Source organism: Cucumis melo, chromosome 4 (genome assembly GCF_025177605.1).
Source record: "Cucumis melo cultivar AY chromosome 4, USDA_Cmelo_AY_1.0, whole genome shotgun sequence".
Classification (NCBI taxonomy): Eukaryota; Viridiplantae; Streptophyta; class Magnoliopsida; order Cucurbitales; family Cucurbitaceae; genus Cucumis; species Cucumis melo.
The window spans coordinates 7,369,128-7,441,216 of NC_066860.1; the positions used below are offsets into that span (position 1 = coordinate 7,369,128).

Here is a 72,089-nt window from a genome sequence, read left to right on the forward strand (position 1 = left end):
TTTCAACCCTTTATGGAAAGCAAAGATACCCAAAAAATGCAAATTTTTCATGTGGTCAGCTCTTCATAAAGGTATTCTCACATTGGAGACCATTCAACAAAGACTTAAGAATCATACCCTTAATATAAATTGGTGTGTTATGTGCGAAAAGAGCAATGAATTCTCTAATCACCTTTTCATCTCATCTCCCAGGGCTCTTTCTCTTTGGAACAAGGTGTGTTCCTCAACTAGGTGGACTATCAATCTTAATTGCCTCAAGTGGAACTTTGTCACCAAATATGCTCCATGAAAATCAAAAACCAAAAAGGGGTGATCAGTTTCAACTTGATGGTGGCCACAATTTGGACAATTTGGTTAGAGAGAAACAATAGACTCTCCAATAACATTTTTTCTACTGAGGCAAACTTCACTAGAACAAATCTGGCCTTTAATGTCGGTTGGAAAAAATGAAAAAAGAGCTTTAATGTCGTTTTTGAAAATGCGGATGTTTAATGTCGGTTTTAAGCCGACATTAAAGCTGGAGCTTTAATGTCGGTTTAAAACCGACATTAAACATCCTTGTTTTGAAAAGCAACATTAAAGCTCCTTTTTAATTTTAATTTTAATTTTTTATTTTATAAAAAATGACTTTCTCTCTCTTACTTTACTCTTTCTCAATCACCCACACGATTTCATCCTTCCAATTTCTTCTTCACACTCCTCATTCTCATCTAACAATCTTCCCTTTCTTCTCTGAAGAGTCGCTGGCACCACCACCACCATCGTCCCTCGTGCCCAGCTCGTGCCCGCCACCACCGCCGTCACTCCTCACTTTCTTCAAACACTGATGTTGCTTTGGGGTTTTTTGCTTTGGGGTTGTCGACGAAAAGAATGGTAAGTTTGAATTGGGAATTTTGCTTACTCTTTCATCACTGTATGTTGCTTTGTGTAAACTTAATTCTTTTGAAAGACTAATTTTCAGTTTCATGGGGTTTGCGGATACTGATTTATCACCAACATTTTCTTTTTTCTCAAAATGTGAAGCTGTGAGCATCAAACATGTTTGTTAATTTTCAGATTCTTTTCATGGTAAGTTTGAATTGGGAATTTTGCTTCTCTTCCTCCATCCACTTACACAGATGCACCACCCACTTGATTCAGATGCCTTTTACATTCATGAATTTGATCTTGTTTCTTCCTTTTCCTTCCAGGGTTGTCTTGGTCCATGGACGAGAGATCGTTGAAAGATGCGTTTACGTGTTCGACGTGTTCGACGAAATGTCTAGTTGATTTCAGACCTCAGTTCATCACGTGTGCTTCTGGGTCGAAACATTTTGCTTCCTTGACTTTCATAACTACAGCCTTGTTGACCAAATCTCCCTTCCACTACCTTAATCAAAGTTTAGAAAAGCCGATAAACTAAGCCAGTTAAGTATTCTTAAATGGGATAAAGAAATGGATCCAAAATAGGACTGGTGTTTTCAACACCCAAGGGGTATTATATAAAATTATTGTCACATTTTTTAAATATTTGTCATCAATTCCAAAAGTTTATTGTTTAAAGTTATCCTTCAAATCTTTAATTAAAAATTTGTTTTTTGTAATGTTCTAGCCAAGTCCATTTTTCACCGAGCAGCTGACAGCTTTTGAGGTATGGCTTGATCATGGATCCGAAAACAAGAAACCTCCAGAACAGCTGCCCATTGTCCTTCAGGTACCAAAAACCACCATCTCCCTCTCTCTCTCGTTCTTTCTGGATAACGCTTTTGAATTTTGCTATGTTTTTGTATTGTTTGCATTTCTTCTCTTAGCTTCTTTGAACTGCCACTATTTCTGAATATTAGCATTTTGTCTAGAGAGCTGCTATAGAGTCTCTTGTTTTCTATTTCTCATCATTATAGCTTCTTATCCTGCTCGACCCTGTAGTTGGCTGGTTTTATGAACCACTACAACCTGTCAACGTGAATGGATACTATCTTGGAGCTTATATTTGAGCACTGCCTTCGTTAGGGATCTTGCCTGTTTGATCATGTTAGCACCTGCATGAAAAATGTTATTTCACCATACTTTTCCTTGATTTATTTTGACACCCTCCGGGACTTTCTACTCTTTGCGTCGAATGCTTGATTTTAGCTCCAGAGAACTATTGCTGATGTTTCTTTAAATTGTTGATCCTTTATTTTTTCTAGAATGAATAATGGTTAAGCTTAAACATTGATCTAGAATCGACATGTGTAATATTCTTTCTCATGTTAGCTTTTTCGGGGACACTAATGCCGCCATCATTATTGTGTGGAGAGATGTTTGTAGAGCCAAATCATTGTTTTTCCCGCCCCTTTTCTTTTCTTTCCATTTTGCTCTTGCTTTACTTATTTAGATCCATTCTCAATGTATGCTATGTCTATTGATTTCATCCGTCTCCATAGAGTAACCTCGTTTTCCATAGGGTGAACGTTTTTCTTTCTTTTTAATTTTTTGTGTATAATTACAGCAGAGTGACCTTTGTCATAGGTTTTACTCAGCCTAGGACATCGATTCAGGGCGCTGGTTCTTCTTGGTAGATTTCTTGATATGGGACCTTGGGCTGTTGATCTGGTAGCCTTACTTGAGACTTTGCAAATTATTACTGTGCCATTTATTCCTTCTTCTTTTTCATACTTTCCATCTCAGTGGCAATTGCTGTTGGTGGCTGATAGAATAAATTCATTTGTTAGGCCTTGTCCGTTGGAATATTCCCGTATGTTCTAAAGCTTCTGCAGACGACAACGCCGGAGCTGCGACAAATTCTGGTTTTTATATGGACAAAGATTCTGGCCTTAGATAAGGTATATAATATAATTAGGTTATTCTTTTGCAACTGTGGCTTTGAACAATGACTGGTTTTTGATGGGAGAACTTGCTTTGTTTTCCAAGTTAGTTTTATTGATTTGTCTTGGAGCTCCTTGGTCAAGGAGTTTTGAGCTTATTTTCGTTTTTGGGTGCCATACTGCAAGCATATTTGCAATTGCGGTTGTTTTTTTTTGGAGGGTACTCTAATCGTAGCTTCCATCTGTGATTTTGTATGTAGTTTTTCGACTCTTTCCTTTGAATGTGTCATGAAGAGAGTTTTGTTTCCTGTGAATGGTCTCTATTTTCTTTTTTATTTTATTGGTTCTCATATCTAAGCTTGTTATGTTTTTGTTTTAGGTTTAGGTTTTGAGATTATTAGCTCTAGTGTTGGATGCCTTATCTTATGAACTAAATGATTGGTATAATGATACAATCTCTGTATATATTTAAAGAGCTCTTACGTTCATCCCTTTGCAGTCTGCTTCTCAAGTCCATGGGGGTCTTCTTGCAGCTGGTTTCTTTGATGGTTCTGTCAAGCTTTATGATGCTCGCATTCCTGAATTGTAAGCATATGTACCTTTTCTCCCTCTTGATGCTTTTATTTGAATAAAGCTCTTGGTTAAGCTTCTCATGACCCGCTTTGCAGATTACTTATTAGTTATCTCCCCCCCCCCCCCCCCCCCGGCCCCAATTTTTTTAGAGACAATAAAGAACTCCGAGGACTTCTGGTTTTTTACCATTCACCGGGAAACTGAAATAGAAAATATAAGAAATCTTATGAAATCAAATGGTTTGTTCTGATAATTTTACTTGTTTTGCATTTCTTGCATATTTGCCTTCAACCCTTCTCTGAACTTGTAGGCTTGTCTGCACAATGCGCCCACATGTGCAAAAAGTAGAAAAGGTTGTGGGGATTGGCTTTCAACCCGGACTTGATTCGTCGAAGGTGATAAAACTTCTTGGCTGTGATCAATGTATTTTCAGTATCCTATTAAAATGTATTTGTTAATTCTGCTTATCGTTTTCTTCTTCAGATTGTCAGTGCCTCTCAGGCTGGTGATATTCAATTTCTGGATATCAGAAATCAGAGGGATCGGTATCTAACCATCGATGCTCACAGAGGTTCACTTACAGCATTAGCCGTTCATAGACATGCTCCTATCTTAGCTAGCGGTTCAGCCAAACAGTTAATTAAGGTCTTCAGCCTAGATGGCGATCAACTAGGCACCATTAGATACCATCAACAAGCGTGTTTTCATTGTTGGTGGAATCAGACTTGAATAATATGGGATTTATGTGCTTTAAGATATGAATGGGATTTATTGTTGCTTTAAGATATGAATGGGATTTATGTGCAAGTGCTAATAGCATTTTCATTGTTGGTGGAATCAGACTTGAATAATATGGTTTCCTACGTAATGTGACTTGTAGTTTCAAGTTTGTAGTTAATTTCACTTGTTGGATTCAATGTTGGTTTATAAAAAATGGACAATAATACAACAATTAAATAAATATAAATTTCTAAAAATGGACAAAAACAAGCCTTTGATGTCGGTTTTAAACTGACATTATTGGCCTCTTTAATGTCGGTTTTAAACCGACATTAAAGCCAAACCGACATTAAAGGGCTTCAATAACACTATCAAAGATGTCGGTTGAAAACCGACATTAAAGGCCTTTAATGTCGTTTTTAAACCGACATTAAAGCCCAACCGACATTAAAGGCCTTTAATAACGCTCGCAAAGATGTCGGTTGCCAAGTGACATTAAAGGCCTTTAATGTCGGTTTTAAACCGACATTAAAGGCCAAAATTCTTGTAGTGCATATGCAACCTCACTAGCTTAGGGCTAAGAACAACAATCTCTTTAAGGATTTTTCTTTTTCGAGTATTGCTCTTAATATTAATGTTTTCTGCTAACTCCTTCCTCGGGCTTATCTCTAGCCCTGTTTTGTAATACACTTTGTATCCCTTTCACGTTATTGAATATATATATAATGGGGATGATGAGGGTGTTATAAGGGTACCCACCTAGTGGGGATGCTTGGAAACATCTACAGACCCTTAGTATCTTCTAAAAAAAATATGTTGTGCTGCAAGTTGAAATTAAATGGACGTTCTACGCTACAACAATTAATTTGTTCGACACTCTATTACAAATAATTACAATTGGTTCAATTTTCACTTTTGTCATTAAAAGTTAGATTCTTTTTAATACACTTATGTACATCAATGTGCTTTGTTTTATTTATTTTTTCATCTTTAACTAAAACACAAAATCGATGACAAAATATTGAGATACCCATTCTTGTCGACATCTTTTTAATGCAAGAGTAAAATAGACTAAACTCCGGAGATTTTTCTCTCTCGCTTCTTAACATTTTGTTTGCTTGTTTTTTCTTTTTTGGGTTGAAAATTTAGAAAATTAGCAATTGAGAAGGGCAAGCTCCTTTGGATCACCAAAATCCAATTGCCAACTTGGTCTTCCAAGAGTGAACTCTAAATTAATCCTCTCCATTGTAATTGCCTCGTGATAATCCCCACTGCTTCCTTCAACCTATAATATTTATTAAATAAAAAAAGAACTTTATAATATAGCTCAAATTAATATATATATATGTATATATATGTATATATATATAGATATATATATATATATATATATATATACATATATATATATATACATATAATATATATATACATATATACATATATATATATATACATATAATATATATATACATATATACATATATATATATATATATATATATATATATATACATATATATATATATATATTTTGATTAATCGTATATGCTTTAATTTGGAGATTGAGTTATTACAGGTAGATATTGATAGATATGTATAGATAGTGGCGACCACTAAGCTAATGATAAATATTAATAATTAAGTAGTTTTATTTATATATATTATATAAAAACAATAAAGTTGAGAGGGCTCTGGGCCTATGCTAAATCTGCCGGTGTACATAGACTATCATTATCCATCACTGATAGATACTCAAAGACACAGATAGATGTCAATCAATGTTTATGACTATCTATTCTTGTAAGATTCTAAAATTTTATCATATTTATAAATATTTTCGACAGTTTTGTTATTTACATAGTATTTAATCGAATAATAATAATAATAATAATTTATAACAAATGACATTTTTAAATATAGTAAAATAAACAAAAATATTTATATCACGATTCTATCAATGATAGATACCGATAGATTTCTATTACTGTCTATTAATAAATATAAAATTTTACTATATATTGTAAATATTGTGTGAAATGTATCCTCTTTTATAATTTTTTTTATAATAATAATAAAAAAAAATAAAAATAAATGATTTTGAATAATTATTTATTACCTTAATTCCTCTAGATTTAGCGAAAGCGTCGGCGTTTGACTTGGTTGTGTCGCAACTCTTGTGCATTGATGTTACAAAACTACTTCTGCACGCAACAAGAAGTTCAAATATATAAAAAGTAAATTAAAATTTTGAATTTGTAGTGATTTTAAGTTAAGACCATAAACCACCTACCTAATCAGAAAGTCCACCAAGGCTATATATATATACCCTCCTCATCATTTTGTCCATAACCTTACTTTTTATAACAAAGTGTGTTTCCCTCAACATTGGGTGACTTCTTATTTGGTAAAATCAATTCTTTAAACTCCACAACTTACTTAACCATAACATCATTTTATTATTATTAACTTCTTATCCTTTAATTTTATTATTTCCTTATGTGGTGGTGCACTTAATTACGTTTTAAGAAACGTAAACCAAATTTAAGACTTGTTTTTTTTCTTACGGTAATCCTTTCAATAATTTTTAAAATTAGTATCTATGTTAACATAATTAAAAATAAAGTCGTTGTTAACCTTTCCCTCTATAAATTATGTGGACCTTTTAGTATTATATATATTTTAAAAAAAATGTATTATAATTATTTTAACAAATGTGATATAATTTAACTTTTTAAATCAATAATAATAATTAATAATAAAATTTATTGAAAGTATAGATTCAGATATTTGTAAACAGGGGACCATATTGAAAATTAGTTATACATCAAAGATCGATTAATCGTTATAAATGAATTGATCAAAGAGGTGAGAAAGTTAATTAATTAATTATAGTAAATTGATGGAAGTTGGTAAAATTGAGTTTTTATTAATTATTTTAGGGTGAAAAACAGTCTCAATAGCTAATAGCTAGCAGAAAAACAATCCTATCGATAGAATTGATAGTTATATTGTAAAACATTCAAGTACTAGCAAGAATACACAAAAACAAAATGTTAAAATCTTCTAAATATTCTATTTTATAAATATGTATTTGAGGTGTTCATCTCATACTTTCAACAAACCAATCCGGAAAGATAACCAAACCTGTTAAAAAATTTTAACCACCTTCATAAGAAATAGAAATCAATCTTGAAGGTATTTAAGTCCACACAATAAAAGTTTGTGTTAATGTCAAGCTCTTAACAACTGTTGAAAAGATGATATATACAAAATTTAAATAACTTGAAAATTTTTAAGCATTGAAAAAAATTGAGGATTTGAGAAAAAAACAAAGAAGAAAAACTGTTGTGAAATCACTTTTCAAGTGTAGAAGTAATTAAAGCATAGATAGACAAAGCAAATACCTTTGGATTCTCTGGAAATGATTTGATCCAAAGTTAGATTTTTTAACACAAGAAGATAAAACCATCCCATCTCCTTCAACCTCAGGCCTTCCACAATCATCTATACAAAATAGTTACAATTTGCCAATAAAAAAAACCATCTTGATCAGTTCTCAAAAGAATTTCAATTTCATTATTTTTGTATTAAAATGGTACATACAAATCTAACAGTCTATATAAAATATATATAAAAGGATTTGAGAATAATGTATAAAAGATATATAAAAGGATTTGAGAATAATGTCGATATATATAACAATGTACAGATCAAAAGAAAAAGTGTTTTGTATTTTTTTTACCTGCTGTTTCCTTCACAGTATTTTTCACTGTTCTGTACATCTGCATGAACAACAAAACCAAAAACAAAAAATAATGTGTTTTAGTTTTTTGAACAGTCTCTTCCTTGTAGTTGCTGATTTTAGATGCCATTTTTTTGTCCTTTAACTTTTGTACTCTCTCTTTTACACCTTACTCATTCTAATGAATCTTCAAAAAAATTGTAAAGACTTTTTCTAGAATAAGATAAATGTTAAGTGACAAAATCAAGTTCTAGGGAACCCAAAAGGAAAATGAAAGGGAGCATCCATTGTGCTTCTCAATGCAGAATCACACACTACAGCTCTACACCCTCCCACACAAATTAAACTATGTTTTTAATCATTTATTCATATTCTCATAGCTCAAAAAAAAAAAAAAAAAAAAAAAAAATTAGATGCACCTCGACTACACCATACCAATCAAATTCTGCAATGTCATTAAGGCTAGCCTAAGCTATACTTAATCATTTGTCCTTGAAAAATTATTAGCCAAAAAGCTTTGTTGTAGCTGGTTCTTTTATCTTCTAAAATTATACTTAAATATAAATTAGATATGTTTTTGTTTCTAGAATTTGGACATAATTAAGAAACCTAAAGATCCAAAATGAAAATCATGGTAAAGAAATTAGGGGAAAACAAGCCTAGCTAGTTTTTCAGAAACAAAAAATTATAAATGAAATGGCTAGGAAATAAAATTTAAATCTTTTATCAACCGTAGAAAAAAAATATGGGATATAAAAGAATATTTTTTGTTTTTATTTAAAGAAATTAAAGACCCTTTGTTCAGGGATTAAATCATTGTTCGTCCAATGCTAATGGTTGAGGAAATAACATCATCAGGATTTCTTGCCTGATGTTAAACTATATATAGCCAAGTTCACTCTTAAATGGTATTTGGATCGACTTTTAAGTTTTTAAGAAATCGTTTATTTGTATTGTGTCCGAATAGGAAAAATAGAGAAAATAGTATCTGAAGGTAAAAGAAACCCAAACCAACCTGCAAATGGCTTTTGACGTGAGCTAGGGTTAGGTCCTTGACATTCATAAGCTCCAACACTGATTTTGGTGTAGCTCCTAACCAGAGAGATACAAAGAAGAAAAAATTGCCATTAATGAAAGTTTCCATTGTTGCATTTGATTTTTTACAACTTGTTCTGAAGAATAATTACTTAAGGTGAATGTGTGAATGATAATGAAGTGACAAACTAAATGATTAGCAATTAGGGTCATTGATTAATTTTTAGTTATGCAAATTAAATTTACTTTCATGGCCACCAAGAAGCTCAACGGCATGTACAAAATGAGCATGAAGAGTTGTAGTCCATCTCATTCTTGGAGCTCGGATGTTTCTTCTTACTCCACACCCGACCCTGCCTCTGCTTCTTTTGAAATCCCGGTGGTCACGCACATTACAACAGGCTTGGTGAGGACGACGAAGAGGACCATCCAAATCTCCCGCTTCAAACCCTAGATGGAAGAGACCACTTTCATGGCTCAAATCACTTTTGCCACTGGAACTCGAATCCACGGTGGTTGAGCTTTGTGGCTTGATGGCCTTGGCCTCACATGGCAGTGTCGACATCGGAAGGCTGATCTGCAAGGAGAGGTCCGGGAAGGAAGATGGTGTGTTCATCACAAAGATATGTACAAAAGAGAAAGAAAAAAGAAAGAGAAGGAGGAATAGTAATGGAGTTATAAGGAGGGATAGAAGTAAAGGAAAATGAGTGATTGCATAATGAGTGGGTTATGATTTGATGAAGAGAAGTCAGAGGTTGGAGGAAAAATAATAATAATTAACAATAAAAATAGTTCCATGAGTATAATATAGAGAGAAAAAGAAAAATAGAGAGACAGAAAAAGAGGAAAATGAGAAGGAAGAAGTTAAGGAAAAGGTACGAGGGAGAGTTTCAGTTATTTAATGCTAAATATCTTCAAATGAAGATCATAAATCAAAATTGATAAAATAGGCATATCTTATAAATATGTGTTAATAATTTGGAGGTCTCAAATTTTATGGACATTTTAAATATTATTACAAATAATAATATTAAATAAATAAATAAATAAAAACAAAGTTGTTATCCTAAGGGAGAGGAATATGGCGGTTTGTGAGAGAAGGGAATGGTGGGAAATGGAGAAGAAACAAAGAGGAATATTGGGGGGGTGAATTGGGTCTCACTCTACGTTGATAGATTGCGACACATTATCAATTTTTTCCCAACAATAATATTCCATGCCCACTTTTAACCTTATATCAATCAACCAAAAAAAAAATACCTTTCTACTCTACTTTTTTTCTTAAAAAAAAAAAAAACTTATATAGAAATGTTTGTCTCTTAGGTTCATTTGATCACATTCTTCTTCTTTTTTTTTTTTTAATTATACTTTAATTTTAGTTTTTAAGTTTACTTTTAAATATGTCATTTTACTTTTGAATATATATGATTTTAATTTATCATCTTAAATAAGGATTTGGTTCATCAACTTCATAAGTTTAACGTTAAGACTTCATTTCGTAATCATCTTGTTTTTTAAAATTGAGCTTAATTTCTCTTCCATGTCTTATATGATTCACACCTTTCTTGAACACAAAAAGGAAAAAATGAAAAAAAAAAAAGTTGTTTTTTGTAAGCTATACTTTTTTTTTCTGTCTACAAAATGTGGCTTTGTTTTTTAAACCATCGCGGTAGAATATAGACGATAAATGGAGAAAGTTGGAGACGAAAGTAGTTTCTATAAGTCTAATTTTTTAAAAACAAAATAGTTACCAAACTAGATCTAAATAATCTACTTCAGTGGCGCTTATTATTATCGAAATTTAAATATTTTTTTTAGAAACTTCTTTTCTCTCCTTTCTTTATTTTTCACATTTATTGAAGAATTCATATTATAACTTTTGCCCACCTCAAAAACACAAATTTTCTAACTTCATACTTCATAACTTGTGCACACCGAATACGTATCTTTCTCAAAAAAAAAAAAAAAATTCATACTTCATAATTTATAATTCAACTCACACTTCAAAGTCGAATTTGTATCAAAATGTTACATTTTTACGTTGAGTTTTATTTCAATTAGATCACTACTATTTTAAGATTTACACTTTTAAATAAGATCAATTTTTCGTTAAATATAATTTAAAAGAAGTATAATTAAGGGTTCTTTTAAAAATTTAATAAAACGTAAAATATTTACACTTTATGAAACATTTTTGAAAACGAAAAAACCCACAGATCCACAATGAAAAATACCAAAAATGTCCCGTCAACCACACTGTCAACAATGCGCGTAATATATTTGGTAAACGATCGTTTAGATTTTGCTATTATTTGGTACATGATCGTTTAAATTTGGTTGTATAGATTTAGATAACCAAAGCTAAACGATTTAATTTTCAATTCTATTGTTTAATTTGGTTTTCGATTTGGTTAGACGATCATTTAGATTTGATCGTTTCCAAATCTAAAGGACTTTTTTTAAAAAAAAAAATTGGTACACGATCGTTTAGATTTGGCTAAACAAATTGTTTCAAGATTTTTTTATACACGAGATTTGTTTACACCATCATTTATTTTTAGATTTGGCTATGTCAATCTAAACGATTATTTTCAAAATTCTCTATATACGATATTTTAGATTTGACTATCTTTTCTACACGATCGTTTAAATTTGGCTCCAAATTTAAATGATGTTTTTTTCAAATCTACACGATCTTGAACAACCCAATAACAATTTGGAAAAAAAAAAGAAAAAAGACGATCGAAAGAAATCGCAGAGAAGAAGAAAAGAAAGACGGAAGGAGAAACCTGAAATATTTAAAAAATTGCTAATTCTGTGGGCTTTATTATAATAAATATTTTAATGATTTGTTATATTCATGAAAAGATCTCCGACTGTTTAATTTGTTTATTATTATTAGAATTGATTTTAAAATTTGATTTCACACCTATGTTAAATTACCAAACACAGAGGTCTGAGTAAATTTTCTCATTGTATAGGGGCAGACCTTTGATCTGTATTTATATTATAGAGCCTCAAAACAATTGAGGAAGACCAAAAAAATAGGACACATGGCATGATTCTACAAGTTAATAAACTACTAGAAATAACAAATAGAATAATTTGGATTTCTTCATACATGGCATTTGGCCTAAAGATTTGGAACACGTAGGATTGCTGATTAGGCTGGTCTGGTCACTATTTCTTCTTCTTTTACAAATAGACCATCATCATCAATGAATAATCTTTAACATAAATAATAACATTTTAAAATCTAATACAAAATTAGAATTTAAAATTACACGACATGATTCATACTGAAATTTTGGACCAAAATACACATAGGCACACTCTTCCAAAGTCACCCCTTTGGAATTACACGACATGTTTCTTCTTTTCCTTTTTTATTCCACCTTTCCTTTTCATTCATATCCTTTCACACACACAAATTATTATTCCTTCTTTTTCAAGGTTAAAAAACTCTTCGAATTATATTTTGTTTTTAAGGTTGCTTTTCTTGTTTTCCACGAACTATCAAGTTAATTTTTGACAAAATTTGTTTTAATTAATTTCAACATCGTATGAGTTTAAACACACTTTGATTTAAATTATTACTTTCACATTTTTTACTACTTTTTTTATATCTATAGATATTCTCAAAGTTTTAATTGATTCCTTATTATTTCAATTTTTATCAATGTACTCATCCTAGCTCTAACTATATATCCTTGTATTAATGGCAATGAAAAAAAAAGGAAAAAATATAAGAACTATTTTGAACCTATTGAGATCCCAATCTCATATTGAATTTATTTATTGTGAGGTGCAACATAGGGATATATTTGAAATTGTTTAATTTAGGTGAATGATGATACTATATAATAAGTTAAATCATAGAAAACATACATAGTGGATCTAAATTTTTTTTTTTAAAAAAATGAAAATAGAGTTAATTTGAAATAATGAGCCGACCAGAATAGGAGATGGAATTATGTAATGCAAATTGCAATATAGAAAGAAGTATATATAAAATAATAATTAGTGTGTGTGAATTAATATGAATTCAGAAACATTGGCATGGCAGTAGAGGATGTGGAGAATTTTCGGGGAATAATCGTGTGAAACTGAAAATTATATCTAAATGCCCATTTAGACTTCCATCAAGCTGTATGCAAACAATATTTTTTAATACATCCAGGTGTTTTTAGAGTAAAATATTTACACGATATAAAATAATTTTAAAAAAATAAATAGACAAAATAATAATTTACATACTCAACTCCATTCTAAAAATACCCACACCACCGTCTAGAAAGAAATTCACCAAAGTTCCATTTGTCTGATGGGAGATGCCATAGGATTTCAGACCGGCCTTGTTAATTATCTTTGTCAGTTTCACATACTTTTTTTTTATATTTTAAATACAAGATATTATTATTCACATAACATTAAAATCCAATTTTTTAATTTCCTTCAAATTTGTTGGATTTTTATACCCGAAAAATCAACTCAGCTTAATTAATTAATAAATTGGTTCCAATTAATTATTATTGTTAATTGTAATTAATCTTTATGTTTAAATATATTATATCTAGGAAAATTTTTATAAATGTAACAAACAGCTAAATTATTTACGGATCGTAAATATTTTTTTCATAAATTAATAAACAGTTAACAAACAGCGTAACAAAATGAAAATGTTCACATCTATCATCGATATTTTGTGTTATGTTAACTATATAAATTATTTAATATAAGATTTTATAATTATTTATTAATATTTTAATTTAATTGTTTTTATTATTAAACAAAATAATTTAATTAATACGTAATTAATGATATTCATAACTACATTATTTGTCCACCTCAATTTCATTCGATAGTTATTAACTTTTTTAAGTTTTATATACAAATCCGTAAATTAAATACGTTCTTTTCACTATCAAATATTAATTATATTGTATATTCAAACATAGATATTAATCTTTCTAAACATTTAAATATTTAAATTCGAAAGAGTTAATATCTATATTCATAAAACAATATTTACGATTTAAGTGATTTTTTAAATATTTTTTTTTTTTACACATTTATATACAACAATTCTCCCTCATCTCAATTACATCAGCACCCTCTCAAATTCTTTTATAGTACTAATCACACCACCCTTTAATCTCATTTTGAAACTATTCAAGAAAAATTAACTAAAATTTGTACGCTTAAACTTAAATTGTTATTTTGTAATTGAAACAATAGGAAGTCAAAACATATGCTCCTTCAAATGGTTGGAGTTCATTACTTCCTTGTAGCACTTTTCAACATAACAATGAATTTTCAGTTTTTATTGAAAACTCAATAAAGCACATAAATGACCACTAAATTTATTGGATAATTAGTATATTTTAGTTGATATTCAGAGTGGTTGTTAATTCACATTGATTTGAGGTTTTTTTAAAGTTAATTTTTATAAATATAACATATTATTAAAATATTTATGATCATCAAAATTCATAATATTAATCATTTTTTTTTTTGATATTTCAAAATTATCATTTTCGTCTTTCTTGTTGCAATTTTTTACGTTTTTTTTCTTTTTTTAATGCGATTTCTTTTCATCCTTTTTTTTTCCCAGTTGTTTAGATTTGGATAACGAAATATGATTTCCTTTTATGGTCTTTTTTTTTTTTCTTTCTTTCGGATAATTTCTTTCATCATATTGAAGTAGCCAAATATAAACGATTGTGTAAAAAAAAAAATAAACGATCGTGTAGCAAAGAATATTGAAAAAATAAACGATCATGTAGCAAAAGAATCTTGAAAAAAAATCATTTAGCCAAATCTAAATTATCGTGTAAAAAAATTGCTTAGATTTATGATAGCACAATTATGTAAACAAATCTAAAATCAAATTAAACGATCATGTAGCCAAATTAAATAGTAGAAGTGAAAAAATAAATCGTTCCAAATTTAAACGATCGTGCACCAAATATATTATGTGCGTTGTTGACAGTGTGGTTGACGAACATTTTTTGTATTTTCTATTGTGGGTCCGTGAGTTTTTTCCATTTTCAGAAATGTTCTATAAATATTTTGTTGCTTTGTTATATATTTGAAAAGACAAATTTTTTTTTATTAATAATAGTTTGATTGCATTTCCAAGTTGTTATTAGGAGAAGTTGTATCGTTACTAAGAGAATTAATGAGAAATACTATTCTCTTCTTCCTGTACCATTTCAGATTCTATTGAAAACCGACGTATCATAAGGATCCTACCACGCTTTCTTCTATTTCATGTATTATTTCAGTGTCTAATTTGAATTAGTTAGTTGATCATTGTTGGATTATATTAATTGAGAGCTTTTGATCATCTTTTCAACAAAAACTTGTTGAAGCATTTTTTTCCAATTAGGAATGGGCTTCCTTTTCTGATGGTGAATTTAGCTTAATATTTATTGTCTTTGGAACGTGAGTGGGGATGTGAAGAAGGGTTAATATTGGGGGTTAGCCCCAGGCTCCACCAATGGCTGATTGAAAGAGGACTCACATGACACTCAGGACCCGACCCCTCCTTATCTATCGTCCAGCTCGACAATCCATGCGGCTTTCCCCACTACCAATTCCCCTTTTTTTAATTCACAAAAGCAACATGGGTGGATTGATTGATGGAGATTGTGAGTTCTAAATTAAAATTATATATAAATATTTCTTTTCCCATTAATATTAGATGTTATTATTTAATAATTGTGTTTTTGTGTAGAGATTTGGAAGGCATGCAGGGTCAGCGCCTCATGCGCTCTAGATTCTTTCCCAACTATTAATTTAACTTTTCTCCGGTCAACATCTTCTCTATCTTCCGATCTTCTCAATTCCCTCCTCTCCCATCTCCTTTTCGATTTATTTATTTTTTTATTATTCCAAATTCCTCTTTTCTTCATTTAATCTATTTTTAAATCTCAAATTAAAGTCTTTTTTTTCTTTAACTATTAATATCTCAATTTAATTTCAAAATGACTCTTTTCTCTCTTTTTTTTTCGTTAAAAAAAGTGGAGAGTGATTTGGTTGATCATGACCAGTAGAATAGTGTTCACTTGTAGCATAAGTAGAAATTAAGGTTGTATGTTTTCAATTGATATTAACTACGAGTGTAATATTATTTCAAAACAACTATTTTTTGTTATTTATAAATTAAAGTGAAAGTTAAAGCATGAAGTAGTGGTGGTGGTTGTTAAGAAAAAATAAAAACAGTCTTGGTCAGTTTGGAAATAAAGTCATATAAGTTGGAAATTTAGACCTCAAACAATGTTTTCAGCTTCCTTTTAGTTACTTACATTTAAGTTAATATTTGGAGGAAACATATAGTTTTTGAAGGGAATAGATAAGTATTAAGGAAATTTGAAAGACTCTATATATTTCACAATCACCGATGAAAATGAGTGTTGGGACATATGAATTGAAATGATAAATAGACCACAGAAAAATTAAGGATTACAAAGACCAATGTAATACACATATTTTTTCACGATAAATTTCTAATATTTGAGGTGACGTTTAATATTTTTAATAGTTATTTTCATCTCTTTTAAAAATAATCATTTTGGTTCTAAATTTTGATTTTTAAATTTAATCAAAATTATCACTCTCACAAATGAGGAAAAAAAAAAAAAAGATTGAAAACGGAGGAAGTTAGGCATAGGAAAATAATGATATTTAAAGCATTAATAAAACGAAGAGAGTTTTTGGGATGTTGAGGGGTTGTGTGTTTTGCTTTGAAAATTGGGTATCTATGATGAAGCACTCTATTATGGAGCTCTCCTCCCAAAGCAGTAAAGGCGAAGGAGTATTTTGTTTTAGTATCAATTGCTCAAACGACAAAAAACAAAAGGGAAAAAGAATCGCCGAAATCCACGGCGTTTAGGCTTGTGTGCAACAACTGCTACATTTAATTTACATCATCATCATAAATGCATATAACTATTATTTTACTCTATAAAACAAACAAACAACACAAAACCTTCTTCCTTTATTCCACGCATATTCATCCATATGTATATTATTGTATTATATACTTAACTTGGTTGACTCGGTAGGGTTTTGGAGTAATACAACAAACTAAACCAGCCTGTTCAAAAATACCGACAATCCAAAAAACCCGAATAAAATGGGTGTTGAGATATGTGATAAATTCCTCTGTTAACAATTCCAATATTATATTTACAACCTACCAAAATCACACATTCACTTCATAATTGTTAATTGTTAATGTCAACAAGTTTTGATCAATTCCTAATTTAGATCGAGAAAAATAATCTATAAAACAAACATAAATATAGCTTAGCAAACTTTTAATTCTAAATGAAATTCAAATTCAAATTTCAAATATCACATGTCGGATTATAATAATATATTTACAAAAAATTACTTGATCTTTACCTTGTGTTCATATGATTAGGATGGAATCTTTATCCTAGCTAAGTTATTGGTTTAAGTCATTTTAACTTATTTGATCCAAGTTCACTTTGTTTTGAATTTTTTTCTGTGATCATTTCCTTGTTTTTTCTCAAATCTAAAATCACTCGCAACAATAATGAATGAGAAAATGTGGGGTATATAGATAAGGTATAATATCTCTATTATATTATTTTATGAGAGAAACATTTGACAATCAAAATAATCAAGCAAAAACAATCACAAAGATTCACATATAGTTCATAAAGATGTACTTGTAACTACATCAATGAGTAGGAAGATGATATTATAATTAAAAGGAACACAATACAAAATATAAATGGTAGAGAGTACATACAAGGTAATACCTCTCTTATACAAAATAAGAATAATAGGTACATAACTTTTAAGTTTAGAGAGGTTTTGTATTTGATCACTAGAAGCATTAGAAAATAGATTTAAAAGATATTCAACAAAAATGATATATTTTGAATGAAATAAATAAAAAAAAATCAAAATCACTAGAGTTTTATTATAATGAAGAATGGAATAATGTGATGTTGGGAAAGTAGTAGATGAGCCCAATTTTGGAGGTATGGTATATGGTGGGGCAATGGGGGATGGGGGTAGACAAAGAGAATGGAAATAATATCCGTACGTATAGTTTTTGTTAGGGAAAAGCAAAGGGACAGTAAAAAAAGGTGTGAAAGAGGAAACACACAGCTACAAGAAGAAGAAGCTGCAGGGTAAGGTTAAGATATCAGTATTGAAGGGGGACCCTACAGAAGGGCAGTGAAGAGATAGTCATGTGCCTTGGCTCAGTGTACGTGGCTCCTTTGCTTTGGCTGCCCCATTTCACACTCTACCTACTCATCTTTGTCTCATATATTTCCCTTCACTTTCACTCTCTCGTTTGCTTTAGCTGCATTGGTTTTAAGACAACACGGACATAAATATGTAGAGTATTGTACATTCAGTTATAACTATATATTTAATGATTATTGTATGCACAATATACAAAGTACTATGTGAATATTGCATGCACAATATATAAAATATTCTATATATCTTGGACAAACAACCCCCAGATGTAGATGTGTCATAATCGAACTGGTTAACAAATTTTGATGTGTTATTTGTTTTTCCTTCTCGTTACTTTAGTTGAATTGATTGTGCACAACTGTGTTTACAACTATTGTACATAACTAAGAACAACTGTTTATTTCTCAAAACTCTAGTTAATATTGATTTCTACCTGATTTGAATATCCTTTTCATATTTCAAACTATGAATGGAGAGAGTATTAGATGTTCTAAAATTAAATTTATCTTCATTTATTAGTTTAAATTTTTAGGTTAGTCGATGATTTAATAATATTGTTAGCACAAGGTTTCTAGAGAAACATGTTTTTTAGAGTTGAACTTGCGTTTATGTTGATTTGATGCAATATGGTTCAATCTAGCGAATACTTGGTCTTCTGATTATGATCTCTCGATTGAATGCGTGTATGCTTGATGAATGGAAGTGGTATGTTGAGAGCTTGGTGTTCTTAAAGTTGGAATCTTGATTAAAGAATAGTTGAGCTTCAAGTAATTGTTCAACCTTTCGGAGTTCTAAAATCTTGTTGGGAGAATTTCCTCTAAGCTTTCTAGAGCAAAAACTTATGAACCCCACGGAAAAATTTATCTATTTATAGACTTAATTGAATTTTAACCTAAATAAACAATATTCAATTGAACCAATTAAAAAAATTAACTTGATCCAATAATCGTGATGAATTCCAAATTTAATTATTTATATTTTTCTTCGTTAGTTTAGTAAATGACGTATTAATTTGTCAAGGGCCTAAAATTCATCATTAAGAAAAACATGTTTTTTTATCTTTCTTTAGAAGGTTTGGTTGTTTATTAAGATAAATATTACGATACAAAATTCAAAACGTCAAAAAGTCATTTTAGGATATTATATCCTATTCAATTTTTGCTGCATAGTTGTCTTGAAAAGAGAAAAGTTACTAAAAGTTATGTGAGTTATTGAGAGAAATGGACACATGTAAGATGCAACATCATAATCCTTTATATAATGAACTTTATTTATTAAGGAGTTGATATAATCACTAAAGTCCTTTTCACCTAATAAACAGAGGGCATTGTTTTCATCAATTCTTTGGTAAACAAATTACTATATGTGAGACTATGATATATAAATACACTTTCCAACTTTACATCATCCTTCGTATTTATTTAATATTATTGAAATTAGTAATTAATTCAACACTTTTCTAGGCTCCATATTTGAAATTGAACTCTAAATTGGTTGAAATTTCAACCATACTAAAAGATAAAAAAATTAAAGACATATTTGGAAACTATTTTTATTTTTAAACATTAAAATTAAATAGGTTTCCAGTCTTTTCAAAATGATTGGTATTTTTCTTTTAAGTATGATTTTTTAATCGAATTCTAAAAACAGAAATATATTTTTATATTTTCTTTAGTCTTCGAAATTTAACTTGATTCTTTTAAACAAGGGATAAAAAGTAGATATAGAAAATGAAGAAATTAAATAATAGAAATAATTTGTATAAATTTAATTTAAAAACAAAAATAAAATCCTTAATAGTTATCAAATATTACCTATACCACTAATATTAGTAGAGGTTGAATGAAAAGGAAAACTAAGTATACATGTATTTAGTTGTTCTATATGAACAAGTAGTGAGGCATTTTGGTGTATATGTTAGAGTCACCTGCAGTAGTGGGGTGGACCAATTTTTTTTTTTTTTTTTTTTTTTTTTTTTATTTGGTCCTAAAACTTTGTTAAATTCACCCATCTCTTTCTTCTTTTTGGCCTTTCTAATAATGTTAAGACTACCAGTTTTCATTTTTATTCTTTACATATATATATATAAAGACAATCTCGAGGAGGGGTAAGTCATTTTATTGGCCGTTTTCAAGTCCAAGTAACATCTCTACTCACTACCCAATCATTCATTATTTTTGCTTCTTTAGGATGAATTCCATAGCTTACAAAATTCTTAATATATATATATATATTTTGAGAGGTTAAGAATTCTACGTTAGAAAAATAAAAAACTCATACTCCTTTATAAGATAGACAAGTATTCTTTTATATTATCAATTGATTATAAAATGAACTATATATATATACAAATCTTTCTTAATATCGTATGAAAAGTATTACTATACATAATATTTAGGTATATCAATTTTTACCCTAAGAATAATGAAATTTCTACCAGTAAGTTAGTGGTACTGCTATTAATAGTACCTTGATCTATTAATTAAGCTCTATTTAAAAGAATAAAAATATTAGTTTCTAACCTAGCTAAAAAATATGAACCATAACTCATTTGAAGGTTATTCATTCGTTTAAGTTGAGTTGGGTTCAAATCAATGAAAATTTTATAGGTTGGATTTGTTCATGAGTTTACCTAAAATAATCAAAACTAGTCCAAATTTATTATTAACTTTAAAATTTACCATATTTCTTTAAAGTAGTCTATATTGTCCGACTAGATTCTTGAAAAAATTTAATCTTTTGAACCTAAACTTTGTATTTGTATTGATTTTAGAGTTGTGAGTATAATCACTAATATTTGATCATTTTTTATTCTCTCTCAAAAAGTAAACTAAATTAATATAATTGAACTTTAGCTTGATGATCTTCTTGAAAGATTGACTTTTGTGCTTTATTGATCTTCCTTAACCAAAAAAACTTGAATTGTCTTCTACCCTTTTTGTGTTAGCTTGAATTGGCTTCTAGCTTGTTGATCAACTTGAATCACCCTTTTGCTTGATTGTTGAATTGGATCAATTTTGTTAGATCAGCTTATATCAACTTTGTTAAATCAATTTAGATTGGCATTTAGCTTGTTAATCAGTTGAGATTGACTTTTAACTTGTCAATCTTCTTCCATTTGCCTCTGGCTTGTTGATGTCCTATCTCTTGCTTGGACCAAGCCTCTAGCTTTTGTTGATTGGATCGAGTCGGTCTCTAGCTTGTTAATATGCTTGGATTGGTTTCTGGCTTGTTGATTAACTTGTATCGATCTTTGGTTTGTTGATTGACCCCAAGCTTGTTGATCAGGTCAAATCGGTCTTTATCTTGCTTGTTAATCCTCAAATTTTCTTTATTTGAATGTGTATGCTTGATTTGAGAAAGCAAAATACATGGTATGATTAAAATTGTAGTCTTAGAAGAGCGTTTGTATCTTCAAATGAAATTGATTCTTCAAGTCTGCTCAGTTTCAAAAGTTAAAGAGTCTTCTGTTTGTGGAGAATTCGTTCTAGGGCTTCAAAGTATAAAATATTTTTTTCTCTCACAAATGAAAATAGCTCATCTATATGCACGAGAACTTTGGGGAATTGGGCTTGACTCATCCATGGACTTAGCCCCCTCGACCCCATTTTTCATCCACCACATTCTTAAAACTGCAATAATTTTATAGATATTTTTAAAACTATAATATTTTTATAAATAATATCAATCCAAAATTTTCTACATATAGGTCTTTATTATAGATTATACATTAGTCCAGTATTTTTTATTGTATGGGAATTTTTAATAATAGAATAATTAGGGGAGTGGGTATATAGCATTTGACCCAAAATATATTAAGGATATAGCAAAAATTAAAAAAAGTTGCAAATATGGCAATTTTTAACAAAAAGACGAAATTACCCATACATATATTTTCTTCCACTTTCTTCGCGTTTCAAGCAGATTCTTCGCGAGTGGGGAAGTCCAGACGATTTCAAGCAGATTCTTTGCGTTTCCTCCTCTTTCTATTTTCTTCCAGTTTCTTCCTACTCCCATTTGGTTTTCCGGTGCCGGTACTTTCCTCCTCTTTCTATTTTCTTCCACTTTCTTCCTACTCCCATTTGGTTTTCCGGTGCCGGTACCGCGCTGCCCTACTACTTTCTTCTATTTTGTTTTCCTTCTGCCACGCTGCCGGTACTACTTTCTTCTATTTTGTTTTCATTCCGCCGCGCTACGTTCTATATTGTTGAAGAAGATTTTTTTCTTTTTCTATTTGTTTGAAATCGATTCCTTCATTCCTTCCGCCGCACTACGTTCTATGCTATGTTTTTCAGTTTGTGTATATCAATGATGTGTTTCTATCACTGATTTAGAGTTCAACTTGTTTATGTTGAAATGTTTAACATGCAGATCTGTTTTAGGTTTGTGTGTTAGTGTATAGGGTTAGGGTCTATCGGTGATATATTTGTATCACTGATAGTCTTGAAGGATATTTAGTTTGTTTGCATTGGGATGTTAGTAGATAATTTAGTTTAATGTATATTTTTATGTGATGTTGTTTATGTTCTATCAGTGATCTGTTTCTATCAACTTGAAGGATGTTTTACTTGTTTGTGTTGGATTGTTATTAGATATTTTAGTTTAATATGCACTTCTTATATGTTGTTGCCTAGGGTCTATCGTTGATATGTTTCAATCCTTGATAGTCTTAGAAGATGTTTAGCCTGTTTGACTTGGGAAATTAGTAAAAGCTCTAGTCTAATTTAGATTTTGTGTGTTATGTTGCTTAGGTTCTATCAGTGATATGTTTCTATCACTGATTAACGAATTTAGAGGATGTTTAACTGGTTTATGTTGGAATGTATAACATGCTGATCTGTTTTAGGTTTGTGTGTTAGTGTATAGGGTTAGGGTCTATCAGTGATAATTTAGTTTAATGTATATTTTTATGTGATGTTGTTTATGTTCTATCAGTGATATGTTTCTATCAGCTTGAAGGATGTTTTACTTTGTTTGTGTTGGATTGTTATTATATGTTTGTATCACTGATATGTTTGGGGGATGTTTAGTTCATTGGGTTGATGTGTTTTATGATAGACTTAATGTATATATGTAGATAAACTCTAATCCAATATTATATTTTCAGGTTGTTTAAGAAAAGGCAAAAGTGAAAATTATGGAAATAGCGACAAATATTGAAAAAACTAGGCCGAAGAGACAACCTAAACCATCAAAGAAAGTGTTGGAGAATGTGAAAGAACAAAAGAATGCAAGAGGCAAGAAGAATGATTCTCCAAAACCAACAAGACATTCTCCTAGAATAAAGGATCTAGCACCTAGTTTTGATTTGCAAATCTCTCAATTATAAGTAGATGGATATTGTAGTGCAGTAGTTTTGTTGATATTTGTGATAGAGTTCACATTGCAAATCTCTTAATATTTAGTAGATAGATATGTAGTGCATTAGTTGTTTTGTGGATGTTTGTGACAGAGTTCACATTGGACCTTCATATGCTGTTAGTTGATTTTACCATATTAATGAAGAAATTTTTTTTTGTCTGTCTTTGTTTGCATTGAGATTAGTATTTATTGAACCATTCCTTTCATCAATTATCCCTTCTAGTTCCTTCAGTTGTACATTGGTTTCTATCATTGGTGATGACTACACAATAAAATCTATCATTGATAGAAACTATCTGTGATAGACTTTATAGTGGATTACTTCATATTACTACTTTACAATATAATCTTGAGAAAAAGGTAGATTATTATTGAAAGGTTTGAACTATTCCTTTCATCAATTATCCCTTTTAGTTCCTTCAATTGTATATTGGTTTCTATCACTGGTAGAAACTATTGGTGATAACTACACAATTAAATTTATTATTGATAGAAACTATCTGTGATAGACTTTACAATAAAGTCACTTTTATTTTTATAGTCTTGAGAAAAAGCTAGATTATTATTGAACGGTTTGAGTCAAACAAATAGAAAGTATTTACTACACACACAAAATAAATGCTCCATATGCTAAAGCTAAAAGTTTATTATAAAAAACATAATATCACGTCATTGTAAAAATGGTGGAAATTTGCAATTTCTACGATTGTGACCAGCACGATGACAATGGCTGCATCTTGAGTGACTTTTTTTCTCGCCAATTGATAGTATTCTTTTTTTTCGCGGTCGTCCTGCTCGACGCTTGAAAGTTTGAGGTAGTATGTTATTCTCAATCCCAATAGACTTCCAATTAGCATGGTTCCCAAACAGACGAACTAATCCAGTATAAGTTGAAATCAAAGTACTTGACAAAAAATACTTGGAAAAAAAAGAGTAAGTATTCATATTACGCCTACGAAGAACAGCAAGAGCGTGGGCACATGGAATTTCATCAAGATCCCAAATGCAACAGGTACATGATTTGCAATCTAACCGTACAATAAATTGTTTTCTTCCATCAATCACTTGAAATTCAACATCATTAATAGCATTAACCTGAAGAAAAAAAAACTTAGTCAACATATATGGTTTATCACTGATAGAATCTATCGCTGATATAAACAATCACTGATAAGAATCTATCAGCGATAGAGTCTATCATTGATAGGTCTTGTTACATTACCCTTTAATTAAATAAATAAACATTGAAACATAAAAGCTTACTGTGAAGCTTCTTGAGTTTTGATGTTGAATTCGTAATTCTCCCTCAGCCCAACTAGTTAAAACAGTTCTCATAACACATGCAACTTTTCTTCAATCATAAAACCAATTTTGAAGTATTTGTCTGATAGAATCGAGTAATGCTGCAACAGGAAAATCTCTAGATTCTTTTAGAACTGCATTTAAGCTTTCTGAAATGTTTGTAGTCATCATTTGATATCTTTTCCTTGTACAGTATGCTCGAGCTCACTTTTCAAAACTAACCTTACTAAGATAGTCTCGTATACTAGGATACATAGACTCCATCCATCTCATATTAGTCTCAAAATCAACAACTGTATATGCTTTTCCACATCTAAAGAAGAGCTTATCAATTATAGGGTCCTTATATATCAACTTCAAACTTTTTAGAAGGTGTTGCAAACAAACGCAATAGTGTATTAGTGCTAGAAGACAAAGTGTCTATCAGTGATAGACTTGTATCATAGTGTATTAGTGATAGACTTCTATCAGTGATACACTAGGATACAAGTCTATCACTATCATTAATAGAAAATGATAGACATGTAATTCTGCAAGAAGATGAAGTCATATCCAAGATTACAAACAGAAAAATTAAAATAAGAGGAAACAACTAAAAAGAAAGAATCTAGAGATTTAACGAAACTAAAATCAAAGATTACATACCAGATGATTTAACGAAAGTAAGAGAAAATAGACGTTAAGATAACGACTGGTTGGAGGCGGAAGAAGTTGTGGTTGGAGGCGGAAGAAGACATCGTTGGGGGCGAAAGAAGGCGTCGTTGGAGGCGGAAGAAGGCGTCGTTGGAGGCGGAAGAAGGCGTTCTTAACGTGGAGAATGGTAAAGATGAAGAAGGGAGAAAATCGTGGAGAATATATTGGAGAGGGAGAAAATCGCCCAGAGGAATGGATGGGGAGAAATTCGCGCCAGTATCCTTTTTAAAACAAGGGTAATATTGGAATATATTTAAAAAAAATAAAAAATTTGCTATATTTGTAAATTGTTTAATAAAGTGACATATCCTTAATATTTTATACAAAAATGGTTATACATTATAAATTCTCTTAAATTTTTAACCCATTAAGTAGAAGCCAAAAAAAGAGGATGAAATACCAAAAAAAGAAAAAAAAAGCTCATGAAAACCTAAATCACCCAAATTAATTGCCATTTTTTTCTTTCCATACTCACATCATACTTGGAACAGAAAAACCTTCTATTCTTCTCTCTACATACAAACTTCAAAACCCTATTATTATTCTTCTTTTTCTTTCGTTCGATTCTTCTTATTTCTACTCCTCTTTCTGACTTGAGATTTAATTCCCCTGCGAGAAAAACGGAAGATCAATTTCCTTGAAGCGGCAACTCAAACTTTAGGATTCTTACTTTTTCTACTTTTTATTTTCAACTTAGACTTTCCTTGAGGCAGCAACTCAAACCCTATCAGACTTCAGGTGGCAACTCAAGATTTAATTCTTCTTATTTTCTACTTCGATTCTTATTTTATCTACTTTCGTTCTTCTTCTTTCTATTTCGAAAGCATTCTACAACAAAGCAAGTAATATAACACTTTTCATTGTTGTTAAGAAAGTGCTTTAGGATTGAAACATGCTCATGTGTGTTTATCTTTGTTAAGTTAATTTAGTCCAAGTTTGTTCCTATTTCTTAGGAATTAGTCATTCATGATTTGTAATCATGGAGAAAGTCTAGGGTCATGTTGATTAGTGGAGAAAGTTTAGGGTCATGATGTTAGTGGAGAAAGTTTAGGGTCATGATGTTAGTGGGTAGTTATTTTTAAGACTTTAAATACTGTATTTTTCTTTGAATGTAATTGAAATGAATTTGTCTTCAATTTGCCATTGCAATATTTATTTTTACTCTAGAAAATAACATTTGGTATCAGAGCTCTCTTCTTAAGGGATCTGTGAGTGTGAGTTGTTGTGTCATGGACGCCATAACAAGTTCTAGTTTCACTTCAATTTCTCCATTGATATTTGATGGAGACAACTACCAAGTTTGGGCAGTTCGTATGGAAGCTTATATGGAAGCTTTGGATATTTGGGAAGCAGTGGAAGAGGATTATGAAATTCCTGCTCTTCCAGACAATCCTACCATGACACAAATCAAAGCGCAAAAGGATAAGAAGACAAAGAAATCCAAGGCAAAGGCATGTCTGTTTGCTGCAGTCTCATCTACTATCTTCACTAGAATTATGACTCTGAGATCAGCATATGAGATATGGAATTATCTCAAGTCAGAATATGAGGGAGATGAAAGAATCAAAGGAATGCGTGTGCTAAACTTGATTCGAGAATTCGAGTTGCAGAAGATGAAGGAAACAGAATTAATTAAAGAGTATTCTGTTAGGTTATTGGACATTGCAAACCAAATCAGATTACTTGGTTCTGTGTTCAAGGACTCAAGAATTGTAGAAAAAATTCTTGTATCAGTGCCTGAAAAATTTGAGGCATCTATTTCTGCCTTAGAAAATACCAAAGATTTGACTCAAATCACTCTTGCAAAGATACTCAATGCTTTGCAAGCGCAGGAACAAAGAAGAGCCATGAGGCAAGAAGGTGCTGTTGAAGGAGCCTTGCCAGCGAAGCATCATGAGAACGTTAGGAACATTAAGAAGAAGAAGTTTTTCAAGAAGAATCAAATTTCTACTAGAGAATCTTCAACTTACAACAAAGCAGGAGTCAAGAAGGGATTCTATCCTCCCTGTTCACATTGCAATAAACAGGGTCATCCTCCTTTTAAATGCTGGAGGAGACCAAACGCCAAGTGCACCAAATGTAACCAAATGGGGCATGAAGCTGTAATTTGCAGGAACAATAATCAACAACAAGGTGTAGAGGCCAAAATTGCTTATCAGGAGGAGGAGGAGGAGGATCAATTGTTTGTGGCAACATGCTTCGTGGGTGGTGAGTCAAATGAAAGCTGGCTAATTGACAGTGGATGTACCAACCATATGACTCATGACAAGGAGTTGTTTAAAGATCTGAAGCCAACAAATATCACCAAAGTCAGAATTGGCAATGGAGACTACATCTCAGTCAAAGGAAAGGGGACTATTGCGATTGCCAGTTGTAAAGGTACAAAACATATACAAGATGTTCTTTTTGTACCTGACATTAACCAAAATTTGTTGAGTGTGGGTCAACTTATTGAAAAAGGTTTTAAAGTTACTTTTGAAAATGAATATTGCTTGATTAAGGATGCAGCAAATCAAGATATTTTCAAAGTAAAAATGAAAGGAAAAAGTTTTCACTTAATCCTTTAGAGGAGGAGCAATCTGTTTTTGCTCTCAAAGAAGATGAAACACAGCTTTGGCACAAAAGAGTCGGTCACTATCATCATCAAGGGCTGCTACAACTAACGGAGTTGGCACTTGATTTTCCCAAGCTTAGTGAAGAAATCTCAAGCTGCAAAGCGTGTCATTTTGGAAAGCAAAATAGGAAGTCATTTCCCAAGTCATCTTGAAGAGCCACTAAAAAATTGCAGTTCATTCACACAGATGTTGCAGGTCCTCAGAGAACACCTTCTTTAAAAGGCAGTCTCTATTATATTGCTTTTATTGATGACTTCACCAGAATGTGCTGGATTTTTTTCTTGAAGTTTAAATCAGAGGTTGCTCATGTCTTTTGGAAGTTCAAGGCAAGAGTTGAAAATGAAAGTGGTTGCAAAATTCAAATGGTAAGGTCTGACAATGGGAAGGAGTATGTTTCGGCAGAATTTGACAAGTTTTGTGAAGATTCAGGCATAAAACATCAACTTACAGCTCCTTACACTCCTCAACAAAATGGAGTTAGTGAGAGGAGAAATAGATATATCATGGAGATAACAAGATGCATGCTGCATGAAAAGAGTTTGCCAAAGAAGTTTTGGGCAGAGGCAGCAAATACAGCTGTATTTCTTCAAAATAGGCTTCCCACAAAAGCATTGAAGGAAAAGACACCATTTGAGGCATGGTATGGGTACAAACCATCATTGAAATTTCTCAAAGTATTTGGTTGTTTGTGTTTCACTCATGTTCCACAGAGCAAGCGTGACAAACTTGATAGGAGAGCTTCACCGGGTGTCTTTATAGGCTATAGTTCTATCAGCAAAGCCTATAAAATTTTCCAGCCACAAACTGGAAAGATTGTCGTGAGCAGGGATGTTCACTTCGAGGAAGATGAAGAGTGGAACTTTGATGATGCAGAGAAAAAAGGTCAGACCTTGGAAAAGATGAAATTCAAGTTTTTTGATTCAAGCATTGAAGAGGAAGATGACAGGCAGAATGAAATAGTAGATGATGCTTCCGTGAGAGGAACAAGGTTGCTTTCTGATATTTATGAAAGGTGCAATGTTGCTGTGTGTGAACCTGCAAACTATGCAGAAGCAAAGAAAGATCAAAGGTGGATAGCTGCAATGGAGGAGGAGTTGTCAATGATAGAGAAGAACAAAACTTGGATCCTTGTTGACAGACCTCAAGATAGGAAGGTAATTAGAGTTAAATGGGTGTTTAGAACCAAGCTTAATGCTGATGGCTCGATTAACAAGCACAAAGCCAGGCTTGTGGTTAAAGGGTATGCTCAAATCTTTGGTGTTGATTACTCTGATACTTTTGCTCCTGTTGCTAGAATGGACACAATCAGGTTACTATTTGCAATAGCTGCACAAAAGGGGTGGAAATTGTATCAGTTGGATGTCAAATCAGCTTTTTTGAATGGTGTCTTACAAGAAGAAATTTATGTTGAGCAGCCCGAAGGATATGAGAAGCAAGGTGAAAGAAATAAAGTCTATCTTCTCAAGAAGGCTCTTTATGGTTTAAAACAAGCTCCAAGAGCTTGGTATAGCAAAATTGATGAACATTTACTGAGCTTGGGATTTTTGAAAAGTCTATCAGAATCAACCTTATATGTTAAGCACAATGGTACTAACATTCTTATTGTTTCACTGTATGTTGATGACCTACTGGTTACAGGAAACAATGCAGATCATATTCAAAATTTTAAATGGGAGATGATGAAGATGTTTGAAATGACAGATCTCGGGCTCATGTCCTACTTCCTTGGCATAGAGATCAAGCAAGGGCAAGGTGAAGTTTTCATTTGCCAGAAAAAATATGCAAAGGAAATACTAAAGAAGTTTAAGATGGATGAGTGTAAGGCTGTAAGCACTCCAATGAATCAAAAAGAGAAGTTGTGCAAAGAAGATGGTGCTGACAAAGTTGATGAAGGATATTTTAGGAGTTTAATTGGTTGCTTGATGTATCTCACAGCAACAAGACCTGATATTTTGAATGCTGTGAGTATTTTGTCTCGTTTCATGCATTGTGCAAGTGAATTACATCTTAAGGCAGCAAAAAGAGTGATACGATATGTCAAAGGCACAAGTGATTTTGGTGTTAAGTTCACTAGGGGCAAGGAGTTCAAACTGATTGGTTTTTCTGATAGTGATTGGGGAGGTTCCATTGATGATATGAGAAGCACTTTAGGTTACTGTTTTACTCTTAGCTCTGGTGTTTTCTCTTGGAGCTCGAAAAAGCAAGAGATTGTAGCCCAATCCACTGCTGAAGCAGAATTTATTGCTGCAACAGCTACTGCCAATCAAGCTTTATGGCTGAGGAAAATTTTATTTGACCTTGATCTGGAGCAGAAGAAAAGCACGGAGATTCTTGTTGATAACAAAGCGGCTATTGCTATTTCTCATAATCCTGTGTTTTATAAGAAGACTAAACATTTTAACATCAAGTTATTTTTTTTAAGGGAAGTGCAGAAAAGTGGAGAGGTGATTCTTGTCTACTGCAAAACAGAAGATCAAGTTGCAGACATATTAACTACACCGTTGCCTACTTGCAAGTTCGAGTTTCTAAGGTCAAAACTTGGTGTTTGCAACTCCTAAAGCAAGGAGGAGTGTTAAGAAAGTGCTTTAGGATTGAAACATGCTCATGTGTGTTTATCTTTGTTAAGTTAATTTAGTCCAAGTTTGTTCCTATTTCTTAGGAATTAGTCATTCATGATTTGTAATCATGGAGAAAGTCTAGGGTCATGTTGATTAGTGGAGAAAGTTTAGGGTCATGATGTTAGTGGAGAAAGTTTAGGGTCATGATGTTAGTGGGTAGTTATTTTTAAGACTTTAAATACTGTATTTTTCTTTGAATGTAATTGAAATGAATTTGTCTTCAATTTGCCATTGCAATATTTATTTTTACTCTAAAAAATAACAATTGTTTCTCATTCCTCATTTTTCTTCTTCTTTTGTTTGTATATACTAATCAAACTTATTGTTTCTTCAACAAATGTCAAGCAATAAAACAGAAAAGGCAGAAACATCGAAGGGCAAATGAAAAAGGACGTGGGTAGGGTAAATTTTATATATTTGAATCAAATGTATGAGAATTTAATTTTGTTAATGTTAAATAATATGCTACCTTTGCTGTCTATAATTTTGCATTTTCTAGATGACACTGTGGATTGAAATATTTAGTTATAATTTAGTATTTGCCGCCTATAATTTAATCTTGTCATAGCCTTTCACTAAATTTAGTATTTGTTGGCTATAATTTAGTCTTGTGGTAGCCTTTCACTTTGCTGCTTATATAATTAGTATTTGGTTTCCATAATTTAGTCTCGTGATAGTCTTCTATCACTTTCAAAATATATAACATACCAGCTAACATGTTTTAATAAATCTTTTTAACAAGTAAAACACTCACTTACTAATTCAACATGGAAAAAAATAATATAAAAATTAAATGTAACTACTTACATAAATCTAGAAGTTCTACAAAGAGTAAAAAACAAATTAAATCAACAATATTTATATAAAGTCATGAAGAGTTCTTTTGGACATCTTTTCAACCTAAAGATGGAAAAAATTTCAACCCAATTCTTAAACTACTTGGTATAGAGACAAGTTTACACTAGGAAGCCAAATGTATTGACATTCAACTTTAATGGACATATTGTGAAATTTGGGTTCAAATATTTTTGCTTCATAACTGGACTCAAAGAACACAACTTCAGTATGGTTGATTTAAATGAGAGAGATAACACATTTAAACTTAAGACAACCTTCTTTTTGTATGATCAAAGGGTATCGAAGAGTGATTTAGAAAGAATGTTCAAAATGATGGGAGAGTCTGAGAGTGACATTTTGAAAATTAAACTAGCAAATCTTTACATTTTACAGAGTACCCTCGTCCTAAAGCAAGTACATAACAAAATTAACCGGAAACATTTATGTATTATGGATAATGAAGAAGAGTTAAATGAATATCGATGGAGAAGGTTGTCATACAATTTAACATAGGAATTTTACAAGAAAGCTACTTGCTGGACAAAAAAGTTGTTGTGTATCTACAAGGATTCTTGTTGGCCCTAGTATATTGGGAATTTGAAATAATTCCAAAACTATCATCTAGATGTTGGTTTTGGAAGAAAAATTTCTGATAGTGGTCCAAGAATAAAAAGATGGGAATGTTTGCAGTCGAACGAGGAGTTTAAAGGAAAACATATTTGAATCCAACGATGTAAGTAATTCTTTATTTCTATGTTTTCCATTTTTTTTCATTTGCACTTGTAAATTACTTGTTTGACAAGCAGTGATAGAACTCCATCATTAGCTATCACCGATAAACAATGATATACATATCTATCACAAAGGTGTTAAATGAATTTTCTAATAATGTTTGTGTTTACTTGTAGTTTCTCATGGTTCCGCTCCAAATGACAAAGGAAGAATCTAAATTAAAGATAATGCAATATTTTATTAACATGCAGAAGAAGAAGATTGAGGAAAAAGAAAAAGAAGAACAAAGGAAAAATAAAATAAAGAACTAAATGAATTTATTGAAGAAGATGGAAGAAATAAAGTGACTCGTGAAAAGAATTGTGCAAGACATTGAAGAATTAAAGGAATGTTAGAAGAAAATAATTGAAGGACAAGAAAATTCAAGAGGAACAAACAAAATTTAGAAAAGGATAGAAAGAAATTATAAGTTTGTTGAAAACGATTAAGGATTGCTTAAAGAATGTTTCATTGGAAAATATTGTGCAAGAGTTTGAAGAAGAAAATGAACTTGAACTAAACTTGGAAAAAAATAAACCTCCTTCTTGTAGTTTGAAAATTTTGGAAGATGACAGTAGTGTTGATAACATGGTAAACTATGTGAAAAATTATTTATCCGTGATAAGTCTTTGGTATATGGTATCTTACTCTTTTTAAATTGTAACTATTAGATTACTAATTATAATTTTTTTTTTCTTATTGGTTGAAAATGAAAATGATATCTAAACCCAACAACTTCAAACATAGGAGTCAGAACCTATTATTGCAACGGTTGGTTTGGAAACTCCTATAACTCAAGTGTTGGGAAATGATGAGACGCCTATAGAAAAAGAAAAGGTTCCATTCCTTTTATTAAAATACTTCATTTTGATCGGTGTGAAAATAAGTCATTGTCTATAAGTGTCTATCTTAACCACAGAACAATAACAAATTGTGTTGTCGGTAGAGATTGAAGGTGAAGATATAGAAGAAACTCTGATAACTCAAGAGTTAGAGGATGATCATAAAGAAGAGGTTTCATTCTTTTATTAACAATTTGTCTCTCTTTTTGTACTCTTAGTATTTATCTTTTGTACTTTGAGTTTTTTATTGAATAGAGACCGTCTCCTTTTCCAAAAGAAAAAAAAATCAGAAAAAACATATGCTATTATGGACAATCATAGCCTTTTATAAGTTTCTATAATGGTGGACACTAATTTTAATGATAGACAATAATAAAAGTCTATTAGTGTCTATCTTTGACATATTACACTAACAAATTGTATTACTAGAGGAGATTGGAGGTGAAGATGTAAAGGAAATTCAAAGTGATGATGCTCACAAAGAGAAGGTAAATATCTATAACTATAAATGCATATTTATACTGAATTTTTGTTCTGAATGACATCTCATTTTGAGATCTAATTTTTTCCTTGGATTTTGTTTGATTTAACTATATTATTATTGGGTTATTGAAGAAATTTGGTTGAATACTACGTTAAGTTTAGAATTATAGTTTTATTGTTTGAAAGTTTTTACAAGATTTCATCTAATCTCAATGCTTTTTTGTACCATCCTTGTATTTACGTGGAAATTAACTTCAAACTGTATATAGTTTGAGTGAGATGAACTTCTATCATTGTCTATCACTGATAGATAATGATACTATTATGTCACTGTTGAAAAAAAAATACATTATTTTGTTCTTTAAAGTTTTTTTTTTCAATAGTCTAAAGCTAAGTTTAATGAATTTTAGGATTCTTATCTGGAAGAAAGAAAGTTAAAATTTAGAAACCACACAAAAAGTAAATGTAGTTAATAGTGTATATTGAACATGAATATTTACAACAAATTTAACTTTGTTTTTTTCAATTGTTAACTAAAGATACTTTCATACAGCCTATTGATGGTAAGCACAACAATGAAGAAGATAATGTAGAAAATAAAATGGAAAAGAAAACAAGACACTACAAGAAATATTAGTTACGATAACATCCAGAAAATGTTATAAAAACGTTTTGATAGCGTTTTCGAAATGCTGTCGTAGTCGATGTTAATGAAAGTCCATGACTTTTCATAGCGTTTTTCCACCGCTATACCAACTACTATAATATGTCCTCAGCGATAACACAAATATGATGCTCTAAATGCTTTTTATAACGTGAGAAAAACGCTATCGAAACGTTTTTATAGCATTATTTATTACATCGAAAAATCGCTATCAACTTTCAATAGCATTTTCAATAACATTGGAAAAATGCTATAAAAGACATTTTATAGCGTTTTGTTTTGCGTTAGAAAAGCGCTATAAAAATGTTTCAATAGCGTTTTTAATAGCATTTCAAAAATGCTATAAAAAAATTTTTGTAGCATTTTTTGTTACATTTTACAAAACGTTATCAAAATCATTCAATAGCTGTTTGAAAAAATGTTATAAACAATTTTTTGTTGCGTTTTATGAATGCTGTCGTCATAATCATATGGATATTTACATATGAAGTCGTGATTTGCCATACTATAAAGGTCTAATTGACATTCATCCAAATCTACAATCATAATTATAATCAAAATATTTAAATTTATAACATAAAAAAAGCATTATATTCATTCAAAGGTTATGTTTGAAACAATCATCAACGCTAAGTTTCAAAGTCATTAACTATTAGAACAAGTAAATTCTTAATTCAGTTAAAATGACTTCATATCATCAACACTAAAGTTCCAAAGTCCCAAATTTTTGATAGGATAAAAAAAGATGTTCAAATTGTAGCAATAGTTCTATTATCCAACTATATGTGTTGCTCCAATGTTTTCTCCACACATCAATCACCTAACAAAAAAATAAAAAGAAATATCATTATCTAACTTTAACAATAAATTAGTTAAAGAACTAATAAATACCTAATTCACAAAGTGGATTAAATTTCTTACATAGTTTGACTTTATCCATTGGTCATGCTACAATAGTACCCACAACATCATCAATAACAGATGGATCATTGGAAGACCATCTACCTTCAACAATGACTTCTCCTGAACACCCAATCTAGTAGCAAGCACTTATGGGGAGTCTTGGTAGTAACACTCTTTTTCAATAATAATATGGTTAGAAAAATCTCAAACAATAATAATTTAAAATAACAAAGATGATTAGAATTTATCGGTGGGTCATTTATGATTGGAGTAGGAGTACGAATATGTGTCGATGATGGTACTCTTCTAACAAGATGATTAAAATTGTCATAACTTGTTTTTTCCTATATAAACAAACAATGTCAAAATGTACTATAACCATAGTTTAAGAACTTTTAAGAGTGTTAAGACAAATTTACCTTGTATTTTAGTAAGGAAACTACCACACTTTTCAACTCATGTACATCCGACGTTAGGTTGTCATATTTTTTTTTCAAGAGATGCAATGGTTTTATCTTTGTTAATGGATGTAGACACCTTCGATAGAGTCACACTAAATCCTAATCCTTTTGCATAGCCATGATTAGGACTGAGAACTTTACTAATTGCATCATCAATTATACTACTCGAAGAAGCCATACGATTTTGTTCAATACGCTCCTAACAAAAAATCATAGTAACTATTCAAAAGTCATGGTGGGTGGGTGGGTGGAGGGGCATGAAACAGTCACAACAAGTCATTTAGTTGAAGGAAACAATCCAACTGCATTTAAAAACATGGGCAGCAATAATGGGCAGTCATTTAAAATCCAACTACAAATCAATACTCGAAACAAGTGGCATCTAAGCATATTTCATCAACCAACTCATTTAATTGAAGAAATCAATACTCAAATGGCAACAACCCAACTACAAATCAATACTCAACAGTAAACAAGCATGGGATATAAAAAAGATCATTAGGGGGGAGAAGACATTAAAGAATGTCACAACATTTAAAACCTACTTCAACTAAATCTCACTACTCAAGGGGCAGCAACCTAACAAGAGATCAAAACATAAAAATGACAGCAACTATAAAAGATGGCAGCAACAACATTCACATCAAGATGTTGACATTCACAACAACATTCACAACAAGATGTAGTTACCCATCTATAGAATATGACAGCAACTATAAAATATGACAGAAACTATAGAATATGGTAACCACTATAAAGAATACAAAAGATTAACCAACCAAGTAATAATCACCATTAACACCAACAGAGTAATAGTCACCATCACCATTAAAAAAAAACTAACATAACAATGGCAAATAAGCAAAGACTAAAGAAAAATTATCTTAATCAATAATATGCAAATATTCACATTTATGGACAAATAAAAATCCATAAACCTTAAAAAATAATAATGCTGGAGAAATTGAGAACTTACCTTAACTAGGAGCTTGAAAAAGATAAAGATTCTTCAACCCAAACTTCAATGTCACCAATCCAGCGCGACCAATGATAAGAGATTCAGTTTCTAGATCCAAGTCGATGCAAGTTATAATTGAGGGACATGGCTACAATCAAAACACAACAAAAGTATCATATGTCGATAGTATCAATAATGTCCTACATTACATATGTCGACTAACATCTAATTCAATTAAACATTAAACAAGAATATATGTGTATAGTTAAACACTCCTTTCTCTAAAACCTACTCACTAACTTTAACGATATTTACCAACAGTAAATCATCTATTGACTTTAACGATATTTTGTCATTTGTATATAAGTTCTTGTTCTAAACATTTTACACATTACCTTGAATATGAGATTGGAATTGGAAGAATGAAACTTCCTAAAAAATTTGTAAAAGATCTTTAATCAATCTTCATCCGATATAGTCCTTACAATTATATTTATACAAAAAAAAAAAAAAAAATACTTAACACCACCTTCAGTTTTATATATAAAAGAACAAGAGAGCATAAAGAAAGTTAAAATTTGAATTTATACAAAAATCATGGCCGCATATTCCAAAATTCATGGTTCAAGATTACATTTTTAAAACTCTTGAAAGTCACCAAACAAATAAAAGAAAAACAAACAGAACAACATCCTCATTTAATTCCCCTGTTTCCCCCTTTTTTAACATTACAATGAAAGCTTCAACTCTTTCATTCAAATCCTCTTTTGACAACCCAATTTCTTGTTCTTAACCTCCCTTGAAATTTCTATTTTCAATCTTCTTCTGCTTTCTTTTACCACTTGTCTCTTGTTTTTGGGTTTCACGGTAATTTGCACGATCTGATGCGAAGAATATTGCAACAAGAATAAGGTTTAAAATCATTTTAACTATCGAAAGGAGATATACCTACCTCACTAAACTTTAACCATCGAATCATCTAAGTAACAATTCAGTGAAGAAAAAGATCATGAAGGAATACTTTAATCACATCATAAATTTTAGATCAAACTTTCATCACTCCAAGTCATACTTTGAACAGTTAACATCTCAATTTAGCTATTGTAAGGATGTCAAGAAAGCCATTAAATTTACATAAACAAACTAAGCTTAACAAACAATGAATGAAGCCATTGAATTGACAACAACAATTTAGCACCACACTATAGAAAGAAATGGTAGATGCTTCGCAATACCAAACACAGTACAAAATGATGAAGTTTTAGCAGACAATTCACTAGTGAAAACAATATACTATAGACAAATTTCATCTGTTCAAGCTAGCTTTGCATCTGTGATGTTTCAATGAAAAACTCCAAGTCAATATACCTTTAATGTTCAATAGAAAAAGAGAAAATAACAAATAAGCATAAATTTCTTCACCTACACTCACCTGAGTCAATTATACCTCTAATTCAAGAGGGTGGGTAACCTTTAGATTTTCTTTAAATCAATCCATCAGCAACAAAAAGAAAAAAAAAAAAGAAAAGAAAAAAACGCATCAACAAAAACAATAAGCAGGTGATGAAAACCCTAATTTTAAGGGAGATGGAGATCGATAGGAGACAGAGCCATATTTTGACTTGCTGGAGAATCATCAATAAATAGAGAAAAAAATACATACCTTTAGCCAGAGAACAAAGGTGAAAGAGGAACAGGGCGCTGGAGAAGGGAGAAGAAGAACGAAGAGTCGAAAAGGAACGCCTAGCTAGAGAAGGGAGATGCAGTCGGAGAAGAGCAAAGGAACAGAAAGCCGGATAGGAACGAAGAAGCGAGAAGAGGAACAGAGTTGTACATAAGACGAAATCAGAGAGAAGACGAAGCTGAAGAATAGAGAATGTCTAGCTGGGAAGTAGATGAAGCCGGAGAAGGGAGAACACCTAGCTAGAGAGAAGACAAAATCAAGAAATAGATGGAGCTTGGAAACGAAGGTGATGTACTGAAGAGAACAGAGAAGACAAAGTAGGAGATTTAAGTTATCGAGAAGAGAAGAGAAGAGAAGATGATGGAGAAGACGATGGAGAGAAGAGAGCCAACAGGAGAAGAGATGATCGAGTACTGCTTTTAGCTAGGTTTTGGCTCCAAATTGTTTTTTTGCCAAATATATCTTTCCCGCTTTTCTTTTCTTTTTCTTTTTAATAACATTTTAGTTATGCTTTTTTTCATTTTTTTCTCCCGCGCGCTTTTCTTTTCTTTTTTATAACATTTTATAATAGGTGTTATTAAAAAATGTTGTTGAAAGGCTAATCTGTTGTAGTGAGAATAAAAAAAAAAAACAAATGACCGGAAAAAAGGTAAATGAAACTTACATTTAGAATAGTAAATCCTAGTACACCATTGTAACAATGAACTACCTATTTTGTAAAAATGTTATATTGTGAGGCCCATATTCGAGAAAGGGAGTCCAGTTGAAGAAGAGAAGCAGTGAGGAGTGGGATGATCCTTCTAAAATGAAAAGATTGATCATTCTAAAGATAAAAATTTGAAGAGAAGGAAGTTGTGTTGAGAGAAGGAATTAGAGGAAAAGTTGGCGTAGTAAAGAAGTCTTATTGCGATATGAGTTAGGCGATTGGGTGAACTGATGCGAAGAGAAGTAAAAGAAGAAGTGGGCGGTTGTAGTCTGTTGTGAGGAAGAAAGAGGTTGGAAAAAGGAGTTTAACTTATCGAGAAGATAAGGCAAGGAAAAGTTTGGCTTCTCAAGATGATAAGGTTTGTGTTTCGAGGGAATGTCAAATCAGGAGTTGACTGTTGGCTTATGTGTCGAGCTTGGTTTGACTGTATAGTTTAACAAGCAGTAAAATGACACGTGTAAAGTGGTAATTTGGAACTGGTGGGTAAAGAAAATTACTGGTCTAAATGATTAGTATAAATAGGGGTGGAAGCCCTAAGTGAAGTGTTGTTATTTGGAGGTTTTGCCAAGTGAGTGCAAAGAGTTGAGTTATGCTGAGGAAGTACTTGGCAAGGAGAGGTGTTTGGGTAAGAAGAGGATCAAACATTTGTATGAGTGATTTTTCTAATAGAAAGAACATTTTAAAAGCATTCTCTCCGAGTCTTATGTTGCATTTATGCTTAAGGTCTTGTGTGTGTTATTATTGATTTTGATGTTGTTTATTGAAGAAAAAAAAGTTTTGAACTAATGTTTCTTGGAATGATGATTTCTGAAGAAATACATGAGACTTGATAAAGTTTGAAATGAGATGATCTTTGTACTTTATGCAATATAATGTCTCACACTTGCTGTGTGTTCTAGTGTGGGATATGCCTTATCCTTGCTGTGTGATCTGGGATAAGTTGCTCTATTCTTGCTGTGTGATTTGGAATAAGATATTCATATATGTTAAGTAATCTGGTATGGAATATCCTTTACATGCTGTGTGATCTGGCATTGGAAGAAGTGTTACGCGTAATGGAATTGATGGAACTCGTTAAATGTATTGAGATTACTACACATAGCTGCAAATTGGCAAAAAAGTGTTGTAAATGCCAGAGCTGAGAAAAGGGTACAAAGATGTAATTAAATATGCAGAATGATTCTAAGAGGTGATCATATGATGCAATATGAATCAAGACAAATGATTTAAAAGAAGTATTTTGTGAACGATTTCGTAAATGAAAATATGTGTTTTGAAAGTATTCTTTCTAAGTCTATTGTTACGTATAACATGCCAAATATATGTATATATTGTTGTGTTGAAGTTGTTGTTTGAAAAGAGAAAACTTCTCCTTTCTATGTGTTGATTGTGATGAATGAGTGCAAATCATTAGCCTTATTCCTATCAAGTGAGTAGTGCTTATGTGGTGTGCATATAATGTGAATGGTGTCATGTGAATCGCAGATGCAACATGAAAGAAGTGAATTAGAAAACTTCCTAGAGCTCGTGGATGGAGTGAACGTCACAGTAGGTTAATCTAAGATACTGGTGAGAGTAAATTGTAATAGACTTGGTGATGGGAAGGATTCATGTTCTTGGTGGAAAGTAATAAGACGAGCTAATGTGGGATTTCTGTGATTTATGAAATGAGATGTTAGCAGACGCATTTAAGAAATGAAAATGTTTTGTGCTTGACTTGTATTCTTAAAAATGTTTTTCTAAAACCCTCACTCACTAAGCATTTGACTTATGTGTTTAAGTTTTCCTTCCCTAGATTATCATACGTTGAGGCCAAGTAAGAAGAGGTAAGATGGGTTGTGGCGTGGGAAACTTGATCAAGTTATCCGTCTTCAAATGGATTAAGGTTATTATGCCTAAGGAGGACTGTAGCACAATTTTGTGTGTGGGTTAAATCTTATCTTGGAGATGGGTTGCTAGGCGATCAAGGAGAAAGATGAGAAAGGGGTTCTTATACTCCTACATGTTAAGTTTTATGTCCTAAAACTCGTAGATAGTAATAATTTCAATAAGTGCTATTGATTATATTATTAGTTTTGTCTTAATAAGCTAAATCCAATAAACATCCTAAGTTGTTTGATGAGTCTTGAATAGAGTGTAGAGACATACACAGATCAATGTTCAAGGTACAACTTAAATGGTTTATAGTATTGGGATAAGGCTTGGTATTTTTTCCTGGTAACATTATAGATATGACTTGTTTTGTATTTGATACAAACGCAATGATCCAACGCATTTGTGTAGGTAAAATGCGAGTGAGAATATCCTATGCAATGAGTTTATATAAGACCTGACCACGAAATAATAACCACTAAATGTAACTCCCTTAACTAGTTAGGTTTCTATTTCATTCGGGTGACCTAGGTAACTTGGTCTTAATCTTGAGTGTATTATGAACATCTCTTCGCGAGGGATTGTCCTTTGATTTGTACGGGTAAGAGTGGACAAATTGTTGACTCAATATGCTTATCATTTTGAGGACAATATCAAGTGGGCAGCTAGGAACATAATCACACAAGATGAAATTCACTCATTCCCAACTTTAGGGTAAGTAGATGAGTATTCCCTTAAATGGTGTCTCCGAGACTTGAACAAAGGGTTTTACCCTCTCTATCGCATGAGAGGGGTTTCTATTTAGTGTTTGGACCATAAATAGGTTAATCATTAGAGAAGCATTGGTATTTAAGGATTAGAACTAACCTAGGGGTAAAATGATAATTTGATCCTGCTGGTGTTATGAACACTTGTGAAGGATTAACTATTGTTATTGGTCTATATTCGTGGACATAGAAATATATCTACAATGAGAAGAGTTCAATTGGGAGTTTTTAGTGGAGTGTACACACAGTTAACGAAATGGATTAATGATGTTAATGAGTTTAGCCAATTAATCTCATGTTGTTGTAGCTTCTGATCTATAGGTCCATTAGGTCCCCTTCCAAGCTTATAAAAGGTAATGAAATTTATTTGTATTGGTTGTAATTTGAAATGTTCAAATTTACTTTGGGAAATAATATAATATATGGTGATACACTATCGTATAAAAATTTATGTTTTAATTAAATTTTATTATATAAATTTAATTTTGGATATGATTCAAAATTAATTTATGAGAAAATAAATTATTTGAATGAGTTCAAACATTAATTTAATGTGAATTAGATTCATATTAAAACTATAGGTTAGAATTTAATGTGTATATAATACATATTAAAACTATATATTATGAGAGAAATTTATATGGGAAATTTTTATAAATATAACAAACAACTAATATATTTACGGCTCATACAATAAAGTTCATGAAGTTACCTTTTTTTAAATATTCCAGGTTTGTCCTTTCGTCTTTCTTCTCGTATTCACTATGATTTTTTTTTCTTTCTATCGTCTTTCTTCTTTTCCTTTTTTTTCCTGTTGCGATTTTTTTCATCAAGTATCTTCTTTTCCTCTTTTTTTTCCTACTACGATTTCTTTCCATCGCCTTTCTTATTTTCTTCTTTTTTTTACATCGTCTTTACCTTTTCTTTTTTACGTCGTTTAGATTTGGAGCCAAATATAAAGGGTAGTGTATAAAGAATCTTGAAAAATATTGTTTAGATTGGAGTAGCCAAATCTAAACGATCGTGTACAAAAAATGATCGTGTAGACAAATTTAAACGATCGTGTACCAGAAGAATTAAAAAAAAAATCGTTTAGCCAAATCTAAACGATCGTGCACCAAAGAATCTTGAAAAAATAAATGATCGTGTAAACAAATCTAAACGATCGTGTACCAAAAGAATCTTGAAAAAATTCGTTTAGCCGAATCTAAACAATCGTGTACCAAATTTTGAAAAAAAAAATCGTTTAAATTTGGCTACCCAAATCTAAATAATCAAATATAAATGATCTTTTAACCAAATCTAAATAATCGTATAACAAAATTAAATAATCGTGTAACCAAATTAAACGATAGAACTGAAAAAAAACTTTTAGATTTGGCTATCCAAATCTAAACGGCTAAATCTAAACAATCACGTACCAAACAATAGCCAAATCTAAACGATCGTGTGCCAAATATATTATGCAATCATGTATCAAATATATTACGCAAGTTGTTGATGGCGTGGTTGATGGGACATTTTTGGTATTTTCCACCATGGGCTTGTGTCTTTTTCCGTTTTATGAATTGTTCTATACATTGTAATATTTTGTTGTTTTATTATATTTTTTAAAAGACCCAAATTTATATTAGAATATTATTCAAATTTTGATTAAATATCTTATATTTGAGAATTAATTAATAGTTCAATTTAGTTTAATTTAATTACAATTGATTTAATTAAATTAATTAAATTAAACGTATAGGTTATGTGAGAGAGATTCATTTAAATATGATTTAAACAAAATCTTAGTTAAATATGATTTAATTATTATTAATTTAATAAATTAAATTAATAGAGAATGTGTGTGGATTTCCCACGTTCTCATATTCTTTCTAACTTCCCTGAAAAAGAGGAAGTTATATGTACGACAAAAGAATAGAGTTTTTTTTTATATATACTCTGTCTTTGCCTTTGTATTCTTTTAAAAGAAAATCCTCTAAAAAAAATTTCCTTTCCAATTTTGGTTCCCACAAACCAAGATCTCTAGCTTTGAGAATAAGAAGGTTTCTAACTGGTGGTGGAGCCCCAATTTGATGATTGACAGATACAGAGTCGACCACAAAAGTAAGTGTATTTTTTCTCTTCTCTATATTTCTTTTAGAAGCTTGCTTAGCCATAAAAATTAGTTTATGTACTTTTGGTTGTTTTTGCCAATGTAATGATATTTTTTAGGTTCTCAATTTAATTGAGTAATGGTTCTGTTTAACTTTTTCGCGACGTAGGGTTCTTATCCCTTCACTACATACCTTAACCAGAAGAGCAGCATCCCAACAAAGGAAGGAAGGCTGATAGCTTAGAACTTATGTTTGATTTAACTGGCTTGAGGGAAGAAAATGTATTGGTAAAGTATTGAACCAAGTAATAAAATTAAAGTTGTGTTTTTCTATCTTTTTGCTGCGTTATATTTGTATATCTACGGTGCTTATTGCTTAAAAGTTGAGTTAAGAGTTGAAGGCTAGTTGATATAGTTAAGCTGCTCGGTTTAGTGTTTGTCGCTGCGATGAGTTGAAAAGATCTTCTGAGTTCAAAATTGGAACTCTATGATGAAGGTTGAGAATTTCGCTTACTAGGAGTTCAATTTGTTATCTCGCAGATAGGTATGCGTTTGGTGTCTAGGCGACATGCCTCCTTTTAGTCGTGTGAAGTGGATGGTGGGTTGAGGCATGACATATATTTTGAAATATCATGTAACAATGAACTACCTATTTTGTAAATGCTATATCTTGAAAATAGATTTTAGATTTGTCACGTCCCACCCCAAATGCCACTTCGTACAACTAGATGAAGGGGTTCCCAAATGAATGTGATTTAAATATTAAAAATATGAATACAAATTCATATTTGGAAGCTTGGAATTGATGGATTGGTCAAAGTTGTAAAAAAGTTAAAATGTTGACTTTTGACTTTAAAAAGTCAAACTTTGATCGACGTTATATTCAAATGAGATTTGAATTTTAAAAAAATGAATGTGGATTCATATTGGGAAGGTTGGAAAAATGTTGAATTTTGACTAGTAAAAGTTAAAGTTTGACTTTCACTTAAATGGTCAAATGACAATATTGCCTATGTACTAAGTGGGAAAAGCTAACATTTTGTTGAATAATCCCACTAATACTTAGTGAGATAAGTGGCTACATGAGATGTAGACACCTAGCCCACTAAGTTCCACTAATAGTTAATGGAATGTTAGCTATTGAGATTTTGTGAACCATTTACATGCATTTTTTCATGTAAGTAGGTTATAAATAGGCTTGATTTCAAATGTGATAAAACTTTTTCCTTTTTTAGTAATTTTGAATTACAAAATGTTTTAACCTATTTTTCTCTATAAAATCTCAACCTCTAAACTTCACCTCAAATTTCCATTCCTCTCTCAATTTCTTTCACCTAATTGAGTCTCACAACTCGATTCAAAGTCCAGAAAATAGTGGGTCACTACTAGTGGTAGTCTCTGGTTCGAGTTTGTGAGGTTACAACTTGATCTTAATTCCTAGGCGATAAACTCAAAGAAATAATAATAAAGCATCCGAATAACATAACTACTTCTCTTTATTAACTAAATACTTTTACAAGGTTCATGTGTTACAAAATCTCATTCCTTTTCTCACAAAACATAAAACTAAAACTAAACTTTGACTCACTTTTCTTTGTCCACCATGAGACGGGATACTTAGAGGTGTAAGTGCCTCTTCTCATCCTTCTCCTCGGTCGCCTAACAATCCAACTCAAGGATAAGCTTTGGGGCTTCCTTTGCCTGGCTCCGTTTTTAAACTCTTTGCTCTCCGACTCTGGCCTTACCAACCCAGGTGTAGCACTTGTCTTTCTTCTAAACTGAGTCTTTGGTGTTAAGGAGCGATGTGCTTACCAACCGGCTCCCTAAATGCGAATAGGATGAAACGGCTTGCACGTCGCACAAGTCTCCACATCCACCCTCTTTCTTCTCACTTACATGGCTTCTACGCCTGACAACCATTCCTTACTTGATTTCAACGCCTAACAACTTGGGGAGATGGAAACTTAAAACGTAAGTCAAAGACTTCGTGAGTGAAGAGTTTAGGAAACACCTTTTTGGGGAAATATAATAAATCATATGTGATTAATATCAATGTTGAATATGCAAGCATATATATATAGACACACACACACACACACATATATATAAACTTATCAAATCGTAATCACAGATTTTTATCGCATTAAACACAGCTATAATCATTACAAGAATTTCACATGATTTACATCATCACACAATCACTACCCATCATCAAGACCTGGGTTTCTCCCTTCGCCTGGATCTGGGACACATCTCAACCAACATCTCGCGAGTTACCTGTGATTTCCACTAATGTCTCGCAAATTATTTCTCGCCTCATTGATCTGGATTCTCCCCTTTTGCCTAGGCCGGAGACACATCTCAACCAGCATCTCATGAGTTACCTAATATTTCCACCATCGTTTCCTACATCATTTCTTGCCTCATCGACTTGGGGTTCACCCCTTGTCTAGACCTGGGACACATCTCAACCAACGTCTCTCGAGTTACCTGGAATTTCCACCATCATTTCATAAATCATTTATCACCTTATTAGCCTAAGATTCTCCCATCGCCTAGACTTAGGACACATCTTAACTAGCGTCTCACGAGTTACTTGGGATATCCAACAATGTCTCGTGATAGATCTCATTACCAAACAATCCACGATCAATATCATAACAAACGTTAGTTTAACAACGCAGAGTGGTATATATCAACACAATACCATTCAGATTCATAGGATTACGAAAGTATACAACAACATGAATACTCAGAAGATATATCTTACAAATGTAAGGAACATAATATAACACTTTGACATATTCATAAAAATCATTCGCAGAGATTTTATTGTTATTGTTATTGCTATTGTTTTTGTTATAGCTATTGTTATTGTTATTGTTGTTGCTGTTGGTATTGGTATTGGTATTGGAATTGGTATCGGTATCGGTATTGGTATTGGTATTGATATTGGTATTGTTACTGTTACTGCTATTGCTACTGTTACTGCTACTGCTATTGCTACTGTACTGCTACTGTTACTGTTCTTTTAACGATCATTTACGTTGGACTACACAATCATTTACCATAATCAACATGATCGTTTATCATGGTCAACATGATCGTGTAATGTATATTATTTTAATGAACGGTATTTCTTAAACGAACGTGTAGTTATGGTAAATGATAGTGTGGCCGATCATGTATTAATAAGTATGTTATTTAAATGAACTATACAATCATGTATCATGATCTAAATGATCGTCGTTCATTCGTTTAGACTGTAGTACATGATCGTTTATAAGAAGATTATGCGCGCGTGTTGATTGGAGTAGTTTTTGTATTTTACAATGTGGGCTTGTGAGGTTTTTCTGTTTCCAAAATTGTTCTATACAGTGTCAATATTTTACCACTTTGTTTTGTTTTTTTAAAAAGAAACCCTTCATTTGTTAAATTTTCCTTATCTTATTTTTTTGTGTTGTTTTATGCTCTATCGTTATTTTCATTGCATATTCAATTTTATTTAGAGACATTTTAAAATATAATAAAATAAAGGGTTCTTTTAAAAAATATAACAAAACTACAAAATTTTTACATTGTATAGAACAATTTCGAAAACGAAAAAAGGTCATAGGACCATAATGAAAATACCAAAAATGCCTTGTCAACCATGCCATAAACAACATGTGTAATATATTTGATACAAGAAACTTTGACTCACTTTTCTTTGTCCACCATCTAATGTTGCTTCTTGAGACGGGATACTTAGAGGTGTAAGTGCCTCTTCTCATCCTTCTCCTTGGTCGCCTAACAATCCAACTCAAGGACAAGCTTCGGGGCTTCCTTTGCCTGGCTCCGTTCTTAAACTCTACGCGATGTGTCAAATCTAAACAATTTTTTTCAACATTCTCTGTACACGATTGTTTAATTTGGTTACACGATCATTTAGATTTAGTACATGATCATTTAGATTTGGTACACGATTGTTTAAATTTGATCGTTTAGATTTGGGTAGCCAAATCTAAACGATTTTTTTCAAGATTATTTGGTACACGATCGTTTATATTTGACTAAACGATTTTTTTCAAGATTCTTTTGGTACATGATCGTTTAGATTTGTCTACGCGATCATTTATTTTTTCAAGATTCTTTGGTCCACGATCGTTTAGATTTGGCTAAACGATTTTTTTAAGATTCTTTGGTACACGATCGTTTAGACGTTTTATATTTAATACACGATTTTAAACAACCAAATAACATTTTAGAAAAATAGATATTTTATTTTTGATACACGATCTTGAATGAAATAACAATTTGAAAAAAAAAGAAGAGGAAGAGAAGAAAGATAATTGAAAGAAAAAAAAATCAAATCAGAGAGGAAGAGGCGAAGAAAGATGATAAAAGGAAAGGGCAAATCTATAGTATTTAAAAAATGGCTAACTTTATGGGTTTTGTTATACGGATCGTAAATATTTTACCGGTTTATTATATTTATGAAAATTTTTCCATAAAATAAACAAAAATATTTACAATATAAAGCAAAATTTTGTATTATATCAATGATATGCTAATAGACTTCTATCACTGTCTATCAATATGACTAATAGAAGCATATCAGTATCTATCAATGTCTATCATGATGGAATACGATACATGCACAGTGAAATTATGGATCAATTCTACCCTAATTGCATCTAAACTAATTTAGAGATTGACATGCATATGTTACCCTAATTTAGAGAAAATGCATACCTTCGTTGCTTCCTGTTTCTCAAAATCTCTTCAAGAACTCGAATCGGAGACCACCACTAGTGTTGATCTACTATTCTCTAGACCTAGAGTCGGGTGGTGGGACTTGATAAGTGAAGGAAAAGTGAGAGAGATAGATAGAAAAAGTAAGATAAATTTAGGGTTGAGACTTAAGAGAGAAACATTTTAGGTTTATTTTGTAATTCAAAAATTACAAAAATAGACAAAATTTTCTTCAAAATGGAAAATACCTTTTAAATAGGCTAATTATATGGTTTCTTAAATCTTAACACCTAATAATTCACTAACCACTAGTGAAACATAGTGGGCTAGGTGTTTACATCTCATGTAGTCACCCATCTTACTAAGTGTTCCTGGGATTATTCAATGAAATATTGGATTTTCCCACTAACTTTAGTCCAAGGATAATATGGTCATTTGACCAATAAAGTCAAAGTCAAACTTTGACATTTTCAAGTCAAAAGTCCACATTTTGACTTTTTACCATTTTCTTCATCTTGACTAATTACGACCTCTCGAGTATGAATTCACATTCATTTTTCTGAAATTCAAATCACAATTAAATATAAAGTTAAAAGTCGACATTTTGATTTTTCACAACTTGGACCATTTCCATCAATTCCAAGATTTTGAATATGAATTCATATTCATATTTTAATATTTAAATCACATTTAAACATAAAACTCTATCTTAAACTTATAACTGACAATTATATCACCTAATAATTCGAATTATTCCAACATATTTTTCTAAGTTAATTCCATATGAGCTAGCAGGGGAACCTAATGGACCTATAGATTATGGGCTCCAGCGATCCAAGATTAACTAGTTAAACCCTTTTAGACCGAGTTAATCAACATTCGTTAACTAATAGGTCATTCCGCTAAAGTCTTGTAATTGCACTCCCTTCACTATAGATATATTTGTATTCATTTAATATAACCATGATCAATAAGTTAATCTTCCGCAGGTTGGTCGTAACCTCGATTGAGTCAAAAATTACCATTTTACTCCCGAAAGTATATCTTATTCTTTATGTCCCATTGATCCACTATTGAACAATTGGTTTAAGGTCCAACCTATGAACTAAATCCCTCTTGAGCCAATAAGAGGGTGGGGCCCTTTGTTCAAGACTTGAATTCACTCCCTATGGGAACAACTTATCTACTAACCTTAAAGCGGTTAGGAGTGAATTCCATCTTGCACCCTATGTCCTTAGCGATCCACCTGGTCTTACCCATGAAATGGGAGGCTTATTGGGCCAGTGTTGATGAGCTACCTTCACCTATGCGGATCTAAGGATAATTTCGTTTGAAAAGAAGTTCGTAGTTAGCTCAGGATTATAATTATGTTACCTAGGTTATCAAAAATTGAAATACACAGTTTTATACAATCAACTGCGTTATAACTTAAAAATGACTACTTTATGGTTCCAGTCTTATGTAAACTCTTTATATAGGATGTCCCCATTTCCATGTTTCTTCATGAATTATTCAAGATCACATTGTTTGTACTAAATATGAAGTCGGTTGCATCCATAATGTTTCCAGAATAAGATGCCCAACCTTATTCATACACCATAGATCGTTTGGACTATATACTCGAACTTGATCCATGTTTTTGTCTCTTCATAAAGTTCAAGCCTACACTAGATAGCTTTGAGACCTTAATTTGTTGGATTCAAGATTATAGTATTCTATTTTCATTAATAAATCCTTAATAACCACCTTATTGAATAGAATATAATTTTAAACTATAAACTACAAGTTTTAGGACATAAATTCCAACATATCATTGATAGAATCTAAAATTTTGTTATATTTTATAAATATTCTGTTTAATATCCCATTTTTGACAATTCTCCTTTTATTTATTTATTGTTTTACTTAATTATATTCCTTAAACTTTTGTTTAATACATTCAATGAGATATTTATCATTCCTTGTCATTTTAATGTGTGCATTTTTGTTTGCAAATTACATTGTTGATTAATCTTATTATTTCATAGTCTCCTTTTTAAAACCATCCAATGATGAAGTTTAGAAATATTTAGGAGTCCATTTTTCTAGATTCTTGAGGTGAGGAGATCATTTCTGTCCATTATTTTGTAGTCTCCATTCGATCGTTCTCTAATATATTTTTATTAAAATCTTGATTTCTTTTACTTGATTTATTATTATGCATCTTAATGATGATTTGCTTATTATATTGTATGTATCTTAACTCTTATTTGCTTTCTAATTAAAATTTCTCAAAGTTTTAAAGACACTTTAAATTTAAATTTCTTTAAGTTTTAAAATCTTTCGTAAAACTCTTTTTAAAATCATTTAAAAAAATTCTTAAAAATTATAACTTCTATGTTTTATTCGAACGTTTAAAATTTAATTTATGATTTTATAAGGTTTCCTAATAAATATTTTCTAATAACTTATACTGTTTTCCTTAAACAAAACCTACGATGAAATCTACAAATATCTGAAAGTCTATTATTTCTAGATTCTTGAGTTGTGAGATCAATATATTTGAAACTCTGAGATTTGATCCCAAGAAAAATGAAATTAATCAGTGTTTTAAAAAAATCTTTTTTTAAAGTCTATATTGTGATGGATTTTGAGAAATTGTAATAATTTCTCACTCTTTTAAAGTGAGGAAGTTTTCCTTAATATAGTCTAACACAATGGATCATTTTATTTGTATTAAATACAAAGTAAGTCATATCCATAGTGTTACTAGGATAAGGTATCTAACCTTTAACCCTATACTGATCCTTTAAGTTGTATGTGAGACTCAGATCGCAGTCTACCCGTTTTGTAGCAACACCATATGCGGCAAAGAAAGTTTATGCGTTAAATCAGGGGCTTTATTAGAAAGTTTGACGCGATGAACTCTTAGGCATTGGTCTTACTTCACCCGTAAATGGTGGTATAGCCTTTACATCAGTAGGTCGGTAATTGATTTCACCTCGTTGCCTAATCCGAATCTAGGATAAGGATTTTCCATAGACACGTGGCGCCTTGTGAATAGACCACCCTTGCCACCGGACAGGAGTTATCATTTCTACATGAAAAATGCCACTGGAAAGGCTAATAAATAGGTGAAGCCCGACCTTTTGAAGCTGCTTCGAACTTTACGATATTTGAGAAGGAATTGAGGTAATTTCCAAGACTTCCAGACATTTTTAGAAGCTTAAGGCCAATGTGAAGTGTAAGGAAGTATAGGAGGGTTCAGAGCTAAAGAGTAAGCTTTGAAGCCAACTTATCTACTAATGGTTCTCTCTTAAAATGTTTTCAAAGCAAAAATGTATTTCCAAGGTGTTCGAATCTTTTTATATAGGTCCCTTGAAAACTCAAATATAATTGATTTCTATTATGCTTCCAGAAATATGGATTTTTAAAATGTGTAAGCCTTGATGTGAAATAAAATGATCAATCGAGATGATCCTTGTACCCTACACATGAGAAGCCTTTGACTTATTGTGTGATCTGGTGTGAGATGTCTTATCCTTATTATGTGATCTGGGATAAGATGCTCTATTCTTGTTGTGTGTTCTGGAATAGAATACCTCATGCTTGCTATGTAATCTGGTATGGGATGCCTTTTGCTTGCTGTATGTTCTAGCATTGGAAGGTGCATTATGCGGACTGGAATTGATGGAAACTTGCTAAATGCGTTAAGACCTCTCTGCATAGCTTCAACTTGGCAAAAGAGTGTGGTAAACACTTGAGCTCAGGAAATGGTATAAAGACATAATTAACATGCATAATAATTATGTGTTAAGCTCAAGAGACTGTAAGAATTAACGCATCTCTATGCGATATGAGCTTTAAACTTGATTTTAAAAGAAAAACGCCCTTCCATGCGGTTTGTGAATATTATTAAAGGAATATGGATTGTGTTACGGTCTGACCTATTGGAACAAATTGTTTTGAACCTAATGTGTTGTCTATTGAGACACATGCAAGATGTTTATATCGCATGCTTGATGAATCATTATAACACATTAAGGCAACATTTGACTAGTAAAAATCTTCATAAAGAATCCCCACTCACTAGAGGTTCTTTGTCTAACCTTTCAAGTGTTTTGTTTTATCTCCGTCCTCAAATAGCGAAGGACATCTAACACTAAAGTCCTTGATTGTCTGACGTGCCCTTTTGAATGCATCACTTGGTAGTGGCCACTGCCAAATCACATAGCATGTAGAGTTAGGCAAAGGGAGTTAGATTGAAATTCTAAAAACTTTGAGTTCGAAACTGAGAAAGCTTGTAATCATGTTTAATGTATTTTTTGACTCACTATTAATGAAATCCTTGTATTTTGCAATTGTGCTCTTTCGCGTTAAATTTTAGCGTTCATCTAATTCTTCAGAATATGTTGTCACTAGAAGTCTTCGGATGTTAACAAATGGAAATAGCAGATGAGCCGTCAATAGTAGAATCTACAAAACAAAAGCTTGTTAATGATTGAGTCACGAATTTCACTCTCTTTAAAATGTTTAACAGCTTTGTCCTTGGTTGTGCAAGAAGTTCTAAAAATACCACGACATCCTCAGGATAAAAAAAACCACAAAGAATATTCAATCAGCTTTGAAAGAAAATTGATCGATGAAACAAAACATATTTTTGAAAATGTGACATTACTCAAAAAATAAATAAATAACCAAGAGAAGAAAGTATGCAAAGAAGGGAAGATGGAAGTGTTGTCTTGTGAAATAAATGAGAGGGAAAGTTGTGCTTTCATAAGCCTTGGAAGCCAATTGAAAAATATGTGACGCGCGTTTTACACAAAACATGTGTTCTGTACAATACGTGAAGGACATGACACATGGATGGCATATATATTGAACACTGGATACGAAAACTTGTTCCTTCCATTGAACGCTAAAAGGTTAGGTAAAGCAAAATAAAAAAACAAATTATTTTTACCAAAATTATTTTATTTTTAAGCTAGACAGTTATGCGCACTTGTGAAAAGACAACCTTACCCACATTTGTCTAACTTTTCACCATTTCAAAAACATGGGTACCTTATGGGATCCAAACCTATTTGGAAGGTGGGAGTTAATAAAGTAGTTTTCAAAATTAAATCTTAGCAATGTGGACTAACAGAAAAGGTTTTCTTTTTTCTTTTTCATTTTAGCTCATTTTACCAACAAAACCCAACAAACCATGATGTCATAGATCAGTGACACATATAGGTTCTAATAGAAAAATAGGCATGCAACTACAACAAAAGTACGTATCTATTAGATTCCTATATAATGGAATGAAATTTCACTATATAAATAGTTTTAGCAATCACAACCAAAATACTTATCTAATATATTCCTTCTTCAGTGACACATATAGGTTCTAATAGAAAAATAGGCATGCAAAGCGGAATTAAAAATCTAATTTTACTCTAATTGTTTCTTAATTAACATGCATAACCCTAAACTACATAAATTAGGATTTAAAAGAGATTATACCACCGTAGCTCTCGTTCGCTAGTAATCTTCTCATGGTGTCGAACTAGACCACCACTAGAGTTGAGCCACTATTCTTCAAACTTAGAACCAGATTGTGGGATCCTATAAGTGAAGAATTTGAGAGAGTTATAGATAGAAATTAGAGGAATGTCAAAGGTTTGGTTTAATGATATTGGTGAATAATTTTTAAGAAAGTAAAATTTACAAAAAGCCAAAAACTTTTAAAGCTTTGAAATTTCCCTCTTTTTATAAAAAAATTACATGTAAGTTTACATGTAATTGTTCGTAATCTTGACTGGGGCAAAAATACCGTTTTATCCTTAAGAATACATCTTGTACCTTGAGTCCTAGTGATCGACTATTGAACAATTGGTTTAAGGTCTAACTTATAAACCAAATCCCTCTTAGGCCAAAGAGAGGGTGGGGTCCCTTGTTCAAGATCTAGATTAAGTCCTTCAGGGAACAACCTATCTACTAACCATATGATGGATAAGAGTAAATTCTGACTTGCACCATATATGCCCAACTATCCACTCGATCTTACCTCTAAAATGGGAAGCTTATTGGGTCAATGCTGATGAGCTGCCCTCACCTATGCAAACCTAAGGATAATCTTTTTTTAATAGAAATTCATGGTTAGCTTAGAATACAATATCAAAATAAAACTACTTTAAAGTTTTACAATGGTTGTTGAACCAAAGGTCCAAATAACAAGCATAAGGATTTTAAATATCAGTACATGAATTTTGATGCTTAGACAAACCCTACGGCCAAAACGTTCAATGCATAAAGTTTCCTAATGAGATGGCTATTCTAATGAGATGGCTAACCCTAAAAAGGAATAAGAGCACATTATAAATATGGCTCACTTTGGAAAATATTTTTTTTTGGAGAATATATATTATTTATAGAAGAATGAAGAATGCATATACGACTGGAGAATAAGGATTTGTAAATCACGTAATCGTATACGAAAATAATATTTTGCTGAAGTTGCCCATTGATACAAATGTTTGTCTTTGACATGTTGCCCAACATGATGCTCAAGTTTTGCATTTAATAAAATCAAACCAACATACTACAGTTACTCTTCTCATCTCTCAAGTTACTATGTTCATCCCTATAGTCTTCGACATCTAGTTTTTTGTTTTTCCATTTTTCAGTCTTAGCTCTTCAATCATATTGGTTACATAAGTTTTAAGCCACAAGTTTGGGTAGATCATCTCCTGTCCAACCTTTTCCTTCTCTAGTTGAATCACTTTCCCCATGGTGTCACTTTGTTTCACTTTTAATTTCCCTCATCTTCTTTATTCTTCATTTCTCCCAATTAAACATCATCGACCTTCATATTCTTAACACCTCATGGCCATATATTGGTTGTTGTGTGCTCCGTGTGCAATTTTTCTCTACAACTTTTTTTGTATTATTTGGTATTTTTCCTTCTTCCTCTCCAATCCCCACACTCATTCATGTTTGTATTGTCTCTCCCTTTGCTAACATTCTCTAACTCCTCCACACTTGCCACTCCCAATGATTTTCTTTCCATTTGATGATAACCCCTACCTTACCATTCTCTTCCACCCTATGCTAAGAACTCACACCTCTACCTCCCCTAAGTTTCCCTTCCCGCTCATACACTTCCTAGTTCATTTTTTTTCAGCACATCAACTTTCATCCATTCCCTATACGCCAGACTTCCTTTCAAATCAACCCCTCTATCAGTATTTTTACATTCTCTCATCGTATGTCCCACGATACCATAACATTAGCAAAAATCAAGAAGTTTTTCGTATTTAAACGAGCATCATACCTGTCTTTGATCGTTTTATTTAATGTGAAGGCCTTGTTGCAAATGTTGTGTTACATGAATTTGGATCTTATACATATACATGGGCCTGTGTAACTCCTCAAGCCCAAGATTCCAAATTTGGGTCACGACATTTGCATATTTATGTGTATAATACTTTTACAAGTATTATACTCGAGGATTTGACATGATGGGCTCTAATTGAGCGATTGTTAGGCAACTAAATAGGTTTATGCAATAAAAAGTGCAATCATATTCATGCATTGCTAAATCGCTAAAAATATACGTTATCGTGCATGTTTTCCTCTCTATCGCTCAAGTATAAGCGGAGAGAGGTTTCTTGGTAAGTCCATGGTCGAACATAGGAACTTTAAGCTCCTAAGTTATCTTATCATGTTGCTAAATCATGTGGTATAAGCTATAATGTAAAATTATGAACAATATACTAATTATCCTAACTATTTACACTACTGTGCTTAGCGGTGCAAGGTGGATATGACGAGATGAAAAAATGTATTATGAATTCATTATGGACATGGCGGAAAAGGACTAGTCTAATTATCTAAATACAATAATTTGTGTTTTAATACTTCAATGTGATACAAAGCATATATTGACTCTGAATTGGGGCGAGCAACCTCTCGACGCTTTTGCTATACTTGCTTGCTTCTCGGGACACAAATACATAAAGTTAAGTTATGATTTATATCTGATCATCTTGAATGTGCTAGTAATAACTTATTCTTAATTAAGGTAGAAAACCTCTCGGTGCTATCGCCATACACATTGGCATCTCGGTAATGTATGCAAAGGATGAGTTTGGTGATATGGTTGCATCACTACAATCTTCTTGTCACTCACTTAGATAAATGATGGTTTTCACTTGTCAGGCGATTACAATTTATATCATTGTTCTTCTCTCGAATGTACAATACTAAGATGTCTACGTTTAACTTAGCAAAACTCATAGTACATACATTTTGATTCTCTAAATATTAAACACACATTTGATTGCTAGCTAGCTAATTAAACAGATTGAACATGGAAAGAACAAGAAATATGGAAGAATGAAAGAAGTGCATTGCTTTAATAAAAATAATTTTAGGCCTCTTGGCCATAGTGTACATCTTACAAAACAATACAATAAAAATACAAATAGGAATACAAAAGAAAGTGTTGTGCCGCAGAGTCTTATTTCTCATACTCTTTGGATTTGATTTTTGCCTATTTATGAGGGGAAAGATAAAGAGGATGACTCTCACTCTCTCTTGTTCTAAGTTCTCACCTAAAACCCAAAATGTGCACACTAAGTTCTGAAGTGAAAGGCTCTATTTATAGGCGAGTATTAATGTTGACAGGCCATTCCATGCATCATTATTGCCTCTGAAAAGCTGCATCAATGTAGCACAGATTTCCTTTTGTCCTTTCCTGACATTCGGGCCAACCAAATTTGTCTTCTAGTGTATTATGTCGTCTAACTTGTACTATTTATCATTGCATAGATTGAGCGCATCTCCTTGTGTAAGCATTATATCGTCGAGCATCACCTCTTTTGCCTAAAATCATGCAACTAGAACACTGAAATATAGTAAAACAGGGATAAGGTTCTTTTGTATCATGCGATTTGCATATTAATCAAATCGACTTATGTTTCCTTCTATTTTCATCCAACAAGACTTTATTATTTTACCTAAAAGGCTACAATAACTTGTATTTCTATAAGTTATCACACTCTCTAATAATTCTTGGCCTCAAGCATCACCTTAGAATTCTAAACATGATTTCTTTTGTACACATCGCTAAATCTTTCAGAATGTTTTTCTAATTTATCTCGCACTCTGGCATTTCTTCTTTTCTTTGTTTACTCTAAACTTGAAAAATATTTTTAGATTCTAAACGCGACAAGCTTAAGTCTCAAAACAACCTTGTTCATTTTCGAAAAATCTTATTTCCCCTTTTTGTGAAATGGTTGTTGTTTTCAAAAACTACTTCCTCTCTTTTTCTCTCAATCATCTTTTATTAACTAAGTTATATTTTTATATTAGGCGTTGAGTGGAAAATCATAGGTACTCTACGAGTTCGTTCCTCTCCTCATTTATAACACTTATCGTCACTTGTTTATTTACTCTCAAATTTTGCTGAAGCTTTGCTTCTTATTACTTTTTGTGAGAGGTGGCAACATAGGAGTTCTTATTTCAATTGAATTTAGAATAAACAAATGGGTTAGTTTATTATTATTTTTTTTTAAAAAAAAAAGGGTTCCTTGATTTTTCGAAAGTTTTGACTTAAACCTCGCACACCTCTAAATTTAGAGTCTTGCAAGGTCCTCATTGCAAAAAAGTGAATGATAAGATGGACTTTGAAAAATTTACAAAAGAGGATTAAGGTAAAGCTTGCTTGCCTAAAGACTATAAGAAATATTTACTAAATTCATTTCGCTAGAAAAGTGTCATCGCTAGGTACAAGTTAAATTACACTAAGCATAAATTTCATCATGAAAATTATCCTTGCGAGGAACTAGAGAAATCAAGCAAAGAATGCATAAATGAGGCACGCACCAAGAGAACGTTAATCGCATGAATAAAAAGAATAGACTTGATAGAATTTGATTAATAAATGTGAAAAGTTCAATACAAAAAAATATAAGATAATAAAGGAAAAATACAAAAACTCCAAAATAACACCCCTAAATTTAATTTTCTAAGTGAGGATTAGGTTCGCTAAGAGGAGGATTTGTGAGCTAGATGAGAGGATTGGCGCAATCAACTCTAGTGCAATGACAGGCTGGAGAACACGATGTACAAACATCGTGTGTGTATACTCCATTTGTGTAGCAAATTACCTATCGTGTTGCTCCACAATGTGATGTGATTGATTGGAGTGAGCAATTATCAAACTTATTAACTTGGTCAGGGCAAAGGAGTGTTGCGCGACCGTGGAGTTGATGTTGAAGAATGTGGCTTCTAAGACTTGCACTTCAGTGTTAAGGCTGGCGATTTGGTCTTTCATCGCCACATTCTCAAAAAGCACTTCCTTAAAACCCACGTTCATGGGTTCTGCAATTACATTGTGAAGTACATCACGAAACTCAACTTTCTTCTCTGTAGGGGCTTAGCCATCTGGTTGTACTTCTTCCTTTGAACTCATTTTCCCTGCATCTTCCTCAATAGGGATGTCTTGAAAGAGGGGTCATAAACAATCAATGGAAGATCAGGTTCAACTTTTGCTTCATCCTTTGCCGCCTTCTTTGTCGAAACTTCCTCTAATGATAAGTTTACAATAGGGACATTCAAATCAATGTGCTTAGGGTCCAAGTTGATGATGGGTCGTTTTATGGGTGCATGGCTGGATGACACAAATGGTTGTGGTGAGGGAGAGCCTTGGGCACTTGGAATTTAGGAGAAGGAGGATGACTGTCATAATAGTAAGAAGGGGAATCAGTATGTGAGGGGTCCATGGTAGGCGAGGGATGTGGGAGGTTTATTTTTGAACAAATAGTCATGCGAGGATTACGCTGACTGGGGGAGATAGGGGATTTAGGCAAAAAGGGAGATTTGGGTGGTGGAGGATAAAAAATTTCTTCGCGAGGTAGTGGAGAGGGATTTACAAAATTTTCCTCCATAGGCAGTAGAGGGGGATCATCAATATCTTCGCAAGGAAAAGGTGGGTTATCTTCAGAAGGTAGAGAGTAGAAGGGTATCGTTTCATCTGGGTGATTGGATTCGGAGGGGAAGTCATCGTCAAGGATCCTTTTGTTTGTGAGTTTTATTCGTTTCTTTCGCAAAGGGTCTTTAATGGATTAGTCATCTTAGGCTAGATCAACCTCTACCTCTAATGTAGATGATTTTCTCTTAAGCGATGATAGAGGTGAAGAAGTATCAGCTTCATCATTAATGTCAATTCTTTATTACTTTTGTGTCTTTTGATGGTGTTCTTGCTCCTTGTTTTGATGGAGGGTTTTTATAAGATTCAGGCATGCCAAGTTACACTTGCCTCCCACCATATAAGTCTAGGGATATCCGCGAGGGTAGGTAATTAGCCCCTAGCCATGCAATCAACTTAATTATATTTTTTGCATCTCCTTCACTGGGGTCTAAGATAAGCCTTTGGCCTGGGTACACATCCGGATCATTAGGCATATCATATAAGTCATTTATCTCCTCTACGATGAAAGGCACCTTCTTGTCTTCCACAATCACGTATCAATCATCGAGATGGTATTTCGTCACATAAAATATGTCTACTATACCCAGGCTTACTTTTATCTCACCTCTGAAAACTTTTTCCCATTTCATAGCCTTGATATGTCCATAGAGAAAGTCAAGTAGATGATCGTTGAATGGGAGCAACCGCTTTTCAATCTTGATCAGTTTATCCAAGTCTTGGGCGCTCATCTTACTCCCTTTTTGGACATCATTAGGTTTGGATGTTCCTACCTTACTCTTACTCTTCGTTGGTCGTTGGGCGTTAACAAGCCCTAGTTCTTTAGGCCTCAGCCTTGTCTCCAATGGGCTCATTCTCTTAATTTTTCTACTGAACTCCTCCATGATAACATCCACATGGTCAACCTCTTAATGCTTGGCTGCCTCATTCCATACAGCCACACTTTCTACCTGCTCGCTCAGGCCCACAAGTGTTTCTTGTTTCTTTTTCTTGGTGGTTTGTATTTTCACCATTTTGGTCGTGGTTTCCACCAAAGATGTAAAATTCTTAAATGTTTGGTAGAGACGATTGTCTTCCTTACATGCCTTTTCCTTTCGCCTCTTTTCCTCCTTTTCTTTTTTCTTTTTATCTTCTATCATATTCGCCTTGGGTCTCTGTGCTTGCTTCGAATCAGGCCTAACGAAGTGTGATTGGGAAGAGGTTGTGTTCGTCCAAAGCTTGATGAAAATCTGCTTCTCAGAACCCTCAGGTTTGGATTTCTGAGAAGAGGATATGTGGATGTTTAGACTTGGATTAAGTGGATAAAGCATCTTTCTTCGGGGTAAGCTTGGAGGTAAGAGAGGTTTTAGGGTTCTTCTTTTGCTTGTTAGCCATCAGAATGTATTGAGGATCAAGTTATCAGTGAGCATTGCGATGAACCAATGAGTTTTCTGATGATTATTGTATGGATTAAGAGAGAATTTGTTAATGCGAGAGCTTTTAAGGGATTCGTAAAAGGTTTGAGAGAGTTTATGTTCACTATTTATACGCAAAATGACAATCATTGTGTTGGTCATGTCAATAAATGCATATGAAATAAGGTCAGCGCATCTCTTTGAAACCCTAGACGACTGTTGGATGATGTGATACTTCGATTCTCTCACGTGATACACACTTCCCTAGGAGATTTAAATTTAACTGAGTATTTAAGTACCTCGTCGCCTTTTTCGTATCGTGTAACTTTTACTGCACTCTCGTCTCGCATAATTCTTTCCCCGTATATCACCATGGGTACCAAATATTCTAAACTAAACTAACGTACAAAGTGGTAAAGAAAAGTGATAAAGGAAAGTGATAAAGAAAATTAGTAAATCGCAATAAAATAAATAACGAAAACAACCAAGTGAAAAGAATGAAAGAAAATAAAGTGATAAAGTTACATAAAAATACTGCGTTTTGCATAAATAGTTGATCTTGCAAAAAGATACAAAAAGCATTCATGAGTTTTAAGGTAATGTTTATGAAGGTGTTTTATAATAAATCCATAAAGAATTTGACGCATTCATCATCTTTAAGATACACCTTAAGTCTTTGCCTATTTACCTTAAACACATTTGTCTCGTCCAGCGAGGTGATCTCCACAGCACCATGTGGGAAGATTTGTTTGACTAAAAATGGTTCTGACCATCGTGAATGAAGCTTACCCAAAAACAGACAGACACGAATTGAATAATAATACCTTTTTTCCAACTCTTAATTTGCGTCTATAGATGCAACTGTCATGCCAAGCCTTCACCTTTTCTTTATATATGTTGGCGTTCTCATAAAGCTGAGAACGCCATTCTTAAAGCTCATTCAACCGTATTAACCTGACTCGTCTTGTGGCATTATGATTGAAGTTTAACTTTTTGCACACCCATAACGCCTTGTATTCCAACTCTAGTGGTAAATGGCAAGTCTTCCCATAATGCAGAAGAAATCCCAATAGGCGTCTTGTACACAGTACAATATGCCCATAATGCAGAATCCAGGTGTTCTGCCCAATCCTTGCGGGATGCATTTACCACTTTCTCCAATATCTTCTTGATCTCCCTGTTGGACACTTCCACTTGACCATTTGTTTAAGGGTGGTAGGTGATGGTTACTTTATGGGTTATGTTGTATGTCACGAGCAGTTTGGCTATGATGTGATTAATAAAATGAGATCTCTCGTCATTGATAAGGGCTTTAGGAGTCCCAAATCGCGTGAAGATGTTTCTCTTCAAGAACTTATTGACTGTAATCACATCATTCTTCGCATAGGAGATTGCTTCAACCCACTTTGAGACATAGTCCATAACCAACAAGATGTAAATGTGGCCAGTAGATTGAGGAAATGGTCCCATAAAGTCTATTCCCCAGACATTAAAGAGTTCAATTTCTAAGATGGGTCATTGGGACATTTCATTTCGATGTGACATGTTTCTCGTCCTCTGGTACCGATCACATTTGACTATAAAGCTCCTCACATCTTGAAAAAGAGTAGGCCAGAAATACCCATTCTGCAAGACTTTTGCAGTCATTTTTTGTCCACCAAAGTGTCATTTATAGGGTGCTTCATCACACTTGGCGAGTATTTCAGTTGTAATATCTGATATGGCCCCACTTTATAAAGAAAGGGTTCATCCCATCTATAAAAGCGACATTCATGAAACAACTTCTTTCTTTTTTGGTTGTTGAAGTCTTGCCACCATATCTAACATATCATATAATTGGCTATGTCTGCATATCAGAGTTCATTTACTTCGACGTAGAAGAGTTGTTCATTAGGGATCCATCTTCAATTTCTCTCTTTTCACATTGGAACTTTTCATTATGAAGACGCCACAAGTGATTTGCCACCTGGTTCTTCGTACCCTTGTGATCTATAATCTCTAAATCAAATTCCTGTAACAATAGAATCCATCTGATCAACTTCGATTTGACGTCCTTCTTCACAATGAGATATTTAATCACAAAACGATCAGAATGTACTGTAACTTTGGAGCTTATAGTGTAGCTCATAAACTTTTCTATTGCAAATACTATTGCGAGCTACTCCTTCTCAATAGTAGTATAATTCTCTTGAGCTTCGTTAAGGGTTTTGCTTGCGTAGCAAATAGGGTGGATCACTTTATTCTTTTTATGACGTAGCATAGCCTCTACCACCATATCACTCGCATCACACATAAGTTCAAATGGTCGTGACCAATATGGCGTGATGAGGATAGGCGCTGAGGTCAATGCGTCTTTTATAGTATGAAACAACTGGTTGTATTTCTCATTAAAGATATATGGTTGATCGGCACATAGTAGTGTACTAAGAGGTTTGGTGATCTGGGAAAATCCTTTGATGAATCTTCTATAGAATCCCGCATGTCTCAGAAAGCTCGTCAATGGTTTGACATCCGAAGACAGTGGTAACTTACTTACCACATCAATCTTCGTGGGGTTCACTTCCAAGTCCTTGATGAGGCGAGAAGAGAGTATGTGAAATAGAAACAATGCAACTTGATGATAACCAGCCCAGACATAAGTATCTGAAACATGGGGCTAGTAATGTTCTTGTGGGCAGCGGAGAAGCAGGTGAGAAGGAAGGTACAAGTGCTATCTCAATTTGTAAACAAAGTCATGAAGTTTGTAGAGTTATTGTAGGCAAAAGAGAGGAAAAAGATTAAGGAGGTCGAGAAGAAAAATAAAGAAGAGAGAACGAAAAGAAAGAAAAAAGAGGAACGAGCTAGGCAAGAAGAAGAAAGAAAAAAGAAAAAAGAAAAAAAAGGGAGGTAAAGAGGCGAAATAGAGAATGCACACACAAGGCGAATATGATAGAAGATAAAAAGAAAAAAGAAAAGGAGGAAAAGAGGCGAAAGGAAAAGGCACGCAAGGAAGACAATCGTCTCTACCAAACATTTAAGAATGTTACATCTTTGGTGGAAACCATGACCAAAATGGTGAAAATCCAAACCACCAAGAAAAAGAAACAAGAAACACTTGTGGGCTTGAGCGAGCAGGTAGAAAGTGTGGCTGCAAGGAATGAAACAGCCAAGCATTAAAAGGTGGGCTTGAGCTACGATGAATGATACATGATTGTGGAAGACAAGAAGGTGCCTTTCATCGTAGAGGAGATAAATGACTTATATGCCTAATGATCCGGATGCGTACCCATGCCAAAGGCTTATCTTAGACCCTAGTGAAGGAGATGCAAAAAATATAATCAAGTTGATTGCATGGCTAGGGGCTAATTACCTACCCTCACGGATATCCCTAGACTTATATGGTGGGAGGCAAGTGTAACTTGGCATGCCTGAATCGTATAAAAACCCTCCATCAAAACAAGGAGCAAGAACACGATCAAAAGACACAAAAGTAATAAAGAGTTGACATTAATGATGAAGCTGATACTTCTCCACCTCTATCATCGCTTAAGAGAAAATCATCTACATTAGGGGTAGAGGTTGATCTAGCCTAAGAAGACTAATCCATTAAAGACCCTTTGCGAAAGAAACAAATAAAACTCACAAACAAAAGGATCCTTGACGATGACTTCCCCTCCGAATCCAATCACCCAGATGAAATGATACCCTTCTACTCTCTACCTTCTGAAGATAACCCACCTCTTCCTTGCGAAGATATTGATGATCCCCCTCTACTGCCTATGGAGGAAAATTTTGTAAATCCCTCTCGACTACCTCGCGAAGAAACTTTTTATCCTTCATTACCCAAATCTCCCTTTCTACCTAAATCCCCTATCTCCCCCAGTCAGCGTAATCCTCGCATGATTATTTGTTCAAAAATAAATCTCCCACATCCCTTGCCTACCATGGACCCCTCATATACTCATTCCCCTTCTTACTCTTATGACAGTCATCCTCCTTCTCTTAAATTCCAAATGCCCAAGGCTCTCCCTCACCACAACCATTTGTGCCATCCAGCCATGCACCCATAAAACGACCCATCATCAACTTGGACCCTAAGCACATTGATTTGAATGTCCCTATTGTAAACTTATCATAAGGGAAACTTTCGACAAAGAAGACGGCAAAGGATGAAGCAAAAGTTGAACCTGATCTTCCATTGATCGTTTATGACCCACTCTTTCAAGACATCCCTATTGAGGAAAATGCAGGGAAGATTAGTTCAAAGGAAGAAGTACAACCAGATGGCTAAGCCCCTACAGAGAAGGAAGTTGAGTTTCGTGATGTACTTCACAAGGAAAGTGGCTTTTAAGGAAGTGCTTTTGGAGAATGTGGCGATGAAAGACCAAATCGCTAGCCTTAACACTCAAGGGCAGGTCTCAGAAGCCACATTCTCCAACATCAACTCCACGGTCGCACAACACTCCTCTTCCCTGACCAAGTTAATAAGTTTGATAATTGCTCACTCCAATCAATCACGTCACATTGTGGAGCAATACGCACAATTCCCTCTCTAACCATGAAGTGACACTTCTCTCTGTTTTAAAACGAGTCGTGTCTCTTCACACTTTTCCAAAACTTCTTCTAAGCTACATAGACATTCCTTGAAAGAATTCCCAAATACAGAAAAGTCATCCATGAATATCTCAACTGATCTCTCCAAGAAGTCCAGTGTGTTGCACAAGCTGAAAGGCATTTGGCAAAATCCTAATGTACCATAAAGACATGTAAACATTGTCTTATGCTGATCTTTTGATGCAATAGCGATTTGGTTGTACCCATAATAACCATCTAGTAAGAAATAATATTCCTTTCCAACAAGCATGTCTAACATTTGGTCGATGAAAAGTAAAGGGAAGTGGTCCTTCTTTGTCGATGTGTTCAACTTGTGATAATTCATACAAATAGTCCACCTCGTAACTGTTCGGGTTGGAATTAATTCATTATCTTCCTTCTTCACAACAGGCATCCCACCTTTCCTAGAAATGCACTGGACTGAGCTAACCCATTCATTATCTGTGATTAGATAAATCACTCCTGCATCAAGCCACTTAATAATTTCCTCTATATAATGACCTTTTTCATCGTAGGGTTCAATTGCCTTTGAAATTGAATGGTGCCATCTTGACCCTCTTCCAACCTAATCTTATACAGGCAATATAATGGGCTTATGCCTTGGATGTTTGCCAGGGTCCATCTTATCGCCTTCTTTTGGCGTCTTAACATATTTAATAATGCCTTCTCTTCCACGACATCCAAGTGGGCGGAGATGGTGACGAGCAGAGTGTCATTTTTCCCTAAATATGCATACTTCAAGTGGTTGGGTAAAGGTTTCAGCTCTAATTCTGGTGGTTCTTCAATTGATGGTTTTGTCTTCTTTTAGCCTTTAGTTTGTAGATCAAAAGACTAGAACTTCTTTTCGCTAGACACGATGTTTACTTCTTCTATTATATAGTCTGCTTCATCTTCTTCAAGAAATTCTTCAGTGCTAAACAACTCATAGTAGGCTTCTTCCTCGTAATAGTCTCATCCAAGGGACTTTATCGCGTTGCAGTTTTCAACATCGATGAGAAACTTCATTATGTTGACAATGTTGAGGTTAATCTCTTCATCATTAAACTGCATTGTCAACTCCCCTTGGTAGAGGTATATGAGTGCGCAACCAGTTGATAGGAATGCCCGCCCCAAAATAATTAGAACCTTTAAATAAGCTTCATGATCCAAAATAACGAAGTCTGTAGGAAACAAAAACTTATCCACCTTTACCAAAACATCTTTAATCTTGTCCTCTGGCTTAGCAATGGATCCGTCAGCGAACTGGAGCCTTATATGAGTTGGTTGAATCTCCCGTATCTCTAATTTCTTGAAAATAGAAAGAGGCATCAAATTAAACTCGTCCTAGGGTCATATAAAGCACGACCTTAATCCATTTCGCCTATTGAGTAGTGTACAGTAAAGCTACCAGGATCTATCATCTTCTCTGGCACCCCATTGTTGAACGCCGCTTATTGCCTACGTTAGAGCCACGATTTCAAAATCATTAATCCTTCTCCTCTTCGCCAAAATGTCTTTTAGGAACTTGACGTAGGAAGGCATTTGCTCTAACGCACAAAACAATGGGATGTTGATGTGAAACTGCTTCAAAACATCCAAAAACTTGAATAATTATTGATCGTCGTCCTTTTTCTTCAGGCAACTAGAAAATTGATGAGGCGATAAGAGCTTGTCGCCTGATTAGACGCTTCGTCGTATTGTTCTTCTTGCCTCCTGCTTTCCACTTCCTTATTTGGTACGTTATTATTCTACAAGGAAGAAGCATCATTAGTTAAAGAGAAGTTTAAAGGATTGGAGTTATTAGTTGAGCTGCCAATCTTGACAGAGGTAGAATTGGAATTTCTACATTTGGATTCAAGTTCATGGATGGTCAAATTCCTTCCGATTCTAAGTGTCATAACTTGACATTTTCCTTTGCCAGATCCTCCTGCCTGATTAGAAATTTCTGTGTTGCTCAGAAGAGATCCTTTTGGTCTTTCAGAGATGTCGCTGGCCAATTGCCTCAGTAGTAGCTCTAGATTCTGGATAGATGAAGCTTAACTTTGTAGAAAGGTATCATTCCTCTACATATACTTATGAAACATGGCTTCCATATATTGAGAAGAAGATCGAGCAAGGTTGTTATTTTGATGGTGGTGTTGGATTGAATGTTGTGGCCTTCTGTTATATTATCTTTGGAAATAGCCAGGTGCTTCGCCACAATAATTGTTACTACAAGAATTCTGGATTCTCTTTATGCATAAACCAATGTCAAAGCAAAGAATGTCGTGAGACAGGTGTTCCCCCGATGCAGTGTTCTCTATGTCGGTGGAATTAATCTCTCCCAACATCATGCTTATTGCATCGGGCTAAGGTAGGCCGCTCCCAATGTAAATAACATGAATGTTAGTGAACGTTTGACAATTAAATATATATTTCATTTTATCCAATGCATTATTGAGACACGTTGGGAGAGGCTTCCACATCTCAGACGTATATGTATAAGGTGTCATGGAAAATGAAATATATTTTAATTGTCAAACATTCTTCGACACCATGTAGTAAACATCGGGACTTTGGCTTTAATTTTCGACATATTTAGCAACAACATTGGGGGGAAAGGAATCAATTAGATAATCATAGAACTGAAAGAGAAAGAAGGAGAACGAGAGATAGAGTTTTCCGTCCGCTATCATGTTGTCTGTCGTCGTCGTGTTCACTTTCCCAATGCACGTCCTCGTTGCCCCCACCGCTCCTAACTCCAGTAAGTAGTTTTGTTTTTATTTTGGTTTAGTTTAGATTTTAGCATTGGTTTAGTTTAGGTTTAGATTTTGTTTCAAATTAGTTTTATGATTTAGGGTTTGAATTAGTTTTGTGATTTAGTATTTGAATTACTTTTAGGATTTAGTTTTGGAATAAGTTTTAGGATTGAATTTGAATTTATATGTTTTATGGATTTGAGAATTGAAAATTAGGGGGGGTTGTGTATTGAAAATTTGAATTTAGGATTGGGGGGTGTCGTATTGAAAACTTGAGGAGGGGCAGGTTGAGTTAAGAATTAAAGTGGGTCGTGTTAAATTTAAGGAAGGGGGTGTAACGATTTCAATATTTGTCTTTATGACCGTAATTTGTGATTGAGATTTGTTTTAATTTGGCTATCCTGCAGTTATGGTAGGCTTCAGTTCAAACTTAGTTGTTTTCTATTCCATAGTAGTTTTGTTCGTTGGAACTGTTAGGTAGCTTGTAAAGATTGAAGTAATTTGTTGTTGATTTATTATGGCTATCATGGAGTTATGGTAGCCTATTCATGCACGCTTAATTTTGAATTTGTTAGTATTTGGGGTTAGTTTGTGGTAGTTATCATGCAGTTATGTTAGCCTCTATAGTTTAAACTTAGCTTTAATTGAAAGTTTGGGAGATTGGGCATAGCTTATTCAGGGGAGTAAGTTTAGGGTTTAAGAGGAGGAATATACGACTAATCAAACCTATTTATGTCTTAGATTTTTAACGATGGACAAGGGTTGGATGAAACTTAGGAATAAGTTCTCGATTGAGTGTAAAGAGGGAGTGACCAATTTTTAAAGGTTGCCAACTGTTAAGTCGATGATTACGGACGAATAAGGTGTCCATGCAAGAGATGTATGAACTCAAATTGGGACTCATTAGAGGGTGTGGAGCGACATCTATTAACAATTGGAATATTTCCCTCCTATACAGAATGGTTGTATCATGCAGAGCTAATTAACTTGCCTAGAGGTATAGAAAGTTTTTATGAAGGAACTAGTAGTAACCATTTTCATGAAGAAGATGAAATGTTTGGTATGCTGAATGATTTACAACCTTTGATGAACACAAAGAGGAAACGGAGGAAGGTTTGAAGGATGAGATGCTGTGAAATATTAGGGTAGATATAGAATAAGAGACAATAAACATATTTCAGGACTTATTAAATGAAGCACGTAGTGAGCTATACCCGGTTGTTTAGAATTTTCCTCCCTGAATTTTTTGGTTACGTTTATGCATGTCAAGGTTCTTAATGGTTGGAATAACAAGTCCTTAGACATGTTATTAAAATTGTTAAGAGCAATGTTTCCAATGTACTACCATCCCTAGTTCATTTTACGAAGCCATACAAAAACTGTGCAACTTAGGTTTGGAATACAAGACTATTCAAGGTTCTTAATGGTTGGAGTAACAAGTCCTTCACATGTTATTAAAATTGTTAAGAGCAATGTTTCCAATGTGTAGTACTACTATCCCTAGTTCATTTTATGAAGCCAAACAAAAAATGTGTGACTTAGGTTTGGAATACAAGACTATTCAAGCGTGCAAGTACGGTTGTGTATTGTACTAGAAGGAATTTGGCGATTTGCAACATTGTCCTACTTGTAGTGAGTCTTGGTACAAGGTTAGTCCAAACATAGGGAAAAACTTCCGCATAAGGTATTGCGCCACTTTCCTTTGGTACCGAGATTATAACGCTTGTTTGTATCGCAATAAGAGTTTGCTGACATGAGATGGTATAAGGATAAACGTGTTGAAACAGGGGATGTGTTGAGACATCCAACTGATGCGAAGGGATGTAAGCATTTTAATTGTGAATTTCTTGATTTCCCTTCAGATTCATGGAACGTTCATTTTGGGTTAGCTGCATATGGGTTTAATCTGTTTGGTCATATACGTAACTCGTACAATATGAGGCCTGTTGTGTTAATTCCTTATAATTTGCCACCTTGGAAATGCATGAAAGAGTCAAACTTCTTCATGTCATTGTTCATACTCGATCCTTGATCTCCTAGTAGGGAAATTAATGTTTACCTCTAACCATTGATTAATGAAATGAAAGAATATGATTTTTGTGTGTGTATGTATGATATTCTTACCCGTCAATTATTTTAATTGTATACACCCTTGTTATAAATAATTAATGACTTTTCGTCATATGGTAACCTATCCGGGTGGAGCACGAAGGGGTATCAAGCATGTCCCATATGCATGGGAGGTAGATCATCGTTCGACACACGAGGAAAAATATCTTTCATGGGACATTGGTACTGTCTTCCAGAGAACAACGTTTAAAGTAGAAGTAGGCTACACGATGGAAAGGTAGAGCATAAGGCTCCTCCAGTGGTAATGAATGGGCATGAAATAGTTGGTCGGTATGTTGGTAAATATCAAAGGAAAAATCAAGGACACCACAGATGTTCAATTGAACCTACAAGATTTGAAAATAATAAAAGATTTACACCTGATAGAAGTTGGTAACAGATTGCTGAAGCCATATGCGAGTTACACGTTGACTAGCAGCGTGCGAGTTGAGTTTTACAAGTTCCTCAAATTAGTTAAGTTTCTTGATGGATTCGTTTCTAATATTTCATGATGTGTGAATGAAAGAGAGAAAAATATCAGGTCTCAAAATGCGCGACTGTCATATTTTGCTACATCGACTTGTACCTGTTGATGTTCGAGCCTACTTACCAAAAAAATGTGTACGCCATTGTTACTGAACTATATAGTTTTTTTCGTGTCTTGTGCACAAGAACAATAAGAGTAAGTGATTCAGACATATTGCAAGTACATATCATAATCGTACTTTGCAAGTTGGAAAGAATATTCCCACCTGCCTTCTTTAGCGTAATGGTACACCCTACCGTTCGCTTACCATATGAAACAAAGGTTGTTGGTTCAGTTTGTTATAGTTGGATGTATTCCATTGAAATAAGTATACGCACTTTGAAATAGTTTATTCATAACAAAGCACGTCCTGAGGGGTTTATTGCAAAAGCATATCTAATGAATGAATTAGGCACTTTTTGTTCACGATATTTAAGTGGGATTAAGACTCAATTCACTAGAAATGAGCAAAATGATGATAGCATTCCAGTTGACAAGGTGATTAATGAGTTCGAAATTTTAATGGAGAAAGTACGACCATTAAATGCATCATGTGTCCGAACTCTATCACAAGAAGAGAAACGCTTCTTTTAATGGTACATCCTCAATAATGTAGATGAAATATTGGAGTATCACAAGTAGGCAATTCTAACCTTCGACTGTTTAAGTATCTGTTAAGTAGTTATACATTGTTGTTACACAAACTCATAATCATCGCCGTCAGGAAACATTTGAGGTTGATACGTCGGCAAGTTCAAAGTGCTTGTAAATGGTATAAAAGACATCAACGAGTATTACTTGAATGGTTCAGAAATCAAGTATGCATACACAAATTTGATAATGATCTACGAACTAACTTATTTGAAAGTTATGTATATAATCATTGTCACATGGATTTCAAGTTATAGAAATGAGTGAGAGAAAATTTATCTCATGATTTCTTCTCACTTTCAATGGGACTTTCACTTGACGTTCGATGTTATAATGGTTGTATTATCGGTGGGGTGAGATTTTACATGGTAGAACGTGATTCTCGATGCACTACACAGAATAGTGGGGTCATGGTAATCAATGAAAGCAGTGGCAATGGAAGTGGCGACAGCAATTTCTGTGGTGTTTTAGATGAAGTGTTCGACATTCAATATCTTATGGGACAACATGTTTGACTATTTAAGTGAAGGTGGTTTGACACCGATAGCAATAAAAGCCAAAGGACACACGTCTCATTTTGAGTTCACCGAGGAACTCATCATTCTTGCAACGTAGGCACATCAAGTATTTTACCTAGAGGACCCAAAAAATGGTACCGATTGGAAAGT

At 32.9% G+C, this 72,089-nt stretch overlaps 2 protein-coding genes and 2 long non-coding RNA genes across 4 annotated transcripts; 2 read left to right on the forward strand and 2 right to left on the reverse strand.

The window, feature by feature from the left end:
- Positions 1–694: 694 nt before the first annotated feature.
- On the forward strand, positions 695–1,234 carry LOC127148892 (uncharacterized). The gene is made up of 3 exons (XR_007820107.1): positions 695–873; positions 1,024–1,068; positions 1,191–1,234. It is a non-coding gene; the product is annotated as an uncharacterized LOC127148892 (long non-coding RNA).
- Positions 1,235–2,550: 1,316 nt separating this feature from the next.
- Positions 2,551–4,245, forward strand: LOC127148872 (regulatory-associated protein of TOR 1-like). The gene is made up of 5 exons (XM_051083261.1): positions 2,551–2,574; positions 2,694–2,804; positions 3,286–3,371; positions 3,670–3,754; positions 3,843–4,245. The coding sequence occupies exons 1-5, from the start codon at positions 2,551–2,553 to the stop codon at positions 4,086–4,088; spliced, it is 552 nt and encodes a 183-aa protein (XP_050939218.1). The 3' UTR covers positions 4,089–4,245.
- A 782-nt stretch (positions 4,246–5,027) lies between these two features.
- LOC103495027 (probable transcription factor KAN4) lies at positions 5,028–9,733 on the reverse strand. The gene is made up of 6 exons (XM_008456451.3): positions 9,106–9,733; positions 8,840–8,916; positions 7,825–7,864; positions 7,487–7,586; positions 6,199–6,283; positions 5,028–5,364 (listed from the first exon to the last, which is right to left on the reverse strand). The coding sequence occupies exons 1-6, from the start codon at positions 9,473–9,475 to the stop codon at positions 5,233–5,235; spliced, it is 804 nt and encodes a 267-aa protein (XP_008454673.1). The 5' UTR covers positions 9,476–9,733; the 3' UTR covers positions 5,028–5,232.
- Positions 9,734–35,014: 25,281 nt separating this feature from the next.
- LOC127149069 (uncharacterized) lies at positions 35,015–36,765 on the reverse strand. Its single transcript, XR_007820318.1, has 3 exons — positions 36,635–36,765; positions 35,216–35,370; positions 35,015–35,114 (listed from the first exon to the last, which is right to left on the reverse strand). It is a non-coding gene; the product is annotated as an uncharacterized LOC127149069 (long non-coding RNA).
- Between the last annotated feature and the right edge of the window lie 35,324 nt (positions 36,766–72,089).

Coding starts and splice junctions, on each gene's coding strand:
- LOC127148872 (XM_051083261.1), top strand. CDS start 2,551: ATGGGACCTTGGGCTGTTGATCTG. Junction 2,805..3,285: donor AGATTCTGGCCTTAGATAAG/GTATATAATATA, acceptor ATCCCTTTGCAG/TCTGCTTCTCAAGTCCATGG. Junction 3,755..3,842: donor CCGGACTTGATTCGTCGAAG/GTGATAAAACTT, acceptor TTTCTTCTTCAG/ATTGTCAGTGCCTCTCAGGC.
- LOC103495027 (XM_008456451.3), bottom strand. CDS start 9,475: ATGAACACACCATCTTCCTTCCCGGACCTCTCCTTGCAGATCAGCCTT. Junction 8,917..9,105: donor GCTTCTTGGTGGCCATGAAA/GTAAATTTAATT, acceptor CTCTCTGGTTAG/GAGCTACACCAAAATCAGTG. Junction 6,284..7,486: donor CATTTCCAGAGAATCCAAAG/GTATTTGCTTTG, acceptor TGTTGCGTGCAG/AAGTAGTTTTGTAACATCAA.